The 72,089-nt window shown below is 39.9% G+C and overlaps 2 protein-coding genes across 3 annotated transcripts; both read right to left on the reverse strand.

The window, feature by feature from the left end:
• Positions 1 to 5,365: 5,365 nt before the first annotated feature.
• CA2 (carbonic anhydrase 2) lies at positions 5,366 to 21,568 on the reverse strand (the record flags this gene model as incomplete). 2 transcript variants are annotated; one of them, XM_080694632.1, is made up of 7 exons in its annotated part: positions 5,366 to 5,485; positions 8,659 to 8,814; positions 10,306 to 10,368; positions 11,396 to 11,488; positions 11,937 to 12,055; positions 20,284 to 20,481; positions 21,535 to 21,568. In XM_080694632.1, 7 exons carry the CDS (start codon positions 21,566 to 21,568, stop codon positions 5,366 to 5,368), a joined length of 783 nt encoding a protein of 260 aa, XP_080550758.1. The 2 variants fall into 2 exon arrangements, with proteins under 2 accessions (XP_080550758.1, XP_080550759.1); XM_080694633.1 differs by lacking the exons at positions 11,937 to 12,055; positions 21,535 to 21,568 and having other exon boundaries at positions 20,284 to 20,331.
• Positions 21,569 to 38,964: 17,396 nt separating this feature from the next.
• Positions 38,965 to 48,296, reverse strand: CA3 (carbonic anhydrase 3; the record flags this gene model as incomplete). Its single annotated transcript, XM_080694631.1, has 7 exons — positions 38,965 to 39,218; positions 40,551 to 40,706; positions 42,044 to 42,106; positions 43,164 to 43,256; positions 45,114 to 45,232; positions 47,365 to 47,562; positions 48,263 to 48,296. 7 exons carry the CDS (start codon positions 48,294 to 48,296, stop codon positions 39,099 to 39,101), a joined length of 783 nt encoding a protein of 260 aa, XP_080550757.1. The 3' UTR covers positions 38,965 to 39,098.
• Between the last annotated feature and the right edge of the window lie 23,793 nt (positions 48,297 to 72,089).

Consider the following 72,089-nt stretch of genomic DNA (forward strand, 5'->3'; position numbering starts at 1 on the left):
CTGGATGGTGCCCATTCTTAGAGCTGTCACTGTGGAAGTTCTTTGCACTATACACAGAGGAATCAAGCAATTCTACTAAGCTGGCCACATGATCAAAGTGTTTTCTTTTTTTTTTCTTTTTTTTTTTTGGTAGTACTAGGGTTCCTGGAAACCGTTCTACCTCCGGGCTACACTCCCAGACCTATTTTTTATACTTTTATTTGGAAACAGGGTCTCTTAGGCCAGCGCGGCTGGCTTCAAACCAGCGCGATCCTCCTGGGGTGTGTGTGTCCTGTTGTGGTGTGTCTCTGCCTCCCAAGCACAGGGATTACAAGCGTGCCCACCACGCCTGGTAGATCAAAGTGTTTTCTGAAGGGAAGGCAGCCGTGTAATCACTTATTTGGTTTGCATTTCTAGAAATTTGGAAAAGATTCAATCCTTACATGATTGTGTCAATGAATTTTTAGTAACTTCAACTAACGTTTATTGAGCATTTACTATCAGTGAAGCATGGCATAAAGAGTTTTACCCACATTCTCATTTTAAATCCTCAAGCCTAATAAGTATAGACCTTTATTATTTCCATTGAATGGGTGGGGAAACTGGAGCTCCTGGAAGTTGGGTCTCTTCCCCATCATCACATGGTAATCAGTCATAGAGCTGGGGTCGAAGCATTGCAGCCTGGCTGACCTCACATGGGCCACAATCTTAAAGTACCCAAATCAGCTACACGGAGGCTGATGTAGTCCTCAGGTAAGGCTCTGGCCTGGTTTTAACTCGAAAACAAAACTTATTTTGAGTATTCTATGTTCATTGAAACAACCATTTATTGAGTACTTCCTATGTATTGAGTTGTTCCTGTACTTCCTATGAGCAACATTACATTGGTGCTGTTTGCACATAATCCCATTTACTTCTCACAACAACTTTCTGCAATGTACTACTGCCCCCATTTTATTCAAGGAGTGGATTTGAGTCATTAAGCAATCCATTCAAGGTCACATAATTGGAATTCAGGTCTCTCAGTTCCTCCTTTTTTTTTTTTTTTTTTTTTTTTTTTTTTGGTGGTGGTGCTGGGGATGGAACCCAGGGGCCTTCTACCTCCGGGCTACACTCCCAGACCTATTTTATATTTTATTTGGAAACAGGGTCTCTTAAGCCAGCTGAAGCTGGCTTCGAACCCACGTGATCCTCCTGTCTCAGCCTCCCAAGAATGGGGATTACAAGCGTGTGCCACCATGCCCAGATAATTCCTCCTCTTATTAAAACATTTTTTCATTTGAATTTGTTTCTGATACTTTACCTGTTATTTTCTTGCAGGTAAAAATGATGTATATGAAATGCATTTTCCCTCAAAGCTAATATTTTTATTTTTATGTCACATTAGACCACGATAAGCTAAGAAAGAAAGGGCTCTCAGTTAATTTCACCAGATTGGGCAGTAATACAAGTAATAATGCCAATATGAAATAAGACAAAGAAATAGAAATTAAAGCAAAACTGAAATGAAAGTGTGAGGGGGTAATGTCTGGCAGTGTGGCATTCAATACCATCCTGCCAGGAGCTTCAGAATAGACCTGCAATTTCCACTAGGGGAGGAGACACTCAACAATTTTTCTTTTTTTTTTTTTTTTTTTGGTGGTACTGGGGTTCCTGGAAGCCCTTCTACCTCCGGGCTACACTCCCAGACCTATTTTTACATTTTTATATGGAAACAGGGTCTCCTAAGCCAGCGCTCGCGGCTGGCTTCGAACCTGCGCGATCCTCCTGTCTCTGCCTCCCAAGCGCGGGGATTACAAGTGTGCGCCACCACGCCCAGCTGTCCAGTAACAATTTTTAAGTAGATCTTCAATGTATTTTTCAGAAGGCAATGCCATGGGAAAATAAGTTTCATTTTCTTGTTGCATTAAAGCTTTCTAGACTTGAAAACAAATTAGGAAAATGCATATTCTTTGTCAATCTGGCATTCCTATACTTAAACATATCTTACAAAATGATCAGGCAGGCATGAATTCTCCAGGGCATCATTTAAGAATGTAGCGTCTATGGTGTTCTTTCTGATGCTCAGGAGACGGAAAAGTATGAAGATCTGTCAAGTCAGACATAGCTGTCTATAAGCAGTAGCCTGGCTTGGGTTGAACTAATACTGAGGCTTTTTTAAGTAGCTATTGTAACTTTACCAATCATTGATGACATTTTTTTAATGCTTTCTAAGCATAATATTATTTCTTTTACATGGATTATCTCACAAAAGTCTTGTGTTAGCTAATATTATAATCCTCATTTTTACAGGTAAGAGAAATAAAGGGGTTTAAAGAGATTAAATAATTGGCCCCAGTTCAGGCAACTGCGTGACATAAAGCTAGGCATTAAACCCAGATGATACAGCTCCAGAACTCATATGATCTATCATAGCATTGGCCGCCGTTCAATCAAGCTCATGTTGGTGCCATATCTTAGTCAAGGTCCTATCCATCTTTTACGTGACATTTGTAGAATCTGTTCATTTTTTGGCAAACTATGCTCATTTTCTTTTGTTGTTGTTGTTGTCATTTGTTTTTTGCGGTACTGGAGATTGAACCCAGGGCATTCTACCTCTGAGCTATACCCCCAGTCCTATTTTTTATTCTGTATTCTGAGACAAGTTCTCACTAAGTTGCAGAGGGCCTCACTAAGTAGCTGAAGCTGCCCTTGAAACTGTGATGCTCCTGTCTCAGCCTCCCAAGTACTGGAGTTACAAGCGTGCACCACCATGCCTGGCACTTTGCTCATTTTTAATAGACAGAAAAGATGTGAATGATGAAACAGTAGATAATATGAATAACTTGCATTTGCCTTTTTAAAAAATTGTGACAAATTACGTGTAATATAAAATGTATCACTTAAATTATTTTTAAGTTCAGCAGTATTAAATACATTCATATTGCTATATGACTGTCACCATTATCCAGTAGCCGCATATCCGTTGTCATGTGGATATTAATTTTTAAAAAATATCTAATGTAGCTGGGTTATAGTGGCGTATAACTATAATCCCAGTACTTGGAAGGATGATAGGTTTGAGACCAATATGCAGTAACTTCACAAGACTCTGTTTCAGAATTTAAAAAAAAAAAAAAAAAACGGTCTAGAGGTATACTTCTGAGGTAGAACACTGCTGGGTCAATCCCCAGTACCACAAATAACAATAATAATAATTTCAGATGCACTTTCCCCTACTTCTAAACCATTTTTTCTCAAGTATTTTGTCTGCTATTATGATTCTGGGAAAGGGTCCAAGTGAACGTTGCGTTCAAAAAGAAACAAAGTGTAAGGGAACACTTAAGTGTTCCATAGAAGGGACAGCCAACCTTTCCTGACCCAGCACACAGAGGAGGGAAGAGGAGGGAAGCAAAGATGTCCATTACCAGTGTTCTTCATTCTTTCATCAAATCTGAATGTTGAGGCAAAGCAAGAACACTGGTACCTCACTCACAAGTGTAGGCTGTCTCTCTCACCCTTTCTGTGTGGCAGGGCCTTCCCATTTGCCTCGTTTCCAATCATTTGGAACTTTCCCCAGGTTCTCAATAGGAGAGTGCAGGACTTTAGAACCAGAAATAGTGGTGGGAGGAAAATAGTCAACTAATAGGTGCCTCCAACAACAAGATAAAATATGTTGCACATCAACAGGTGAAAATCAGGGCTTGGGCCAGCCTAAGCCTGCTATTGCATGGCAGAGGATGACAAGCTTTGAGGACACCTTGCAGAACCAGAGAGCTCTCCTGAGTGACCAAGGGGTCATTTATATGGGCTGGAGTGAGGGTGGAGGATAAGACAACTTAAAAAAAATATTTAAGCCAAATTAGATAAAGATGCCTATTAGTGGCAGAGTTTAGTTTCCTGTCACCTGGCCACCACTAAGTGGTCCTAAGAAAATGAAATACGCCATAGTAAATAAAGGGCATCATTCTAGGCATCATTCTCTCTTTATACCCAGGGCCAGAGAGTTGGGGAAGAGCTGGGATTCAAAGCCAATCATCAGACTCCTATAGAAAAATCTTATCTGCTTTAAGAAAACAAATAAGAATGCAAATGAGTTTAGAAAAAATTCCAATCTAAAGCAATAGAGGGTTTTTAATCCCCCGAAGGGCAGACCATGAGCTGTATGTTAAACATAACAATCCAAAATAACTCATTAGCCAGCCATTCTGTGGTCAAGGCCCAGAGCAAAATCCAGAACAGCTGTAAGAGGGGGAGATTTTTATTTCATTCCTTCACTCGTCTTCTTTCTATCTGTAATACATCTAATCCATCATGCAAAGATTCAAATTATGCTATTAATTCTGGGTATCATTTGAATGCTTTTTTTAACTAAAATGGATTTTATTTCCAAGGATCTTTGTTGACTCAGCATGTACATCTTTCCCCCTTTTTCTGCCTTGCTATAATTAGTGAAATAAGTTCTCTTTCCCATGCAGGATTAATCCTCACAGGGTTGTCATAAGGATTAGGTGAGTAAGTACTCAGGAAGCACTTTAGCAACCAGTTGTAGTAGGAAATGACCTCCAGGGTTTTTCTTTTAAGGAAACTCCTTCAATTCTAAGTGAGCCAATTATGATGGCTTAGCATTAATAACGAATTAATTTGGATTGTGAAAATAGACCTCTGTTTCTCCATTACTGCCCACTAACACACGAACAGTAAGACAACCCAGAATTGAATTCTGAATTTTATTAGAGAATATATCTAAAATACAATATTTATTAAGTTATGATATGTTATTTGAATGGAAATATACTCTGTATCACAACTATAACAATTTTTACAGATTGTACTTCATTTAAATCTCCAGAATTCAAAAGTCACTAAATTACAACATAATTCATATTTAAGATAACTTCACTACAAATATATAAGAATTTTTAAAGTTTTCCTATAACACATCTTGGAATCATGAATATTTACTTCATCTGATTTATATCACTTAAAATTGTGGCTTTTAACCTAATTTTCCTTAATTAGTTCAATTTGTCTCTCATATGGGTTTACACTTGACCATTCTACTTCCCTATGTTTTAAAACATAGGAAATGTTTCCTATGGCCGTGTGAGTGTTTATCACCCACCATGCTGTGAACAGTCAAGGTACTTCACTCCCACCCCTTATATTAGATCCCTGTTACAGAAAAGCTATACCCTAAGCAAAGCACTAGCTGCCACAGCATTTGTCAGATTTGACACTGACTCTAGCTTTTCACATTTTATTAGTAAGTATGTCCAGTGAGAGATGAAGGGTCAAGAATACCAGACAGGAAGCAGCCAGGGTCCAGATCACCAAGGTAAAGTTGTGCTTAGCTACAGGGGAGCACCCAAAGACTCGATATTTGGATGCAGGCTCTGGGATGCCCTTATTTAAAGGAAGCTTTGATCTGTCTGTTCTTCAGTGGCTGAGCGGGGCGCCAGTTCCTCACCATCAGCTCTTCAGGTTCACCCTCTGCATTGAAGTTGAGTTTACGGAATTTTGATAGCTGAAAGACACAGTTAAAAATTTAAAAGCTTAGCCAGGCATGGTGGCGCACGCTTGTAATCCCAGCATTTGGGAGGCTGAGATAGGAGGAATGTTAAGTCTAGGACAGCCTCAGAATCTTAGTGAGGCCCTTTGAAACTCAGTGACACCCTATTTTAAAATAAAAAAATATGCCTGGGGGTATAACTCATAGGTAGAATGTCTCTGGGTTCCATCCCTAGTACAGCAAAAAAAAAAAAAAGAAAGAAAATAATTAAAAGTTTCACAATAGTATTAATTTATATGCTTGTGTTATATTTTGAAATATATTCACCCATATATTCACCTATATTCATGGTAGCATGTATCACTGGGCAAAGATCAATCTGCTTCTGAATAGATATATGATCAAATATAGCTCATGCATATATGTTTTCATATAATAAATCAATTTATATAAAAAACATAGTGGAGTCATTGTAAAGAAATGACATTTTAAAGTCATTTAAAGAAAATTTTCAACGAATTTTGTCTTATTTTCCTTTTAAATAGAATATCAAAAGTCTATAAATTCATACCTCTAACATGTAAAACAATACTAACAGTTCTAAATCCAAATAAAAGTTTAATTTCTGCCCCAGACCAAGTAAAGCATCTGTTCAGTTAGATAAAAGGCCCAGGGTCTACAAGCTCCATGAACTGGCATCTCTGCCTAAATATGTAGAAACACAAGAATGTATTTGTCCATCCTGGGATTTCAAACTCTTGTCATTGGTTGATCTTTATTCCCTTTTAAACCAGTTTCAATTTCTTGGCCCAGCTCTGTGACACAGGCAGCCCTCAGTTGCCCACTTCTTTAAGGTTGTTCTTAAAATGTGGATTTCCTTTCCTCTTAGGAAGATTTGATCTAAATAAAGGGTGATTTGGGAAATAGTAGCCTCTAATTTTATCCTTTTGTGCAGTAATATTCCATCAACTTTCTGTAGGTCACCTCTTGTAACATGCACAGCTGTTGTTGTAGCGATAAAGGGAACTCTCCCAGGACATGTAGGGTTGATTCATTACACCAGAATCCCAGTAATATGAAAGAGTTAGAGTATGCTTGCAAAGTGCAATCAATCAGGTCAAACTTCCTGGCTAAACTGGTGTGAATGACTTAACACTCCCCTTCCACCACTTAAATCACATCTTCACATTCCTCATTTTGACTTATTTTAGCATCAAAGAGACAATGCCTTAGTATAGCAAATTAAGGTAGCAAAATGTAGCAGATTTGTTATATAACTTACCCAACACCCATTCCACCTATGCTTTCTCACTAACATAACTTTAACATAACTTTAACATAACTTTAACATAACTAACATAACATAACATAACATAACATAACATAACTTTCCCCTGCCTTAGGCCACAGATGGGTAAGTCTACAGGCCCTAACCGACCATGGTGACCACTTTCCCTTGCTGAAAACAGGGTTAGAAGCAAGCACCTTGCTAGCCATGGAGGTGCGAAAGGTTTGCTAGGGACTTCGGAGATAGGCTTCTCTCCCCAGGGAACCAATGGAGAGTTGTTCCTTCTCTCCTTGAGAGGTGTAAGATGTGATGCTCAAAGTACCTAGGCAGCCACTAAAGTCACCAAGGAGCAAGGCAAAGAAAAGAGAATCAAAGAAAGGAGGAGCCAGAATCCCGCCGTTTTAAGATTCCACATTATAGGATAGGAAGAATATCCCAACTATTGGTATTGTGCCAACATATGCAATAAATATTTCTGGTTTAATATCATTTTTATCTTAAAGGGAAAATTCAGAGCACAAAAACTAATGGGACAGGTTCTACTGCCCTTACCTATTTGGTTATTTTTGTGTGTGTACACGATACAGTCAGTTACCATAACATCTATCAATAGCAGACTCTGCATCTCAGGCTATATTGTTCTCAGTAAAGGGGAAAAAAAAATAATTTTCATGTTTTTAAATCACAACTCAAAAGTTACATCTAAAAAATAAGTGGCATTATAATTGTTGCTGCTTCTACTATTTTAGGAATGTAGCTCAGATGTTAAGACTTCAAAGCCAGTTTTCAAGTCACATATCAGCCAAGCATGCTATTTTTTATCTGTTTTTATATCCTACAAGTTAAGATTCCAGTTAGATACAGGTTTCCTTTAAAGGAAGAGGTGCATTGTCTCTACTACCCATAAGTTACTATTCTGGAGAGAATACAAGAGAGACCTTGCTCCCAGACCTGATTCTGCTATGAAGGAGCTGGATGAAAAACACTGAAATTTTCCTGCACCTCCAACTGTTTAGCAACACAGTCCTAGAGAGCAGAATGGTAAAGTCAGATAACATGAACTCTTTCACTAGCTGCTGATCTAAATGTCTATGGTTCTCAATTTTTGTAAGTTTAAATCACACAGCTACTCAAACAGTTGTCATTTTCAAAACCACTGGCTGCTGACTCTCTCCTTAAATTATTTAGGATCCAATCTCTTGTGAATCCTAAGGAATGTCCATTTTTTCACATTTCATCTTTGTGCTAAGAGACGGTCCAGGGGAAAAAAATTCATTTGTATCCATTTCTGTGGATGCTCATTGTGACTTGGAGGCTGCTTTAGTACTTGAACATCACAAACTCCAATGTATGAGAAATATAAGAGCATCTGGTTTGAGCTTCTAAAGCAAACCCGGTGAGTTTTGATAGATTCTCTCTCTCTCCACAGCATAAATTTTACCTTTGTCAGGATTCAGAAATACTGCAAAAAAAAAATGAAAAATGAAACGGCAGCAAGTTCTATGTCAATGAGTAGCAGGCTGGGAATTTTCACTGATATCTATGTAATCTTGAATGTAAAGTCTCATATCTTTCTGGGTCTCTCTTTCCTCACAACTGACAAACCAAAACAAAAAGCGAAAAACAAAAATAGTATGTAGCAGTTGATAGACACCTCTCTCATTTAATCCTCACGGTGACTATCCAATTTTACAGACTAAAACCTAATGCCAGGGGTTATGATTAATAACAAATATTTACCCAATGCTGCATATTTGCTAAGCCCTATTGTAGACATTAATTGCAAGGCTAGAAGCAGCAGGAGGAGTATTAAACCTTGGGTCTGACTCCAGGGGCCAAACTCTTCAATATCCACCAAATACTCCCCATCTCTCAGCAGACCTCTCTTCCAAAAACCCACCTGCTCACTGCTGACAGTGATGGGCTCCTTAAGCACAATCCAAGTCACGCATTCCAAAAGTGGAGGGGTGGTCAGCGAGCCTGGGTAAGTCCAGTAGTCCAAGCATCCAGGAAGCAGGTCACGAGGATCAAAGTTAGTGAAGGAAGCATCTTTACCCTGCCGAGCAAACCCACAGGTGAATATGGTCATATGCTCAGAGCAGGAGGCCAGTATGAGAGTACCAAAGAAGGATAGGTCCATTCTTCTTGGATAGCCAGAAACCTTCTTTATAAAGAGAGGTTCCTGATTTAGTGGCCAACAAAATGAATAGAAACTAACAGAAGCCATTTGACTTGGACCTAGAGATTGGCGGGTGGGAGCGAGAGCATCTTCGTATTTTCACACATCCATTTTTCATCTTGTCATCTCAAATGATCCCTCACATTTTCCCAGTATGTTGCTAACTGATCATATCCAGTACGTAAAGTGAAACTGTTGCCACTAAACTTATTTTAAAATTTAGGTTGCAGAAACGGAAATACTGTCTCCCTGATGATGAGGTCAATGTCTTATCATCCTATTTGACAACTGTATTGGAACTAGAGAACTGCATTTAACTCTGGGCACCACACTTTGAGAGCAATCGATGGAATTTACTGGAATAGCAAAAAGGTTGTGGCAAAGAGATAAAATTATGTCCTTAGAGAATAATTAAAAAGAACTAGAGATAATGAGCCCAGGGCTAGGTGAAAGGCCATGAGACACTCAGGTCATGGAGAAGAGGGATCAGGCCCTTATGATTCAAGGGGTCCAGTCTAGGCTGTGAGTTTCATAAAAGAGATGCTAGCCAGGCGTGGTGGCACACACTTGTAATCCCAGTACTTGGGAGGCTGAGACAGGAGGGTTGCAAGTTTGAGGCCAGCCTCAGCTACTTAGTGAGACCCTGTTTCAAAATAAAGAATAAATATAGGGCTGGGGGCATAGCTCAGGAGTAGAATGCCCCTGGTTTCAATCCCTAGTACTGCAAAAAAAAAAAAAAAGAAAATAGATGCTATTTCACTTTGAGAATTAGCTTTATACAGCCAGAGATGCCACTAGCAATGATCTCCTTATCACTGTAAGTGTTTGTAGTGTTTAACCAGTTGCTTTCTGACCTCAACACAGCTTTGCTGCAGAGAGGACTTAAGTACAAGATGGATGAATTCAAAAACATCTCAGAACACAAATCTCCATGAAGCAGGGCCTCATTCATCTTATCCATTTTACTCATCCTGTGTCTGATAGATTGACAAAGAGAGTGGCATCCAGTAAGTACTCAACAAATATTTGTTGAATGATTAAATAATTGGACGAGATAGATGATCTTTCAACCTCCCTGCAATCATGCGATTTTCTGAGTCTTATATATTCATATATTCATATATGATAATATATAATATATACTTATATATTCATAGATATTCAAATGACAGAAAGCAAGATAAAGTAAATACAAGTCTTAGAGTTATACTAGAATTAGAAAAAAATTTTACTAAAAGTGATGGTTTACCTTTATTAACTGCTCATATAAGCATCACAGGTCAACAACACTATATAATTTGATCAAAGGAAATTTCTAATACCAATAAGGTGCTGCAACTAGGTACCCTAATGACAAATGAAGGTTACCTTTGTTTTAATGGAATCCAGTACATCAAGAATTTTCTGAAGACCTGGTTTAGCACTGCCAATCTGTAGAAAAACAGAGAGACAAGACATGGTAACACATTTGGTACAGTACCAGTTTTGACTTGGGCAGCACTCTCATAAAATTTCTCCTGAAAGTGCAGCAAATACCACTCTACACATGCCTGGTGTGTAGAGTGCCTAGATTGAAGACACTGACCACACAGACTTCCCTGAACTGTCAGCTTGTCTCTATTGCTCTTCTCAAATGTCCCCCGTGGCCTTTAGCTGATAAAGCAAAGTACACTCGAGTGCCCACCTTACCTAACCTCCTTCCTACACTGTTGCCTTCCCTTCTTTTTAAAAGTTATCTCCTTCTTTGCTTTCCCTATGCTCTCTGGCCATCCTAAGACCCTCTGAGGTAACTGGATCAGCATCTTCCCACTGTTTCATCTTGCGGATTCTCATGGTTCCATCCTGGGCAGTTTCATTATCTCCCCTTCCTTCTGCCCTTGGGGAGGTTCACAACTGCCTGCAGCTGCCACCTCTACATGATGTGAGGGCTCGTGGGTCTCCAGTCCAGATCTTCTATGCTCCCCCCCTTACAGCTGGTCAGAAAGCAGTCCACCCTACAAGCTCCTGAAATTCTCCAATACTGAGTTACTGCCCTTGATTCCTCCAGAACCTGATATTACCTTAACACTATTACAAAATAACCCATTAGTGAACTTACCTTGGATTAAATTAAAACAAAACAAATACCTCCTACTCATCAACAGTTGGCCTCCTTCTGCACCAAGTGCCGGGTGCATGTACATCACTTTCATTATGAATTACATTATTATGTGAAACTATAATGAACCAATAAAAGTATAGAATAAATAAATCTAAATAGTGTGTAATGAAAACTTCCTCCAAGTTGTCTTTCTGAACTCCAGAAAGAAGTCTTGGAGAAATGGAGAAATAAGCCCAAAAATGCATCAGAGCCAAGGCATTTCCTCAGCTCTTTTGCAGTTATGTCTTGTCTGTTACAAGTATTCTGCCTGCTTGATCTTTCTCGGAAACAGGAGAAAGAGTTGGGGCATTAACTAACCTTCAAAAAGATTCCCAAAACAGCCAGTCCATCAGGTTGTTGCACAGCTTTTCCAAATTCTCCATATTTGGTGTTCCAGTGAACCAAGTGGAGCTAAAGTCACAGGAGATAAAATCATAAGGAACGATTTGCATCTTATCCAGTTATCTTTTCCCCAAAGCTAAAGGTTACTAAAGAAAAAACGATGGATAACTATGTGGTAGAATAGCAAGCAGTTTCTTCTAACAGTTCTAACAGAAAGAGAATGAGTTTTGAGGGAAAGCACATATCATTCCTGGATTCATATTAAAAAGATCCTTCCCAATTGAATTCATGTCTATTTTACAAATGTTGTCCTTGGAGACAGACACCAGAGAAAGTTTGGCAGCCTTTGTTATTACAATATCACCACGAAAGGTTGTAAGAAGCAAATGTGAAGGCCTTTTGCAAAATAATGTGGTTCACTTAGCACGAGTCAAATTTTAAAATTAGGCTTTTGAAATGACTGGTAAATAGCGATTTACAATCATTTGTGTTGTAGAGGGGGGTGAGCATATCTTACCTCTGCGGAATATTTGACTTTATCCACAGTGTGCTCAGAGCCTTCCCCATCAGCCGAGCCCCAGTGAAAGTGAAACTGGATCAATCTGTAAGTGCCACTGAGGGGGCCCCCTGACAACACTGAAATCAAAACACACACGTGTAACATATCTGTATGCACATATATACGTACACATTCACACATCTACACATGCAGGAAACACACACATGGCTAACGAGTACCACCGTTATTTTAAAGTACTAAATGTAGGATTGACAGCCACATTTTGTGAAGATGAAGTCCAGAGCCAGGTTGAGCATTTCAACTGGTTTTCTTCCTCATCTGTGTTGACTAAAGGATGGATGCTTTTCCCATGTTTATTTCTGAGAGCAGTGGTACCTCTCTTGTGGGTTAATTTTGGAGTCATCAGTTCAGGTCCAGAGAGAAGAAATGTTAAGCAGAATTAATAATTCCTGTGTGAATCACTTAGGAAAAGCCAGGCAGGTACTTGCTGAGGCGCTAGTCTGCTGCACACACTTGCAGACACCGGGCTTCTCTTCCCCCAGGGCCTGAATCCAGCCCCAGGCCTGCTTTGTTGACCTTTGACACAGGTTCTGACATTCCAAATTTGTGAAGTAATGAACATTCCATTGATGTTTATGTTGTACATTGAAATTTTCTTTGTGTTGTTACTTACTAGCTTAGTTCCCTGAAAATTTTTATGGAACCTCTCTGACCTTAATCTCTTCATCTATAAAATGGATGCATTCAATTATTTATTTCTTTGCTAATAATTTACCTATCAACTTCTATACGTAATATGCACTATCATATCTAAGAACTTAAAATTCTGTGATAACTATACTCATTCTAGTATCATGGTATTAATTTAATGTTATCCCATAAAATCAATACCAGAAACTATATTTTTAGATTTCTCCCATTTTTAGACAATTAACAAGTTGTCTCGAGGGAGGTTTATGATAGTAGAAAACAGTTGTAAGAAAAAAAAAACTCTTTTATGTATCTGTGGAATTTAACCAATACACTTACAAGCTTTTAAAAGTAATTTAGTTCTACATTATTTCCCTAGCACTTGACTTAAAAAAGCTGTTGCTTTAAATGTCATTTATTACTCTTGGTTTATAATTCCATAAAATAATAAGTTCAAATTTACTTTTGGTTTGCAAAACAAAGGGACAGAATCTGGAAAATAAAATTGGTTCACTAGACTTCACTTAAATATGCTTACATGGTAGCAACACCCATTCATCTGTTCAAAGTAAAGGATGAAGCTGTGTGGATGAAATTTAGGCATTTTGACCTTCCTTTGATTCCTGATATGGCCTCTGGCTGCCAGGTCTGCTTATAATAAACCAGGAGAAAACAGGAATAATGGACACAGAATGAATCATAAATGGTATTATATTACAGATCTACTAAGAAACATGAATTTCTATGCATCTAATAAAACCTTATCCTTGAATCACAAAAGTAACTTACAAAAGTTTGTATTTATCTGATAATTGTATAACAGAAGAATTCGTCTTAGCTACCAGTACTATGCTTTAAAAAAAAAAAAGAATTCCCCTTTTTCATAATAATAAATCCTTTTACAATAAAATACAAATTTGTCAAATAAGTTGAAACTGAAAAGCACCTTTATGATAACTCGTTAAAGCTGGTACCAATCAGCAGATCTCAAAAAAAAAAAAAAAATGCCATATGTAGCATCATTATTTCTACTGTCGAAAAACTAATTAAATAAAACTATATTAGGTGTCTGAGACAATTGATCTCTCTAAATGTATTTTCTTTCTTCCTGTGAAGAATCATATCAGTATCTTAAATTTTAAAGAGTAAGCCAGGAGTGGTGGCGCACACTTTTAGTCCCAGTATTCAGGAGGCTGAGACCAGAGGATCACGGTTTGTGGACAGCCTCAGCTACTTAGTGAGGCCCTCCGCAACTTAGTGAGACCCTGTTTCAAAATAAAGAATAAAAAATGGGGCGGGGACGTAGCTCGGAGGTCAAATGCCTCTGGCTTCCATCCCCAAACGCGAAAAAAAAAAAAAAATTTGAAGAGTAAAGTTTATTGTTATTTCTTATTCTAATTATCTTTTTTGTTGCACACCCTAAAATCATATCCGAATGTACTTGTTTTAGAGACTACTTAAAATTAGGCCAAAGTAGTATATAAACCTTTACCTAAAAAGGTTTTGTGAACACTTAAAAAAAAAGTGCTCTGGGTTTGATGATTAAACATATTCAATACTAATCTATTATCACCAGCTGTTTGTTTTGGTATGTGTTAAAGTAAAACTCATTGCTATACAGATTAGAAATCCATTATAATTAGGAAAGATTATTAAATCGTTTAAGTTTCATTGCTACAGAAAGGAGCAATTGTGGTCTTCTTAGTAACAACCTCATTATTTCTCAGAAAATTCTTAGCATGAAGTTTAGTCAATTATGTCCCTGAACAATATAAATTTCCATAAACCCTGATAAAGGTAGTATATATATTTTGGTTTGAGAAACAGAAATGACAGGGTTCAGTTAAAGTAGGGATGTAAACTATAATCCACATTAACTTATTTATTTTGATTGCTAAATGCCACTTTCTAAATTATCCATTTAAAATGAAATTAATTCTTTTTCTAAGAAATTTTTCTTTCTAATGCAAAAATAATTTTTGAAATAGAATTTTTGACTGCATATCTTTTTTCTGTAAAATCTGTCCATGAGAGTGGGGTTCTACAAAGTCCATGATTTACTATACCTCAGAAACATTTTCTATGAGGGATGGGAATTTCCACTCTATTTTCAAGACTCCCAAAATTTAACTTAAGTTCAAATTTCAACATCAAGAGTTCCAGCCAATTTTAATTTTCATGATCAGTCTCCGGTAAATATAAATAAAATATAATATAACAACCAAGTATGACATAGAATAATCAATATTCCTTTTTATTACTTGGGAAAATTATTAAACTATTTCCGTTAAAAATTAGAAAACTCGGTAATAATAAAATAAGACTATACACATAAAATAAAAACTGAATATTTAGCATGTTTGAATATTTTTCTCCCTAACCATTATTACTATTTAATTAAGACATCTTCAAATAGCAATTTAAAAACCTTTAATGTATATTCATAATCTCAGATTCAAAACACAAGTAAATAATCCCAATTATTCTTAGTTTAAAAGCTAAAATAAAGTTCATTTGATGAAGCAAATGAAAAAATCCACAGAAAACATAACATTTCTAGGAAATGAAAATTTTGTCCATGAATATACTAAAAAAAATTTTAAATCATATATTGCTAATTTTACTGATTAAATCATGCACATTTTACTTGTTGATAATAGCCAATTATCCTAGGATTACATGTCAATACAGACAAATCTTTTTTAAAAAAAGCCTTCATTCCATTTTTTTTCTAACAATGAAATGTTTAGTTTTCACTTCCACTAAACAGTCAAAATCCAAGAGAATGGAACATTTGGCTTAAACTACATACCAGTAATATAAGTAAAACCACCCCTCTTTTGCTGTGAACATGATTAACTATATTGCTCAAAAATCTTTGGTCAGTGTTCTAAATGTTCAGGGTTCTACAACAGTATTAACCAAGCACAGGAAGGGCCTTTGCATTTGTTTTTATGCTTTCTTCTCCCTTACGATTGCTTGTGAAAGGAAAATTTTACAGCTTCAAAAGTAAATCCTTGAAAATCAAGCAGGAGTCATAGACAAAGACTCATTATGTCATAGTATTTTGCTTGAAAGGAGCACAGGTAAGCTTCCTTCTTTGTTTTTTATTAAAATAACAGACAGATGGAAGAAGCATTCCAATTTTCCAAAGAAACAGAAATAAGTTACAAATAAACTGGCCAAATAATCCTCTCAATAGTTGCCGATAACTTTGCAACAAGGCAAGAAAGTTTAAACTCATTAATAAAAGTTAATAAGTTAGCAGAAGTTAATAATTTGACTACTATTCTTTTCTCCCAAGGAAAGTTGGCAATAAAATATCTCAAGCAGGGAAAGTTATTTTTTAATAATTTAAAAATACCTAACAGGATTAGCAAGTTTTCATTAATTTCAGATTGTTTATTTTTTAAAGAGTTTAGAAAATGGGTAAGAATTTTAACCCAAGCTTCTAGGTAAAGCCTATTAACTCTACATTTAAAAATAATTATCTCCAACTTAACCATAGCAATGAACTCAATCAGCTCAGTTCCTGAACCCAGGTACTTAAAAAATTGGGCATAAGATAATATTTAGGACAAATGAGAAAAACTGAATTTATAAGACATTTTGGAAGGCTAGAATCTCATCACAGGGAAGATAAATGAATCAAAGCACTTGAATGCAGAAAGTAAGAGGTAAAGGAAATATAAAAATTGTAACATCATAAAAATGACCTCCAACGAAAAAAGAATTAAGTGTTAATTCTTAAAAAAATTAAGAGACCAAAATGAATGATTTTTAAACTGAAGTGTACAGAAAGGATGTCAGCTTGATAAACAAGTTATATATAAACTAGATGTTCACTATGGTCATCACTCAAAGATCTTTATTGAAGTTCTGTGTTTAAAAGATTGCCGGCCAGGTGCGGTGGCGCACGCTTGTAATCCCAGCATTTGGGAGTCTGAGACAAGAGGATCGTGGTTTGAGGACAGCCTCAGCTACTTAGTGAGGCCCTTTGCAACCCAGTGAGACCCTGTTTCAAAATGAAGAATAAATAAAAATAGGGCTGGAGGTGTAGCTCGGAGATAGAATGGCCCTGGGTTCCATCCCCAGACCCACGAGAGAGAGAGAGAGAGAGAGAGAGAGAGAGAGAGAGAGAGAGAGAGAGAGAGAGAGAGAGAGAGAGAGATTGCCATTTTGACTCTCCAGCAAACTAGGAAGAAGAAGCCTTAAGTTATTTAAACTCTTCATCCTTCTGTGTCTTCGTGTTTATTTTAAGTGGGTTGCCTACAGTATCTCCACTGTTTGTTCGAAGTTTGAGTATGTAGGAATTTTTTTAAGTCTAAAGGCTGTTTTTTTCCACATGGTATTATTATTTTTTAATTTACTCTGTAGATGTATTTTCCTTTTATATCAACATTTCAAATATATCCTGCCTCCTTGTTTAACCAAAATAACTGAAATAGATATGGGCAAAATTACAAAGGACTCTTTCATAGGTAAAAGAGAGCAAGTCCTTCTAATATTAATGTTGGCCAGTGTACCTTCTTGCCTTTCTAGAGTACATACTGTGTGCTCTTAAGTCTCCTAGTATTCCCCATTTCCCTTTGCCTACAGTTGCTTCCAATACATCAAAATCCTTCAATCCTTTCAATAATTCTTACATACCCAGAAAACTTTCCTGACATCCCCAGTTAAGAATTCTGGGCCTCCTTCATGGTCCACAGTTCCTTGGAATACTTCCTTTTTGTACTGATCAAAGTGGCTGCCTCAGCCTATTATTTTTATATCCTATTTTAGGTATCCTTAGCCCATGTGAGCTCTGGGAATACAGGAGAGGGGCCAAGTCCCCATCCTGCCTTCATTACAAATTGGTGTTAGTAATCATTTTTCATATAATAACTAGGTGGGTAATAAATGTGTCTTTTAAAGACATACATTAGATTTCCTATGAAACACTTGTCTTCATTCTGTTTTGCGATCTAAACGTAGCCATTTGTCAGCAAAAAAATAGTTTAAAAAAAAACATGGCCAGCTCTCATCAGTTAGTACTCATGCTGAAATGGGTCAATGGTTATCACATTCATCATAAACTAAATAAACATATAAACAACCTCATAAATAGAATCAGTACATATTTAATATGATAAATAGGATGTTTTGCAACATATAAAATAAAATTTTAAATGCCATCAAGTGATACATACTAATATTAAAGCTAATTAAAGAGGTTCCTTCAGAGATCTTATCACAGGTGCAACAGCTAAAGCAATTTCCAAATAAAGGCAGGCACAGTAGCAATAGTAGTCCTTACAGAGACTGCTGCTACACGAGAAGCTCTAGGCGAGGTGCTTTAGACATACTGTTCCAAGGAATCCTTCCTCTGAAGAACATACCACCCTGGCTCCAATTTTAGTAAAGAAAAACATAACAAACAACAAAAACCCTAAAACATGGAGAAGTTATTATCATATCCCAAGTCACTGAGCTGGTTAGTGGCAGAGTCAGAACTTGAAACCATAGCTGTCTGGCCCTAGTTGATATTCATAGTGACTAGACTATGGGTAGAAATCCACTTTCTAGTAATATACACTAATGAAACAATTTATTCCACAATCACTATTGAAAGGAATATAGGGAATCAGGCATGGTGACACACACCTGTAATCCCAGTACATGGGAGGCTGAGAGAGATTCATGGCCAGCCTCAGCGACTTAGCAAGACTCTCAAAAAAATAATGAAGAAATTAAAAGGGTTGGGTATAGCTCCGAGGTAGAATGTCTATGGGTTCAATCCCTAGTACCCTCCCCACCAAAAAAAAAAATGAATATATGCAATTACTTCATTTTGGGTTTTTTTTTTGTTGTTTCTTTGTTGTTCAAAACACACTTTAGGCACCAAATTTTTATGTAGCAACCAATGAGGCACATAATTGGCTAGACATTATATCATTGACAATAATGATTTCATTGTGGATTTTTTTAATTGACAGCTTACAGACTAAAGTAGCTCTCCTCTCTGGGTTTTGAATAACTAAACATAAAATTTTATAGCATCATTTCTGTACAGAGAACATCTTGGGATCATTGGCCATATTATAAATATGCAGTAATTTTTACATGAAAAAAAATCGTTTAATTATTCAAGCATTGTTTCTTTAGAGGAGGAGAAAGAAATGAAGAAGAAAGGAATTCCTTTCCTTGGGAAAGGAATGAAGAAGAATTGCTGAAGAAGAATCCTCAGTGTACATCCTTTACTTGATCTAATCATGAATGATAATGCCAGCAAGTCGGGGGGGGGGGGCTAAACTAAGGAGAGACACACACAGGAACAGGTAGGTTGAAAACATTTCGCAGATTGTGTCCAAAGTATGCCTCATTAAATTGTCTTACAAATTCACTGTTTCAGAAAGCCAAAGAGTCAAAAAATTAAAGAGGAAGACAGGAAGAACTTTACCAAAAGTGAATTAAATATACTATATAGATAAATAATAATCAACCCGACTAAAATGGTTTTTAATCACTCATTATATATTAGTACCGCAGGGCATTACTCCAAAACTGCGACAACAGTATTAACTTTTCACATTTTGCTCCAACACTTCTTCTCACCCCAACACTCCCAATACCATCATGAAACATAATGTGTTGGCAACGCCATTTCAATCCCATGACCTTCAGAGGAGAGTACTCCGGAAACTAGGGCACTGACAATTAAATCAACCAGTGAGGAAGAAAGGCAGCCACTATGTCTAAATGGGAATTGTTCTCTTATTTCCAAATAAAACAGAAGCAGCACTCGATGAGCTTCCTGTCAACAGCTCTATTACAAATAAATTATGGTAATTGGATTTGTCAGTAATGGATCCAGCATGTCTACCAACTCTAAGATAAATAAATGTATGCAATAAATTTCTGGATATATCCACCTTTAAAAACAGCCACCTTGCTGGATGTGGTAGCATATGCCTGTAATCCCAGTACTTAGGAGGCTGAGACAGGAGAATCACAGTTTTAAGATCAGCCTCGGCAATTCAGCAACACTCTCAGCAACCTAGCAAGACCCTGTTTAAAAAGGGATAAAGTATATATCTTGAAGGTAGAATGCCTCTGGGTTCAATCCCCAGTACCACACATACACAGGCGCACACATAGACACACAATAAAAAAACCTCTGCCACATTTATCACACAAGCCCAATACTGAGAAATATTTTCCAAGAATTTTGATATTTTATTTTACTTAAGCTATCAACTTTTCATCAGTACCCTCACTGAGACCATGAAATAGCACAGAGATAGACATTTTAGTGGATAGGCATCAACCCGGAAAAACAAATATCTTAGAAAGGAGCCTAAAAGTTCTATTTTTTCAAACACCATTGTTGCTGACCTATGATGCCAGGGTACCTTTTCTTACGCAGGCATATCACAGCAATTCTATGCCCTACATCCAAGGAAGAAATTTAACAAGGGAGAAACAGCCCCAGGAAACTTCAAAATAATTAGCCTACTTTTCTGAGTCTGGGACCTCATAAAGACAATGAGAATGGTACCTTAAAGTACTGAGACCAACTATAGTTTTAAGGGGTTTCCTACCTGACTCCATCCCACTAAGCTGGGATAACCGCAACTGATTAAAAATACAGTTTTTTTTTTTTTTTAACACTGACCTGCATTGTCCTGGGAGTCATCAAACTCCACATTGAAAGAATGGCCATTGTTGATGATCCTCCGAGAGGTAGCTTGCTCATAGGAGACATGCAGAGGCTTCAGGGAAGGGTCGTGCTTAACTATTTTGGTGTCAATGTCAACAGGAGACTGGCGCTCTCCATTGGCAATGGGGAAATTCTCATGCCAGTGCTCTGGCCCTAAAGGTAAGAAGCCACCTGTGAATCCTCCAGTGTGGAGAAGGGTACACCCAGACCCCTCGGAAAGGTCACTGATTCTGGAGCCAGTCTACTCAGTTTTCATTTTTGGCAGCACCATTTAAAATCAGGGTATCCTTTGGGAAAACGCCCGTGCCTCAGTTTCCTCATTTGTAACCTGGGATAACATTACAGCTCCATCTCAAAGATCTTGTGAGAATTAGAAACCATTCACACAAAACTTTCAAAGCAAATAGTGAGCTATTTTTATGGTCTTTTTATTTAAATCCAGAACCGAAATTGGGCAGACACACGAGGGCTTGTGGCTGGGATTTGGAATATGCACACCCACTGAAGGCATCAGTGCAAGTCCTGATTCCTGCCTGGCGCCCTGGCACTGGACGAAAGGACAGAGCCATTGCTCGGGCACAAGGCGCCCCTTCCCTACGGGTCCAGATTCCACTACACCCGCACCCTCCAAAGAGGACCCAAGGACATCTCTCTTCTCTCCGCTGGCTCTGGAACTCACAGCCGTTCCTGTGATAAAGCCCCGTTCTTGGTGACTGACCCCTAACATTAGCAGTTAAAAAATAAAGGGGAAACTCCAGAGTCTGGGAAGTGCATTCAAGAAACCAGCTCGAAAAACTGCCCCAGGACAGTGAGCGCTGGGAATCCTGGCCACAGGTGGTGCTGAAGCTGAAGGGGTTTGCGTGAACGCGGGGCACTCCTCAAGGTCCCTGCCATCGACAACTAAAAAAATTTCCCGTTACACCCTTTCCTCTTTTCCTCCTAGATCGGGTTGGAATGACCCGGGCTGGAGACCCAGGAGGGACTGTCCCGGGAGCTGCGGACCGGGCTGCGGCCCCTCCCGGGCCCTGCGCGCGGGGATTCCTCGACGGTGCCCGAGCCGGGGGACGCGGCATCCCCCTTGGGCAACCCCCTTGGGCACCCCCCGCGCAGGGGCCCGAGCGCCGCCCCGCGGTCCGCAGCAGGTGCAGGCGCAGGTGCAGGTGCAGGTGCCCGCTGCGGCGGCCTGGGGCCCCGGGTCACACTCACCGTTGTCCGGGCCGTACCCCCAGTGGTGGGACATGGTCGCGGCGCTCAGGACGGGGCCGGAGTTGGCGCTGGGCTGGCGGCGGCTGCTGGGCGGGGGCTCGGCGCGTGTCCGCAGGTCGAGCCTCGCTGGCTTTTATAGGCTCCCGCCAACTTGGAGCCGGGGGCGGCCCCGGGGAGGGGGCCGGGTGGACCTGGCGACGGGAGGCGGCGGCGGGCGGAGGTGATCTCCCGTGCGCAGGGCGGGAACGCCCTGGGCGCTGGCGCCCGGCCGCGCGGTCCTCCCCCCGCGGTCCCCAGGCCCCGCGGCTCCTCCGCGCCCGGGCGCCCAGGTCTACGCGCGCCCCGGCCCCCTCCGGGCCGCGTCTGGCGGCGGCGCTGACGGCTGGCAACCCGGGACCCGGGTGCCCTTCATCCTCTGGCCCCATTGTGAACCCATCGCTGACTTCAGGGTCCTCCCGCCGGCCTCATCGGCCCGCCCGCGCCGGGGTCCCCCACTTGCAGGCCGCCCTGCCCCGCGCCCCAGGCCCCGGGCTGCGAGCTCGGTGAGCAGCTTTGACCTTGGGGCAAATAGGGATACGGTCCCGGAGGCGCAGGGAGCCGGGGCTCCGCCGTGAGAGCCGCGCGCCCTCTGCTGGACGGCCGTGGAACAGCGAGAAAGGGCCGCTCGCTCCGAGCTTCAGGGCGCAGGGGGGCCGGCCTGGGATTGTGGGTCCCTGAAGACTGGTGGGGCTCCGCATGAAGTGTTCATCTCCTGCCTTCCTGCTTCTTAAGTAATTAACTGAAGGGGAGGGAAAGCTTCGTAGTTGAGTACACATTGATTTTTTTTTTTTTTTTTTTTTTTTTTGGTGGTACTGGGGATGGAACCCAGAGGCTTTCTACCTCCGGGCTATACTCCCAGACCCATTTTATATTTTATTTGGAAACAGGGTCTCACTAAGTTGCTGAGAGCCTCACTAAATAGCTGAGGCTGGCTTCGAACCTGTACAATCCTCCTGTCTCAGCCTCCCAAGCGCGGAGATTACAAGCGTGCGCGCGCAACCACACCGGGCTAACACATTGATTTAAAATAATCAGTGAGCACGCTTGTAATCCCAGGATTTGGGAGTCTGAGACAGGAAGGATCGCAGATTTGCAGCCCAGCCTCAGCTGCTTAGTGAGGCCTTCTGAAACTTAGTGAAACCCTGTTTCCAAATAAAGAATAAAAAATAGGGCTGGGAATGTAGGTCGGAGGTAGAATGCCTCTGGGTTACATCCCCTGTACCGCAAAAAATAAATAAATAAATAAATAAATAAATAAATAAATAAATAATCAAAATCTCCAAAAATTATTTTTCTAGGAAAAATCATGTCAAAGAATGTCTTCCAAAGAGGTGGGCATTTTCTCAGGCCGTCCAAGGAAATTTACTTCTGGCACAGCTAGGAAACATACAAAATTATTTAATAAGGAGTGAGGAGAAGTCCACACCTGTAATCCCAGTACTTGGAAAGCAGAGACAGGAGGATGGCAGGTTGGAGGCCTACCACGTATAGTACTTTAGAGACTCTGTTTGAAACAAACAACCAAACAAAAAATATTGGGGATGTAACACAGAGGTAGAATGCACTTGGTTTCGCCGGGCGTGATGGCGCACGCTTGTAATCCCCGCGCTTGGGAGGCAGAGACAGGAGGATCGCGCAGGTTCGAAGCCAGCCATGCTAGCATAAGAGACCCTGTTTCAAAAATATAAAATAGGTCTGGGAGTGTAGCCCGGAGGAAGGAGGGCTTCCAGGAACCCCAGTACCACCAAAAAAAAAAAAAAAAGAATGCACTTGGTTTCAAACCCTAATGCCACAAAAAATAGAATTTTTAATGAAAAGAACATATTTTGAGGGAAATAAAGCATTTTGACTTTTGTGGATCCTTAGATCTGGTGTTTTGTTTTGTTTTGTTTTGTTTTGCAGGTCTGGGGATGGAATCCAGGGGCATTTGACTTCCGAGCTACACCCCTGCCCTATTTTTTATTTTATTTTATTTTATTTTTTGAAACAGGGTCTCACTAAGTTGCAGAGGGCCTCACTAAGTAGCTGAGGCTGTCCTTGAAATGCCATCCTCTGGTCTCCGCCTCCCGAATGCTGGGATTACAAGCGTGGGCCACCACGTCCGGCAAGTATTTGTCTTAACTGGTGGCTTCCTCATAAAGACACACAAACACACACATGCACACACGCACGGACTCAAGCACACATGCACACACATTTTTTACTGCATGATTTAAAGGTTATTACTTTATTACATATTTAAATATTTTCTTTGACCAAAAAAATGTTTTCCCATACTAAGTTTAAGAGAGGAAATTTTTACGGATATTTAAAACTATCATGACCCTGAGTCGCTGTGTTTACTGAGCCTCATTCTGAAATCAGGCTTTTATAGATGGAAAGACAATTCATCTTCTTCAAGGGACTTTGTTACAAAAGCACTGAGTGTGGGAGGAGTTCTATATTGTAGTCTTTTTTTTTTTTTTCCTTGAAGTTGGGTCTTGCTAGCTAAATTGCAGAAGCTGGCCTGGATCCTACAATCCTCTTGTCTCAGCCCCCCAAATACTGGTATTACAGGCGTGTGCCACCACACCCAGCTTCTGTGATCTTTGAGAGCACAGTATTTCAGTTAAAATTGGTGGCGCACGCTTGTAATCCCAGCATTCAGGAGTCTGAGACTGGAGGATCACAGTTTGTGGACAGCCTCAGCTACTTAGTGAGGTCCTCTGCAACTTAGTGAGACCCTGCTTCAAAATAAAGAATAAAAGTAGGGCAGGGTGTGTAGCTCGGAGGTCGAATGCTCTGGGTTCCATCCCCAGTCTCAAAAATAATAATAATAATAATAATAATAATAATAATAATAATTCCAAACCCAGTGTGATGGCACATCCTTGTAATTGCAGTATTTGGGAAGCTGAAGTAGGAGGATCTCAGGTTCAAAGACAGCCTCAGCAACATAGTGAGACTCTCAGTAACCTAGTGAGATCCTGTTTCAAAACAAAAAATAAAAAGGGCTAGATGTGTAGCTCAGAGGTAGAACCAGGGTTCAATCCCCATTTCCACAAGTAATAATAACAATCCCAGATAAAGAAACTAATAGTACTGAAGAAAGGTACTTCCCTCTACCCCAGGAAGGAAAAAAGATACATCAGTAAAATATGAAAACATGTGAAGTCTGTGTTCCAGTTATCATTTTTAAAAAGCTTCTAATATATTAGTATTGGTAAATTATATAACAAATGGAAAGGATTTGTTTCCCCCTAAAACGTAAAGGTGTAAATGACACGTACATGATTTATTAAATATTTAACTAAAATCCAGGGAGTCTCATATTTGTCACAATTATAATATTAAGATAAATATCTTTGGAAGCTGGGTACACACCTTTAATCCCAGTACTTGAGAGGTTGAGACAGGAGGATCAAAGGTTTATGGCCAGTGTCAGCAACTTAGTGAGGCCCCCCTCAACTTAGCGAGACCCTGTTCCAGAATAAAAGTAAAATAGGGCTGGGATGTAACTCAGAAACAGAGTGTCCCGAGGATCAGTACTCAGTGCTACACACACAAAAAAAATAAATCTATGGAGGCTAAGTGTCACTCGCTTGTTGGGGTTCCCATAGCTCTGTGGTATCCTCTTAGCCTCGTATCTGTGATACCACATTATAATTGTAATCAGACATTAGTAATCCACCTGGTAAGATGTTGGTGGCTCATTTGCAAAGTAATGACTCCACCTCAGAGTTGTGGTAAAAATTCAATTATCCATATGTATGTGTGTGTAGATAGATAGATAGATAGATAGATAGATGTAGAAATGACACTGATATATATATATATATATATCACCTGAGATATATCTATCTCATATATACATGTATATATACATATATATATATATATATATATATATATATATATATATATATATATGTATGCATCACCTGCCATATGTGGGAACTCAGTGAATTATGACTATTTTGTTCTTCCTAGACAGTGTTAGAACAAATATTATACAAGATATGCAAAGGAAAACAACTGGGCGGGCAAGATTCAAGGGAACAGTTTAAGAGGGGGGTGCTTTCAGCAGCCTGAGGGTTTTTGGGGATTTTGTTTGTGCAGGAGGAATGAGGAGTCTTTGGGTCATGAAACAATCTATTCTGACACACTTGAATATTTGTTTTATTGAAATGAGCTCCCTCAGTGTGAGAATTGTATCATATCATTTATGATACAATTGATACCTCTGGGTCCTAGGTACCTAGCACCTTTCACCTAACCTGAGCCCCAGGATAGGATACATGTCATACCTATTCCCATAAAGTTCTTTGAAATTATGAAGTTTTATCAATCTAAATGGAGGCAATAGCAATTCACCTTATGAAAGCCAGCCAGCTTAAAATAACATTGTGTTTAAAATAGACTGGTTTTGCCGGTCGTGGTGGCGCACGCTTGTAATCCCCGCGTTTGACAGGAGGCTGAGACAGGAGGATCGCGCAGTTTCGAAGCCAGCCATGCTGGCTTAAGAAACCCTGTTTCCAACTAAAAATATAAAAAATAGGTCTGGGAGCGTAGCCCGGAGGCAAAAGGGTTTCCAGGAACCCCAGTACCACACACACACACACACACACACACACACACACACACACACACACAAAATAAATAGACTGGTTTTAAATCTGGGTTAATTTACTAGCTTTATGACCTTCAGAAAATTGTTTAAACTTGCTAAGATTTAACTTTTGTATCTTTACACATAAGATAATGATACCTACCTCATAGAGTTGTGGTGAAGACTAAGTATGTGTGTAAAGGATGTGGCATCGTGCCAGTAATTACAACTTAATGAATGTTAGTTTTCATTTTTGCTTTTTTATTTTCATTTTTTCTTTTTTTTTCAAGTGCTCAAATATTTTTTATGTTCTCTGTGGTCTACACAAGGTGAGTCCATTCACTAAACATATCTTGTTGAGTGGCAGGATGTGCCAGGCATTAACACCACAGGTCCAGCCGGGAACCAGGTCACCTGGCGCCTGCCTTCAAAGAGTTGACACAAAAATGGATGGAGGAAGTGTGTAATATCTGAATGAACCAGCAACAGTGATAAGTGAGTCTCTAAACAGTTGTATTGAGTGTGGAGAAAATTAAACAAGAAAGAAGTAGAGAATAACAACAGAGAAAATGCTACTTTAGATGTAGTGGTCATGGAAGTCCTGCTAAAGGAAATGTCCTTTGAGTAACCACTGAGGAAAGATCTAGGTAAAGCCGGCTCAGACAGAGGAAACAGTAGGTATAAAGGCCTAAGAAAGGAGATTCTAGAACACAAAACTTGTGACTTTTGAATCGGGACTGGGGAAGAGAAGACAAGTAATTAAATCAGAGGCAGCCAAGAGTCAGAGGCGCAGTCTGCAGCGCCTCGCAGACAGTGACACCAAGGAAGGATTTTATACTAACTTCACAAGAAAGATACTGAAAGATTATTGTAAGAAAGAGAATGATACAAGATGCAATAAACAGAATTAAAAGAAGTCTGAGGATTGCTCGGTTCAACTCCTTAAGGGCTGAGGAAGCTGGTGGAGGTTCTCATGTTTACCCTACCTCCTTGCCTAAAAGCCATATGGCAAGTAGCTTTTAAAAATGACCAAACTCTCTCTCTCCTGACAGACAGAGCCATCTGATCCTGGCCATGGTTTCCTTCTTGGCTTCTGAGTGCCTCAACATCCCCCTATAGTAAATTGAGAGGCAGCATCACGCAATGGCTAGGGGTGTGGGTTTGCTTTCTAGGACTTATGGATGATTCGCTTCACCTTCCTGAGCCTCCATTTTCATATGTAAAATGTCATAAGAGTGACCAGAGCCATTGAGAATGTTAAATAAACGAATTTATGTGAATTAGTATGATGCCTGATCATCTTAGTAGCTACTCCATCAGGATTATTATCATAGTAAGAGAAGCAGAAAATTGTGAAATAGAAATCAATTTTATAAAATAACAGATCTGAGTTCATATTCTGTCTCCCACACTTCATTACTGCATCACCTTGAGCAAATTAAGAAATCTCTCTGAACTTCACTTCATTTTAACTTGGGAGGGGGGATTCTTGCTCCAGAGTATTATGATAAGAATGAATGTCTGGAAAATGACAGCTACCGTTCCAGTGCATTTTCCTTGTTGAATAAATTATAAAATTGTCATTATACTACTTCCCACTGTAAAATGATAGATTGGATTTTCTGTTTCTCTAACCTGAATAAAGAAATAATTTGTTCAGTTAACATTTTTGGAGTTCCTACACTATAAAAATAACTAACACTATCTGAAAACTGTTTATGCACCAACACAGTTTTGAATACTTCACACGAGAATACTGAGACATAGAGGTAAGTTAATTTACTCCAGGTTATTCAGCTAGAAAGTGATAGAGCCAGGTGCAAAGCCAAAGATCTCTATTCTGTAGTTTGAGCTCCTTTCCCCTGCTATGTGGTCTCCCCGAGAGCCAGCTCTGTGCCCTCAAGAGTCTTAGGGAAGCGCCTGCCTTGTGGTGTTGGAACAACCATGCATTAAGATTCTGCATGCAGTGACATTCTGTGAGACAGAAAGTTATATCAATGTGCTGACCATGTTTAGAGTTTCCCACCAAACTTCCCCTAAACACTAGGTCAGCCAGAGACAGCGTGACTTTATATCTAACCAGCAGCTGAGTTCAACTTTCCTAGAAAACTGCTTCTCAGACATTTAGGAACATATTCCCACATGAGTCTTTGTTTTCTCATAATTCCTAGTAATACTTAACTTTTCCATAACTAATTCAATCTACCTAGTTTTTAAGAGTGGTGGATGAATTCAAACATCATTACCAAGTTTCAAGTTTAAATAGAACTGGAATGAAATAATAACTGTGATAATCACATTAAAATTTTCTAAACTGTGCATTTTAAGTATTTTCTGTTGCAAGACAGATGCCACATGTGGCACCATGAAATACTAGAGCTAATAAGAACAAGAGTCTGCCTCCCTTAGAACAAACATGTTCATCTAGGGCCATTTTGCACTACAGTGAGTATTGACAATGTTTGAAGACACTTTGGTTTTCTTAGTGTACTGTGGGGTGGGGGAGTAATGACAGCATCTAGTGGGCAGAGACCAAGCCTGCTCCTAATGTCCTACAGTGCCCAGGACAGCCCACCCATAACAAAGAAGTGTTGGATCCAAAATGTTAATAATACAGTGACCTCCCTTGTTTGTGGTTTCATTTTTCTGTGGTTTCCGTTACCTGTGGTCAACCACAAGTTGAAAATACTAAGCGGAAAATTCCAGAAATAAACAATTTGTAAGACTTCAATTGTTTTCCATTCTAATGAAACCTTGCACCACCTGGCTCTGTCCACCCAGATGAATCATTCTTTCTCCCAGTATATCTGTGCCATATATACTGACTGTTAGTCACTCAGTAGCCCTCTCAGTTATCAGACTGACTGCTAAATTATTGTGCTTGTGTTCAGTCCACCCTTATTTTACTTAATAATGGCCCAAAGCCCAATAGCAGAGACACAAAAGTGACACCAAGACATAAAGTATGGATGGACAGATTAACTTTGGTAAAATGTGATAATGCTGCAGGGCCAACAAGAAAAAACATAGTATTTATAGAAATCATTTTTATTATTTTTATGGTTTTACTAGGTAAAATCCTAAAAAATTTATTTTTACTAGGTAAAATCCTAAAATTTATTTTTTATGATTATACTAGGTATCTTTGGATGTATCCCTTTAGATAAGAGGAGGACTACTGCATCCAGGTTGTGAAACTCCCTCCTCATAAGAATATCAGGGATTTTTCTTTTGTTAAGGTCTGAAAAAAACAATTACATAGGAATCCATCAACATGTGGGCAGTAGGACAGTGTTTCACGCCTAATAATCCACCACTCACCTTTTGCTTATTGGATTGGGTAGAAAAGAATTGAATCCTGCCTCTGCACTTTAAGATTATTTCCTGTTTACTTTGCATCAACGCTCTTCCAATGACTTTCCTACCCAAATCATAATAGCTTGCTTAAGTTAATATTAGCTTACCTCAAGACCAAACTTCTCTTCTGCGTATAAATCACCACCCCACATGGGGAATTTCAGACTTCCTCTTAAAGCAAGAGCAAGCTAACATTTTCCAGACAAGAAATACTTCATACATTACAACCATTTTCTTCCTCCTGCTCCAGGGCAGGAGTTCAGAGTCACCAGCATCCCTGCCGGAGCCTTGGGAATGCATGAACGGAAAAACAGCACTGATCTAATGCTGTAACGTGTATGGGTAGGCTACAGGAAACAGGGAGAGCTGTGTCACGACTTGGTAGCTTTCTCGTTTTGTGCTCATTCAGATTAATTCTAAAGTAAAAGAATATTTTTATGCATGAAAGTTGTCTTGACATTTTTGAACTGCTCAAAATTAGAATGTGGGAAAATAGAAGCGTATATCACCTAAGAAAGTTGCTCCTCACTTTGAACCCTCAAGGCCTCTTCTTTAGAATTCCATGCTTCATATTATAGTTCTTTATGTTTTTGCCACTTCACAAAAATTTTTCAAAATTATTTCACATAATTATCTCTGTGCTTCTCTTGGTGTTTTTCTCCACTGCCCAGAAACTTTCTCTTTCTTCTTCCTGAACATAGAGGCTGGAGCGTCGATACTCATTAGAATGAATAAAACAGTGCTATTTTAATATTTCACGGGATAGAAGAAACAGTATGATTAGTGTTCTTTGGTCGATCTATGATATGAATGGAGTGGGGTTTTTTCTTCTTCATTGTTTGTTTGGTTGGTTTTAGTTGCCATCTTTGACCAAGCTGAAAGAGTTATAAAATCCAAAAACCACCCAAGCCAAAGTCAAAGCTAAACAGTGAAAACTATCTGCCACCCTTCTCCCAGTTCACACCAGGGTCTTATTGGCACTGTTTTTCTAAGATTTATGAGAGAATTGTTTGCTTCTACTTAGGCTTTTCAGGAGTGCCCACTTGGATCAGCACATTGAGAAACCCCAGGACAGAGTAAGCGGACTGGGAGGCAGGAAACTCTGCAGCCTGATCTCCTTAGCAGAAGACTCTGCCCCAGCTGATACCACAAGGCCCTGCACACCCTTCAGGAAACCAGTGATAAGCCCCTCCACAGGCAGGAAGAAAATATGAGAACTTCTACTTTTAGTTAAACTTTTCACCCTCCAAAGATGCCTACTGTATTTATATTTTGTTCTATATTATAATACAACACTGTGGGCATAGGATTGTATTTTTTATTCTATACTGGGGGTCATGCTCAAGAATTGTGCCCCAAGGGCCTGGATCACCCAAACAAGTCTTCATTCTGCTGTCTGCCTCGAGTCCAGGTGTCCAGAGCCGTGTTTTGCATCTCGCCTGTATCCTTAGTTCTGTTATCTGCACCTTCTCTCCAGTAGCACCGATATCTGTATTTAACACGCCCAGTGTGCAGAGCATGGTGCTCAGACCTGATAAGCCCTTCCCTTCGGTAGTTCAGCCATGAGAGTGAAATTTCTCTTAAGCAATGTGTGGAGGTCACCTTTTTCTTTGTTTTTTTTTTTTTTTCTCTTTTTTGTCTTCTTAATGCATCCAAGAAATTTCTTAACCTACTTTGATCTCTCCCATATTTGACATATAAACACTTTTGAAAAGCATAAAACCCTTTCAGAAAGAGGGTTGTTTTCTTTTTAAAGTCACTGGTGTGTGTTGCTGTGCTCGGATTCAAGCAATCCTTACTTTGCTCAATGGTGGCCCAAAGTTTGAGAGTAGTGACACAGAAAAATATTATATATCAGATACTGAGTGCTTCTGCCTAGCTGGAAGCATTACCCTCTCATTATAAACTTTCTTCTTTAAGCTTTGTGGTTATTTCATAATTCCTCTGAAACTCTCCACCTCTCAAGGGGCCTAATCAATGTTTCATATCAATTAAGCTCCTAAGGAAAAGAGGTGTTGCACACCTCACAATCTTGACAACAGGCCCTTTGTTAGAGAAAACAAATTAAAAGGAAGAAATTAGACCTTCTCTGATGAAATGCCATTAAACTACTCCCTGAAATGAAAAATATTTGTAACAGACAGCCAGATATTTACATATCAAACTATGGGTTAAGCCACAGGGTTCTGTCTCCACCCTCCCACATCAAAAGAGACCTCGAGTTCCAGAAATTTATATTTGAGGTAGCTTTCTTTTCCCCCCAAATTTCTCAGTTATATTAAAAGTAAGCTCTAGGCAGTAATGATTAAGTGCCTGAACCTGTATGTCATGTATATGTCTGTGTTGTTTGTAAAGAGAGGGAGAGTTACCTAAATTTACCATCAACTTGGCTTGGGTAGAGCAGAACTTGTCAGTTGGGAATACTTATTGAATTTCCAAAAGTATTGTGTTTTGCTAATATCTGACCACAAAACAAGCAGTGAAGTAAAAAAGAGATTTTTTTATTACATCTTCGCACAAAGACAAATGAAATGGAGAACTAAAGTCATTGGTGAGAAAATGAGGGTCAATTTATGGAAAAGAAGTTTCAAGCAATAGGATGAATTATGCCAATTAGTAATATCAGAGCCCAAGGCCAGAGGCTCACTGCCAACCTCCCTCTTCAACTTGCACATAGAAGCCCAGGTGATAGAAGAGATAAGTATCCGGTAGATAGGCACTGCTTATATCTACTAGAACATGTGTTCTCTATATTGAGTTATTTAAATTTGAAAATAATAAGGTTTGGATATAAGAAGGTTTAGACAAACTGCTTCTCTTTTTCATGAACAATCTACAGAAAAGCTTCCGTCATAGGAACATATCCACACATTCTTTCAAAAACTCTTTGCGATATAGCTCCTACCAGTTCATGGACCTAGACTGGCATTTGATATTTGAGGAATCTCATGTCCATCCATCTATCCACCCAACTAGTATCTTTGGGCTTTGACTAGGTTCCAGGTTCTGCATTAGATCCTGGGGCCTCAGTAGTGTAACAAGATGCAATATTTCCTTTCATAAAGCCTCACTTCCCCCACTATCAACACATACACACACACAAACACACACACACACGCACACACACCATAAATATAAAAAATAAACAGAAGCAAATTAACAGAATCCGTTTAATAAGGCTTATGCTGTTTCAGGCATTATGTTTTACTTACTCTACCTTATTTAATATGTTACTATTATGAATAAAGAAAACTGAGCCTTAGAAACTTTAACCTTCTGTTTCAATCATTGATGAGTGACAGAAATAGGAATGAAAACCAAATTTTACTGACACTAAGTTTTTTGCTCTTACCCCACACACATACACACCAAACAGTAACCTACATTGCACACAAAATTTAAAAGAATTCTTGTCCCTCCTAAATTTGTGTCCAGAGCAAGAACCCTCGCCCCTCTGTATTCAGTGGCCTGTGTAGTTCTCGCCCTGCCCATTCATCTGCCCTCTTGGCTCTAGGTCTTACTTCCCTTGCCAAGACCCCTCTTTGGGGTCCCCATCCATTCAGGTGTCCCTTTTGACCTTAGGTCCTTCTGTAAATGGGTCATCACACAGAGAAGCAGAAGGGTGAATCCTGTGAGCTTCATATTTCCAAACACTTTCATCTGTATCATACTTTCATGGGAGTCAGGTGCTCTTGAGGGAATGACTTCCCTTGAACAAATGTGTTTGGAACCATCCACCTTTCAAATGAGTTTCGTGAATACAATAGAAATTTATTAGCAGGTAGGAACACAGAAAAGCATACATTTTAATGACCAAAATATTTTTCCCTGAGGTTTCCAGCTCCTCTACCTGTGAAAGATTTAAATACAAGGGAGAATCTGATTCCCTGTTTACGGCAGAGTCGATTCTCACCTGGCTAAAATTAGCTTTTAAATCACTGGGTTTTATGCGCTGCGGTGCGCCCAGTCCCCTGTGACTGCACTGTTAGACTCGCTCTGACTCCTGACGATTACCTGTGATTATCTACCTGGCTGAGTTGTCAGGTGCCTGTACCTCCTGAACACCTCCCCATCTCCAGTTCATTGGCTCTCCATTCTAGATTTTATGCTTAAGTTGTCTGATCTTTTGTTCAACTGAACTTGAATCAATCCCCAAATATAAACCCTTCTCCCAGGGGTGACTTGTACATGTTATTCAGCATGCTGACTTTGTGACATGCCCAGACAAGCTCAAAATTAATTTCATGGCAGGAGACTTTCTGTATTTACTATTAAGATAGATTTTTCCAGTTGATGCAGCACCCTGAGGGACACCATTTCCTCAACCTTTAAAAGCCAGTGTGGAACAAAATGAGCACTGTGGTTCTATGGCTTCTCCTCTTTTGTTTATTTTCTGGATGTTTTGCTAATCATACACCTCTCCAGGCAGGATGCAAGAGCTTCTGGAACAGAGGTTTCAGAAGGAGAACTCTGGTTCTCCTCTGGATTACCTCTTGTAGCCATGTACTGGCTCAGTGTGGCCACATTTTAGTTTTCCTGCAACATATATGGGATAAGTTTTCATTGTTTTATTCATTCATTCATTCATTCATTCATTCATCCATTCATTCATTTGTGCTACTGGGGATGGAACCCAGAACATTCTACCTCCAAGCTACCCCTCTAGCCCTATTTTTACTTTTTTATATTTATTTTTTTGGTGGTACTGGAGTTCCTGGAAACCCTTCTACCTCCGGGCTACATTCCCAGACCTATTTTTTATATTTTTCATTTGGAAACAGGGTCTCTTAAGCCAGCGAGGCTGGCTTCGAACCTGTGCGATCCTCCTGTCTCCAGCTCCCAAGCATGTGCTACCATGCCCAGCTTTATTATTTATTTTGAAACAGGGTCTCACTGAGTTGCAAAGGTCCTCACTAAATAGCTGAGGCTGGCTACAATGCCATTTCTACCAATAACAAACAGAAGGGAGCCTATTATAGTAACTCTTTTAGTATGATATGAATAAATGAGATATAGATTCATGATGTTGTGAATAGATACATAAAAATATGATTTTAGGTATTGAAATAAGCCATTAGATTTTTTTCTTGGTTGAAGTAAAATTAATTTTAAAAAGATGAGTTAACCCCTATTAAGAGGTATGTAAGAAGTGGGGAATGGTAATGCACTCCAGTAATCCCAGTACTTAGAAGGCTGAAACTGGAGGAATTTAGAGTTTAAGGCCAGCCTCAGGAACTTAGCAAGGCCCTCAGTGACTTAGTGAGACCCTGTTTCAAAATAAAAAATTAAATCATGTTGGAGGTATAGTTCAGAGGTATACTCCCACTGGGTCTAATCTCCAGCCACACACACACACACACACACACACACACACACACACACACACCAAAAAACGGTATGTAAGAATGACTAGTCTAAGTGGTTTATGGGTATTAACACATTTAATTTTTAAAAGAGTCCTCTGAGTTATATACCAGGAGCCAGGCACACAGAATATAAATTACCTGAGGCTTCATATTTAGTAAATACTACGTGACTTGACTCCAGCCCTTTTGACTACTGAATGGGACTTGGAGTTGTTTATTTTTCATTTATTTAAGTTTAGTTCAAAAATGACAATCATTTTCTCTCTCTAATTTTATTTTTTATTATTAAGATTCTCAAAATCATGTAAGAATTATTTCTTCTATATATAGGTATTATTGGATAATATTAAAAATTTAAGAAGAGGAAATATGATACAAGTTGAAAAATTACATATCCACTCCATTAAAATTAATGTGAATAAAACAGTATGGCTTTTCATTTCAATCATTCTTGTAATTATTTGCTGCCATCTAGTGACCCATATGAAATGTTTAAATATTTTACTGCCATCTAGTGACAACAATGAAAATTACATGCAAAGATGACTAGGCTTTTTGATTGCCTTCCCTACTTTAGGAATAGTTTTTTTAAATTTACAAGTGTTAAAGCTGACATTTTTAAAGTCTGACATTCCCAGACATAATTACTTTTACTCACCTTTTCTAACTTATTCTTCCTCTGATAAATAATACACTTTACTCATATCCATAGGTCCCCTTTCATAACATAAAGAAGGCATTAGAAGATAAATTAGAAGCCAATTAATTTTCTATAGATGTGATAGTTAATATGTCCTTGGACCATACATACTTCTTCTATACTGATTTTATTTGTGTTAATTCTTTTTTGGATATCTGACATTAATTTTTTACATAAATCATAGCTTGTATCTATCTCAATCATTTATTTTCATTCAGCTAAACACTGAAAGCTTCAGAGTTGCATGTTCTGTGTAGAATACTTCCTATTCATCTCCATCAATATTCACTGAATGTATATTGTTTGAAAGTTTAGGTCAAGAATCCTGAACTGTTATCTATCTTTTTATAAATATATCCTACCTTTACTCTAAAAGGGTAAAGATTATATATGTGTATCCTAAAAGCCTAATGATACCCAAATTCAATAAATTTATGTTGGCAGTGCCTCATTTTCAGGCTTTTAAGTATATTATCATCTGAGTACAAAACACTTAATTTCAAATTTCGACCCTATTTTGAATTTTCAGTTACCTGCAATGATTATGCTTTGTGTAAAGGAAGTTGGTAGATGCTGGGCCTCCTCACCTCAGCAGCCCCTGGCTATGCCCCTGTGTAGGCTGAGAGAGCCTCATGTACATTTGTTCAGAAGCTTGTATTTGATTAGGAAAATGATTCCTCCGTGGAATGAGAACTTGAGTGTGTCTTCAATATTCCTATGGACATTCAAAATGGCACAGCAAATTGAGGAAAACGCTGGGAGGGAGTGCAAGTTGGATGATAATTGTATCACAGTCACTCAGATGAAAAAAAGGAGGGAGCATGTTTTAATGGAAAGCTAACAGTGTTACCCGATGCTAACAGGCCATTTTTTCAAGGAGATCTAAGGAAAACAAAATCCAGTATTATTATTAACTACGTAGAATAACGCATGGCTCAAGAAGATAGGTATTTCCCCTGGATTCCTCTATATTTATGACATCAGTTATTTACCAAATACTTATTTATGCCAAAGTATTAGGCAATAAGGTGGATTTCAGTGCTCAAGACTGATCACCATGCCCTCACAGAGTTTATGGTGGAGATAAATGACCTCCTTTGATCCACATCTTCCCTTGAAACAATTGCAGCCTTGCCCAGCCTGTGTACTAGAACAAGAACTAGCTGTGGTTTGCCCTAGGTCATGCTGCTCCCCCCATATTCAGTGAGTACTGGATACATTTATACAGTGTGCTAAGCACCGCTAAGTAAGTACCCAGAGAGAGTTAGCCTGTGCATTACCACTAATTATCAAAGCTCCATGCCTCCTGATTTCAAGGGATTTAATTAACACATCCACTTCACACTGACCAATCTGGTTTTACCTCACCTGAGTGGAAATCTATTAAATAACTTTAGCCTCATAGGATTTCATCATGTGACTTGACTTCCAGCAACTCGGGCCTCTTCTGACCCAATCCCATTCTTTATTGCTTGCATTTTCTCAAGTAGTGTGCATATTAACCAGTGAAGCAATGAAAGATGATCAGAGTCACTGACTGAAAAATTAGACACTATGTCTGCGGTAGTTAGCTTTGTGACGTAGCGGAAAAATTCCTGAGAAAAACAGATTAAAGGAGGAAAGATTTATTTTGGCTCACAGTTTTAGAGGTTTCAGTCCACTGTCAACCAGTCCACTGTTTCTGGGCCTCTAGTAAGACAGATCATAGTGAAGAGGCGAGGTGGAGGGCAGGGTAGAGGAAAGCCGCTCAGTCCAGGGAAACCAGGAAACAAGGGAAGATGCCAGGGAGAAGAGCAAGTTCTCAAAGACCTAGACTTCTGCCTCCTGCAGTTTCCACAACCTCCTAATATTTCCTTTAATTATGAACCTATTAGTGGATTAATCCATGATTAAATTGAGAGTCCAAATAAGCCAACCATTTCCCTAAAGTCCCACCTCTGAATATTGTTGAATTGGGGGCCCAGATTTTAACACATGAGCCTTTGGAGACATATAAGATCCAAGCCATAATGATGTCTACAGCTAATGCATATTTTCAAGGTCTAAAAATATGGACTAGGGCACTGTTAGGCCAGTGTCACCACAAAACATATTTTGACATAAAAGATGCAGTCTAATTTGGTTCCATGTCTGTATCTACCCATTGCCCTGGTCTGAATCCCAGAATCCTAACCAACTCTGAGGCCTCTGGGAACAATTTCACACTCTTGGATACATGGACATGAATTCCTCTAGTCTTCAATTTATTTGGATAGCTCTCACTAATTGCCTTGGTCCCTCCATGAGGAATGTAGTGTCCTAACTCAGAACTTGAGTCCTTTACTGCTACCTTCCAGCTCTGAAAAACAAATTTACAAAGTGCCCCATTCTTAATTTTACTTCATTTTGTCATTTATAATGATTATTTATTTTAAAAAACACAACACTCAGCTGGGCACAGTGGTGTATGCGTATAATCACAGTAACTGGGAGGCTAACAAATGAGGACCACAGGTTTAAGACCATCTCAACAATTTACATAGACTCTCAGGAACCTAGCAAGACCCCATTTCCAAAAAAAGAAAAAAATGGAGGGGTGGCAGCTAGGTATATAGCTTGGAAATTGAATGCCCTTGGGCTCAATTCCTAGTATCACAAAAAAATAAAAAATAAGAAAACACAGAACTCCATTATTTGTGTCCATATCTTTATTGGTTTTGGTGATCAGTACAACTGCTTTTGTTTCAAGTGCTGTCATCCACACCTTCATTTCTAGAAATCATTAATTCTAGCCTTGAATGTGAAAGACATCAGAAATAGTTTTTATTTGAATAAGCATGCAAGAATAAAAGTAGTAAAATAAAAAATAAACAGCCCTACTTCAGGTAAAGAAAACCATCTTTATAAAGAAGAATTCAAACCTGGCATCAAACATTTTAAAATTCCTGGGTTTACATTTTTATTTTATTGATCATCAAAGCCAGGCAATCTTAGTTGCAGGTAAAATCTTTTAAAATGATAGCCTTCTTGTTGGTGTTATTTAAGAAGTAAAACACATTATCATTTCAACTCTTGGTGTCTACAATCATTTTAATTTCTAGCTTTTGTTTGTTACATAATCTTTATATATCTCCACTCCTACATAGAGGATTACTCATTACTTCTGTAAGATGCACAATTAATACTACAAAAATAGGAAAACTGAGGTTCTGTGAAAGATGATAAAAAAAAGGTGCTTGGAAGCCATTTTTTTATATCTTTATTCTTCCATCTCTGTTTCTTCTTCTTTTTTTTTTAAACTTTACTAGAAATAGTCTACAGAAAAGATGGTTATTACAAAGGCCGTGTGTAAAATTCATGCATTTGTATTACGTTTTGTCAAAAGTAACTTTGGTTTCCTGGTGACTGCATCTGTGACATTCGTCACTCAGTATGGGACGATGAAATACACTTGGAGTATGGAGCACCAGAAAGAGGTAAGGAACCCAGCGCTCCACGCAGGGTTCTCTCCTCAAGAGGGAGCGCTCCAGCAGCCTCACTTGAATGAGGCTCTCACCACCCTGCCCTTGATAGGCTGCGGAGGGCGCCAATTGCCCACGAGGGGCACCGGGGGCTCATTCTCGGCACTGGAGAAGATGCTGCGCAGCTTGGCCATCTGCAAGGGGAGAGGATGGATTGTTAGCAAGGCCCTCACACCAGTGAGCAGCAAAGAGTTAGCATCACTGGCTCTCCAAAGAGGACAAGTTTCCAATGCTCAGTCCAAAGGAAGTCAGCTACCCATTCCTGAGTGATACCAATTTTTTCACTTAACAAAGGATCAACATGCCCTCTGGTCATATCCTTCTTTCCTGATTTCTGAAATGACTATTTTAACTTGAAGGGTCAGTATGAAGTATATGTTTTATATAGAAAGAGATGATAGGTTAAATTGCTTGATGCAAATAAGAATAAGTTTAATAGGCCTCTGTTGTATACGTTCATGGATTTGAATACTTTGAAAGAGCAGAGAGCAAGGCTACATTTTAAATTTTGGGTTTTTTTCTCTTAAAAGAAAAGAAGATAGAACATTCTTATTCATAGTATTATATTTTGATATCAAATATTTTAACTATTTTCCTTGAGAAAATTTCATTCATTTTTCAAAATACACTAACATATAAGACCATTAGATCTGACCTTTTAACAAAATTGCCATTGGATGTACTTGAGTCTGCACTAACAGAAATATGAAAGCTGTTATCTGGGCAAGGGAGACAGGTGGTGAGCTGATGTTGCTATTATACACTCATATTCTGGGTTGTGGATCCCTGTATTGTTCATGCTTGAAATGTGATCTTTTCCTGTCACAGACCACTTATTTTTCATCCAAACAGCTTTTCTTTGAAAGTTTCTTTAACAAATGTTGCTAAAACATTCTTAGATGACTAAAATGAGGGAGGACCTTCAGAGAAAGCCAGAGAGTGTTGGAAGCAGACAGAAAAGAGTTAGGCTTAGGATCCTGCACTTGGCTGTGTGTTCATGGGCAAATTACTTTTCTGAAACTCAACTTATTTATCTGTAAAACTGGAGAGGTAATAGACACTTCACAAGGATGTTTCATCCCTGCTAATTCCTTTCTCCCTCCCAGACCTGTATTTTGCCATCCCATCTTCTAACCAGTGCTCAGTATTTGGGAGGTGGGGTGCATTCAAAGAACAGAAACTTGTTCATACTCATCTGAACCCTTAAGTGTTGATAGAGCATAAACTTAGTCATTGTTCACTATCACAACCACTTTTAAACAATGTATATTTATCCCTTATATCCTAGTACCCTTGTACCAGGTTGACTACCTCGGTACCATCAGCCAGGTTGATTGTGATGAAGCAGGGCAAGCTATGAAATCTCCAGGGGCACAGCTGTTCCTAAGCAACCATCAACAGCTCTATGTTTTCAGTCTAGCATCTGTATCTTCCGCAGCCCTGATGTCATGGCTCTGGGAATTTACCTGGTCAGAGCTCACGGTCATAGGCTCCTTCAGCAGCAGCCACACGATGCACTCCTCACAGGGCGGTGTGGTGAAGGAGCCGTGGTAGGTCCAGTAGTCCCGGCAGGTGGGGAACAGGCAGGACGGGTCAAAGTGGGTGAAAGGGGCCTCCTTGCCCTGGACGAGAGTAGGTGCGGGCATGGTGAGTGGGGCCCCTGCACACTGCCTGCCCTCAAGGTCTCACCAGTTTATTTATTAGAAAGGATGTTGAATGCAACAGAGAAATGGAGGAATCCTTTAACAAGGCTCACTCAGCCCTTCCAGAACAGAAGAACCAAGGATGGCGAAGCTGGCTTGCCCACATTAATTTTAAGCTGATATAATCATTATAATATTTTATTCCTTACTGTTTCAACTGTGGGTAGAACCATAATTCTATCACTTGTCACGAGGGGAGGCATGTACAAAATATGACAAATATTCCAAATAAGTTAATGCTTTGGTTCTTGGTGACAATAAACAGGCTTGCAGTTTAACCAGATGTTATAATCAGAATACTTACTTTTAATAGTAATAAAACTTAATAACAGTTATTTAAAATAGACCCAAGGACAACTGAAATGTGTGTTCCAATTAGGAGAGTCTATTATTAAGTTTTATTTTTATTTACTTATTAATTAATTAATTTATTAATTTATTTATTTATTGGTGGTACTGGGGTTCCTGAAAACCCTTCTACCTCCGGGCTACACTCCCAGACCCATTTTTATACTTTTTATTTTTTTGGAAACAGGGTCTCTTAAGCCAGCACGGCTGGCTTCGAACCTGCGCGATCCTCCTGTCTCCGCCTCCCAAGCACGGGGATTACAACAGTGTGCCACCACACCCGGCTATTATTAAGTTTTAAAATATAAGGCCAGGTGTGTTGGCACATGCTTGTAATCCCAGCGCTTGGGAGGCGGAGACAGGAGGATCGCACAGGTTCGAAGCCAGCCTCAGCTACTTAGTGAGGCTCTCAGCAACCTAGTGAGACCCTTTTTCCAAATAAAGTATAAAATAGGTTTGGGAGTATAGCCCAGAGGTAGAAAAGCCCCTGGGTCCACCTCCAGTACCACAAAAATAAATAAATAAAATAAAATAAAATAAATTAAAATATAGAGGTGCTGCCCAGAAAGGACGCCAGGATTTAAAAGACCAGCCTCAGCTGACATTTAGAGCCTCTGTAGCCCTGTGCTTACAGGGTGAAAAGAGGTGACAGCTCAATTTCTCTGACTCTTGCCCCTTCCTTGAGAAACTCATCTGCAGGCTGACTGGCATTTCAGTAACACTATGTATGTGAAATTTCTCTAATAACCATAAACAATCTAAATATAATGAGATTTAGTTTTATATGTATGCTTAGCATATCCGTCAAATGTAGTAACATTTTAGATGAATACATATACTTGAAGATATACAAAGAAAACTGATGTACTGAACTTTGTGTTTTAGGAAGGAAAATTATTTTCTTTTACCTTTGTCTTAACTTTGTCCAATGCATCAAGGAGAAGTTGGAATTCGCCTTTCTCCCGTCCTATCTGTAAGAAAATAGAAATCCAACATGATGTTTTTCCCTTCCATATAATTTAAGATTGTTTTAAAAACTGATGTTGATCCATCTATATGCAACTAGTGTTTATAAATCGGCCAGAATATCTTGTAGTAAGCAAAAACGTAAGTTTATTCCGCCCAAGATTTTAGAGTACAAGTTTTCTGATCTAAACTTGGATTTCAGGCCTCTGAAGTACAAAACCACAAAATTACATGTCGATCTAGTTCTATGCCCTTGACCTTCTCTGCAAAGTCATTCCATTTTTTTAAAAAATACAGTTAGAGCTAGAATGGACTCCATGAATCTGAAACAGATTCCGTGTCTTTCCTTTCAAACCCACTTCACCACCGGTGTTGTGACCCAAGCAATTCAGAACATAAAACGAATTAGGTCATTCAAAAAGAAAGAAGCCAGATTTTCACCTCTGGCTTAAAATCTAGATTATGTTACCACCAAATTCATGTGTTAATGATACTAAGTCCCCTTTAAACCAAGGCTGGCTAGACAACACACACATTCAGTGCGCCATGTTAGCCTGGGATCATGTGGGTGGTGGCCGCCCTAAGCCAAGGGGATGTGCAGCCAGACACCTGGCTTCATGCAAGTTTCCAACTTTGGCTTCTCTGGTTTCCAGCGCTACTGAGATGAAAGAGTTGGAAAGGATAACTAGCACACTCCAGACCACCACCACCACCACCACCATGACAAGCTCACTCCAAGTCTCTGACCCCAACTCCTCCCCACACACACATACACACACGTGTGTGTGTGTTCATCTTGAGAAAATTTAGAAGTGTTAAGATTATTGAAAAATGGTAAAAGGAATGCTTTTAGAGGGAAGGAAAACATTTTGAGCTAACATTAGCAAAAATGTTCAGATTCATTGAATGAATAACAACATAGAAAGTGGGGAAACATACACACTCCTAAAGCAAGAGGAGGAAATGAAACTCATGTTATCCAATAACACTGGATAGGAACCAATAGCACTGATCAGGAACCAAGTTTCGAAAGGAAAAAAATATGGTCAATTTTTACTATACCTTCAGGAAAATGCCAACCACAGCAACCCCGTCTGGTTGCTTCAGAGCTTCTCCAAAAGTGTTATACTTTGGATTCCAGTGAACCAAATGAAGCTAAAACCATAAAATACAAGTTATGAGGCAAATACCCAGGATAAGGCAATGAGCATAAAGTCATAATAGACCAACAAAAAGGCAGTTTAAGGGTTTTTGCTTTACACTTTCAGAGAAGTTGTAGAGATTCTAAATATTGACATACAGTGCTTTGGTGGAAATTTTAATGGCTTAAACAAAAGTATATAAAACTATATTCCTCCTTGTATCCAAATCTCTAGAATAAGCCTCAGTTAAGTTACTTGGAATGTAAGAAATTAGAATAGTTTGTGACAGTTTAAAAAACATTTATTGAAGATCATAGGTGTGATGTAATCCCATGTGCAAAGGTCAAACTCATAGCCTTTCCTACATCTGTAAGAAATATCCTAAACTTTTCCCATGTGTGGAGCAAGATGTCTAATGTGAATGAATTCTCATTAATTAATTTATCTTGACAGTAGCCCTGTAGGTAGGCTTCTCTGTAGACAGGATGCAGAGAAATGAACTGATCAGAGTGCAGTACTTTAGGTTCCCTGGAGTTTTCTTTGGCCAACAGTTAAGCTGCATGGTGATTCCCCCAAAGAGAATGCCCATCTGCACTTCCAGTTCTAGTGTAGGTCTGCCTTTGGAAAAAGTGAATCAGGGAAAACGAATCTATTCTCACCTCTGAGGCAATTGCTGGATTTACAAAGAGAACATGTAGGTAGGTTGTCTTACCCCCTTGGCAATTTTATGCCTTGATCTGAGCTACAATAATACTTGCCTTTAATGGGCTAACTCAGACAGAAAGCAGTATTTGTTCATATTAAATTATATGTATATCTCCACAATGGAGCTTTCCTCAAGCATATAACAAAAGTATGTCATTTGCAGGAAAATGGTTAGAACTAGAAAACATTATGCTAAGTGAAATCAGCCAGTTTAGGTGTCTTCTCTCATATGAGGACCCTAGAGAGAAAATAGGATAAAAAAGGGACCTTAGGAAAATGAGGAGAGACGTACCAGTACAAAAGTGGAAGGGAACCAGGAGTAGGAAGAGGGGAGGGAGAAAAGGAAACTTATGGAAAGAAACAAACCAAATAATGTGTGTTTATATATGAAGCTATCACTACCAATCTCACTGGCATGTAAGGGGAGGTAGCAGGGTAGGGCACAGAGGGAAACATACCAAGAGATACCGTGTTCATAATATGAGTGTAATCACTTTGAATTTCACTGTGATGTGTAACACTGCACCAATAAAATTCTAAATAAAAAAGCACATGTGTATCTCTAAGCCATTCTCTAGGTGTATAATATAAGCACACACATATGCACACCTTTACTAAGAGATTAGAACACAAGCATTTGAATTATCAAATGTTCTTTTTAAAGCACTATATTCTTATAAAAGAGGCAGCAGAGGGTACTAGAAAAGACAATGGCTCTGAAACCAGCTCGCATAAAAAAGGACACCAAGTCTGGCTCCTGCTAGCGTGTGTGTCTGTTAGGTGATTTCTGTGCCCAGTCACCTCATCTGTAACCTATTGCACAGAGTCAATGAGAGACTCCAATGAGTTCATCCATGTAGACACCTGGTAAGTGTTAGCTGTCCTTGTTCCAGCTGCATCTAGGATCTGGCCTATGTTTACATGCAGCTTCTTAATAGAACCTTGGAAGTCTTCATACCTGGTGCCACACATCCACACACTTTTTACTGTGTCATCTATATCATTCAGCAACTGCAGCTTATGCAAAATCTACTACTACACTCATTTTCCAACTTCAGTACTGCAGCAAAAACAATGGGTGCCATTTTGTTGCTATGGCTATTCTTTCTAATTTTTTGGTGTTCACTGTGCAATACCCAGGGTGGGTTGGGACAGTTCCTCTCACCTCTGCTGCATACTTGACACCATCCACTGTGTGCTCCGATCCATGGTCATCCGAGGAGCCCCAGTGAAGATGGAACTGGCGAAGTCGGTAGGGCCCAGAAAGAGGACCACCTCTCAGCACTGTGATTCAGAAAAGGAGGTCAACAGTGAATGCACACTTCGTCTCCAGAGCCTTCCTTTAAACCTGTACTCTACAACTGAGGCTCGATGGGCAGAAGGTTGTCTATCTGCTGGGCAGATAGAGTCATTCCCAAACATAGCAGACTCCTCATATCTTAGGATATATCAAACAAATTTTCTTTCCCATCCTGCTTGTTTGGCTTGTTGGGTTCTATTATCTTGAAATTCACTTGAAAGTGACCTGTTCTTTTTCGGGTGGATACTTTGGGGTGTCCAAAGTACAGGTCAGTAGCATGGTGTAGTGGGAAGAACTGAGTAGTTCAGAGGGAGACAGATTTGGGGTCCAATCCTGGCTCTACCTCTTGAGAACTGTGTGATTTGGAGTGAGTTGCTAAACATCTCTGAACTTGATTCTGCATCTCTGAGAAGGATGATGATTCTAGTTTCAGAGCTGCTGTGAGGCTGAACTGAGATTAAGCATCTTTACACTGCTCATCACAGTACCTGGCGGTGCTCACTGGACAAGAGTGAATTCCTTCTCCACCTATCGCTGTCAACTGTGCTTGTCTCTAAAGCTATAAGCAAGGACTTTCATTCACATCTAACTTAGATTATTTTACCCAAATCAGAGGAAATGGAAAATTCAGAAATTTACCAGGAAATCCATCAATATGAACTGCTAGACTTGATTATTTTCAGTAGCATTAATTTAGGCTTGTTATATGAATATCCCAATCAGTCACTTAATTTGGTCTCAATTCATTCAGCCTGAGTTTAAATGCCTTCTAAAAGATAGTGGAAACTGCAAAAACTCCAAATGAAGATCTAGCAGTAGATTTTGATCTATAAGCTAGATAAAAATAAAAATTCAGAGGAAAGCTAATTTGGAAAGAATTGGCCACTCTGAGTAGCATAAAGATCTAAGGCAATTATGCTAGGCCAGGGAAGATTTGGTCATGAAAGAAGTAAATGGTTCGACTCATTCAGTTTTCCCTGTCCAACCATTTGTTATTATATGGAAATATGATCCAATTTATTGGAATAATTTGTATGAAATTACCAATATTCAATTTCTTCAGTTATTATCTGGACATATGATTCAATTTATTAGAATCATTGTATAAAATTACTAATATTCAATTTTGGCATACAAAAATGGCATCCTCATGCGTCTCACCCTAATAGGTACTGTTTAATTTCATTGTTTTCCTCCAAGATTAAGCTTGTTTTAAATAGTGGGTACATGAAATCATTAACAACATGGAATCATTGTTTCAGAATTCTATCATATTCCTTACTTCGAACCTTCTAATATGCAGGATTTAGGACTCTTCTTTGTTAGAGCATCATTAAAAACATTCATTTATATATAGCAGTAACAATAATTTCAACTTTATTTAAAATGTGGTCATAAGAAACTGTTCTTGCCCATCAAGTATCAAATTATTGAAGGAAGTTTCTTACCTCATTATAAAATAAAGCACTTCTGTCCTTTTTGTTTCACTGATTTGCCTAGAAGTATAGCTTAATTTTTTTAATGTGATTTTTTTCAGTTTTACAAACACAAATACTGCTCAAAAAAAATTGCTCAAAAACTTCAAGAACAGTGTCCACTGAAGCTGGGTCATCTTGACCCATGCAATGGCCCTATTCTCTGCTCAGCTGGCCTCCTCCCAGACACCATGAGAAGAAAGTACCAATTTTGTTTCTTTTTGTTTGCTTTGTAAAATAGAATCATGGCCAAACTTGGTGAGAGTTGGGGGGGCCTGGCTCTCCAGACCATAGGCAAGAAGCACAAGAACCCTCAGCTCCTGCCACCAGAGTTGCAAGACCACTAATTTGGATTCATTGGCATTGCCAGCCTATCAAGCTCACATTTCAGGAATGCATTACCAACTTTTAGTTTGGGCAAGGGGCCATTTTGCAGCAACAAAGTGACCAAAGTAGAGGGTGAGACATTCCTCTCCAAAGCATAAGTATAATTCTTTATAACTAAAGCAAAGTTGAGTGTCACTTTTCATGTTCAGGGATGAAATGCTTGCTCTTCCACCAATTCTGTTACTGTGTCATAAGTCACCTTTTGACAATACATTGGAACTGTCCATGAGCCCCTACCTGAGCTTTATACTTACTTGACCTATCGTAGGTGTCATCAAACACAACTCTGCAGGTCTTCCCGTTGTTCAGGATGGTCTTGGCAGAGCCGGGATCATAAGACGCTGTCCATGGCTGCAGGGAAGGGTCGTGCTTGATATCTTTAGTGTGCAGCTCAATGGGTGACTGGTTGTCCCCCTTGGCAATTGGGTAAAGTTCATGCCAGTGGTCAGGACCTGGGAAATAAAGTTGAGGGCATATATTTATTTGGTTGTAAAACCCAAGGCCTCTTTCTAACTGACTAAAATAGCAACACAGAGGCTAGACAGTGTTAAAAAGAGATCTCAGGTTCAGACTGAGCAGTCGGAGATTTAGCTTTTAAGCCCTATTCATAGTTTTGCAACTAGTGTACCTGAAAAGTCTATTTAATTCTATCTGTTCCCTCTGCTATCTCAGGAATATGGCCTGAACAGCTTATTTTTTAAGTGGATTTCATTCATTGGCATATGTTCTGCATGACTGTGGTTTCCAGAGAATACTCAGTGTTCCTTTTCCCATGAGTTAGGCAGCAGCGGAAGGCAGAACCCGGATTCTAATCCCAGCACGGGGCTCAGAGAGACTGTGCTTGTCCAGTGTGGCACAGCAGTAAGGGATGACCAAACCTGGACCTCAGTTTGCCTGGCTGCTCAGAGACAAGTTACTAAACTCAGCCTCAGTTTCCTCCAAAGAAATACTAACTCCCCATGAGGGAAAACTAAATAAGATAAAGGTAAAAGGGCCAGCAGCATCCAACACTTGAAAAGTGCCCAGGCAATGTTCTTCCACACTCCTGCACCCCCGCATTTCCAGGGCCCTCCCTGGAGTCGCCTACTTTCTGTGCAATGCAGGACTGCTCCCACAGAGTCCTGGCCCACCGCAGCAGCCGCCCGCACTCACCGTTGTGGCTGGCGTAGCCCCACTCCTTGGCCATGGTCGTCTCTCTGGGCGCTGGACCGCTCCTGCCGCCTCTCCTCCGGCGTGGTGCAGAGTCCCCTGGAGCCCACGCCTTTTATATAGATCCCCTGCACATCGCATGGCCTTATTAGGTCAGCGAGGGTGGGGCAGGGGGCTAAATTGGACTGGGGTGGTATTTGGAAGGCGGGGTGGGGGAGCCAATGAATTACAAGAGCTGGACAGCTGTCGGGGTGAGGGGGGTGTGTGGGGCCGAGGGCCCCTCCCGTCGTCCCGGGAGCCCTGGCTCGGCGCCCCTTTGCTCCTCCTAAAGCCCCAGGGCTTTCCAAGCTGGCTGGAGTGCTGAAATGCGGGCAGCTCCATCCTGCTTCTCTCGCTCCCTCCTCCTTGCGTTTTGGGGAGTCGCCGGGGTGGCCAGGATGCAGTGTTGGAGCTGTGCTTAGCCAAGAACTAAAATCTGCATCTCGGCGGCTCCTGTAGCCTTCCTTAGAAGTTGCTTTTTATCACAGGCTCGGTCTGGCCGCGGTGTCTGGACGCTTCTGTGAGTTTATTTGGCTGCAGCGATCCGGTTACGGTGGCTGGAAAGAACACGTTTGCTTGCCTGACCCCTGTTTGATTCCCTTAGAGAAAACTTGTAAAATTGGAGCCAAGGGTGGGGAGAAAGAGAACGAGAGAGCAGGCAGGCAAACTCCGTTATCTTTAAAGGATTGCGCTTTCCCTGAACCACACCAGGCTGCATTTCCCAGCCTAGCAGGTCCCTTTGGTCTGCAGATTCACCCAGGGCTGGACCTCAGAGGGAGCCTGGAACCTGGGATGCCTGGATCCCAGGTTCACGCAGAGCTGAAGACTGGGGCTGACTGACTGACCTAGCCAGACTCCTTGGGCTAAATCCTAACTCTACCATCTCTCCCTCCCTCTCCCCTCTCCCCTCTCCCCTCTCCCCTCTCCCCTCTCCTCTCCTCTCTCTCCTTACCCTCTGGGAAAGCCAAGAATATCCTGAATTATAGGAAGGCCACCATCATAAAACAATTACATTGTCTAAAACATATAACTTTACTCTCTAAGGCACAATGAGAGATTGGGAAAACATTTTTACAAAACCACTTTTTAAAATTTAATTCTCATCCTAAATTGTTTCATAATACAATTGACTACACAAAAGAATAAAATGGGCAAATCTAGTGTGTACATGGCAAAGGTACAGTTTAGGTGGTTATGGCTCACATTGAAGAAGCCAGTGTATTAGATATTTACAATTCTATAAGAATATATTGTAAAATGTCTTCAGTTCTAAGTAATATTTTTTAAAGACAATGAAAAAGATACACCTCATTTATATGTTACTTTTAAAATGATTTTAAGATACATTTTTAATTACTTACACTTGCATTTATGATAGCATTTTGTAGTTGGAAATTACAAAACTTGAAAAAGAAATCTCTCATAGCAAAGATAGCTCACCCCTCAGGCATGTGGAAGGTCTGACACACTCATAACCTGGAGCCAGGGGAGGGAGTCACTCCCCAGGGTATTTTTGTGACCAGGGATTATTTGATCCACACAATAGCAGTGTGGAATCAGGAACCCAGGCACTTCGGAAAATCCAAGCAAACACGGAGAAACAAATACCCTTACACTCGGAGCTCAGATATGTCACTGCTGGATCAGAAAGTCTGCAGAATCAAGATGCTTTGAACAGGTTTCTGGTTTACTGTGGTGGAGCCATGCTGTGTTTTTGGTTACTGGAGGTGTTTCATATAAACTATGCGGGCTATTTGTAATTAAACAATATGTGCATGGCACATGCTTTTGAATACACACTAAATTTTGCACAGTGAAATATTTAATAGCCTTGAAAAAACTGGCATTTTTATTGTAGTTTCTTAGAAGAGATTCATAAGGATTATAATTTAAGACAATTTATACCAAATTATGTAATTTTAGATCATAACAAACTTTTCAGAAACCTTATCGGAATTCATCTGTAAATGCAATTTTTTCAAAAACTTAATCTTCAAATTTCCCACTGCAGTGAAAAAGGAGAGCCTATAGAGGAACAAATAAGGCAACCTAACTGTGGGGATGAGAGGAGGGGAGGAGGAGACTCTTTAAAGCACACGATGTACTTATCCATATCATTGTGAACCACTAAGCCAAGCATGGGAGGGAGGGATGGGGAGGAATGGGGTGGGGTCTGGGTGAGGCCTGTCTGGGTGATGTGTGCATTTATGTCTACACAAGTTTTTTGCATTATCATGATGTATGAATACAATGCACCAATAAAAATTTTTAAAAAAATTCCCACCTGCATCTCAATTGATTTACCCCTGCATGTTTTTCTATGAATTTCAAAATTTTCTGTCAATGGAGCAAAGAAATGATTTTACATTTTGTTGGAGACTGGAGTTGACTTGAAATGGAAAGCTACTAGGCATACACTGAGATAAATGATACCAGAACAAAAAACCTATAATGATTGCCAATTGTCTCCTAGTGTCCTGGCAGCAGTTCTTCTTCTACCATTATTTGGAAGTTGATATAATGGGCAATTTTCAGGATTTCCCCCAAAAATGTAAGTATGTAAATACAGAGAAAAAGAGAGAACAAACCAACCAACAAGGAAAATTTGGGTAAACAGAAGTTAATGGCAGAAAGGGAATGTCTGAATATGAAAGTTTCAACTAGGTTGTATGTAAAATCGATAGACTTAAGAGAGCTAGGTTAACGTGCGTGGTGGCGCACACTTGTAATCCCTGCCCGCGCTTGGGAGGCAGAGACAGGAGGATCACACAGGTTCGAAGCCAGCCTTGCTGGCTTAAGAGACCCTGTTTCCAAATATAAAAATTGTCTGGGAGTATAGCCCGGAGGTAGAAGGGTTTCCAGGAACACCAGTAACACCAAAAAAAAAAAAAAAAGAGAGAGAGAGAGAGAGAGAGAGAGCGAGTGCTAGGTTGAGAACATTTAGATATATTTTATTCCTGAGTTAGGATTTTAGTTTGCAAGATACCAATAATATAATAAACTCAAATCTGCAAGTTGCTGACATTTGCACCAGAAAGAAAACATGAGAAATGATCTATTTGTTCATCTTTGAGATCAAAGTATAAATGTGGATTTGAAGTAGCTGAATAATTTCACTTAAATATTTTATATAACATAGAGGTACATACTTTCTACTAATTTTTTATTTTTATATAATACTTTCTGGGCTAGAATATAAAAATGCCTAATAAAAAGTAAAATCTTTAACTGATTTACTTTATTTATTTATTTATTTATTTATGCTACTGGAAATTGAACACAGAGGCTTGATCTATTTAACTCTCACAAGTATTGTAACTTTGTTTTTTTGTTGTTTTTGTTGTTGTTGTTGTTGTTTTTTGGTGGTACTGGGGTTCTTTGAAGCCCTTTTACCTCTGGGATACACTCCAACGGGCTACACTCCCAGACCTATTTTTTTACTTTTTTATGTGGAAACAGGGTCTCTTAAGCCAGCAAGGCTGTCTCCGAAACAGCTCGATCCTCCTGTCTCCACCTCCCAAGTGCGGGGATTACAAGTGTGCACCACCACGCCCGGTTACAAGTATTGTAACTTTGACCTTCCTCCCTGACAGTTTTTTTTTTTCCCCCAAAGTTCAGCTGACCTTAATCTATATGAAAATGATGGGCTGGTTCAGCTCCCAAGTTGGTCACCAGCGACAGGTGGTCCCTTTGCATCAGATCTTAGGTTTTGACTATGAAAATTGTAGGGGAACAGCCTGAGGTCTTGTCCCAACTGCTGCCCGCTCTGGAAGGCAACCCCTCAGTCATTTTATTTAGGAGTAGAACATGATCTAAGGGCGAAGTCCTCTCAAATCTATTTCATCCCCAGAGTACATTAATTCAAATTATTTTCTTCCAAATATAAATTGTTCTTCTAAAGTATAGTTAATAGCATCTTAAGGAAAACTCATTAAACTTTATGATATTTATTCTTAGAATCAAATTCAGATGTTCAAGTCTGGTTAGTATTCACTAATAGAATTGACAAGTAGAACTTTGTTTTGTTTTGACATCTCAAAAGCACTTAGGTTGCCATTTGTCTGCATTTTTCTTTGGCCTCAGGCACCCTAATTGGGAAATGGAGGGAATGGGACCCTCTTTACGCAGTTCTTGTGAGGCCTAAATGAGATAATAAAATATATAAGCATAGGCCAGTGTAGTAGTTAGCACTCAACAGGGAGTGCCCTTCTCTGGTCCTCTTCAGGTCATCTCATTTCCCTCTGGGCCACCTACCCTAAATAATCCTTGTTCCTTGTTGGCCATAAACGGCACCTTAGGTGGATGTTGAAAAGCCTAGGTGCTAACCTGCAGACATCACTTAGATGAGGGACACATTCTGCTTGTATGAAATAAACATGCAAACCTGCAATCCTCCTGTCTCAGCCTCCCAAGTACTGGGATTACAAGTGTATGCCATCATGCCTGGCTTGTTAACATCCAATATATTTTAACCTCAAAATACAATATTGCTTAATAGGAGCCAAAGCGAGTGTTTATAGTTTTAGTTTTTCAAAATATCCTAGTACAGAGGAAATGTAACTAAATAGAGAGTATTTTCATAACATGTAAAAGTTAACTGCAATTCTTGGAACCACCAGAGACCTTTCTCAGGGCAATGAAGACACTTAATGTCTCAATCTTTAGATCAGCACATCTAATCATTGTTGGTTAATATTTATAAATTTCAACAATTGGAAAACACATCTGCATTTCAGAGTCAAACTTTCAATCTACACTTGATACTAATGTCACACAAGAACTAGTGGGGAAACAGTGGGTGAGACGGGCTTAATGCAGGCAGAGGCCAGGAGCGTCCTGAGCCCGCTTGAAGAAGATCTATCCTGCCGCCTTCCCTATTAATCTGTCATTAAGCCCTAAGCTTTTCCTGACAATCACCCTAAGGACAGTTTATCCATCTGTCCTGTCAGAGCTTGAATCCTAAAGAGTGGTTACACTGACCAAATTTTTGGTTTTTAGTTTCATACACACAAGTAATCATCTCTTATTGACATTAAAGACGTTCTTCTTTTCAGAAGGTGCCAGGGTAGAGAAGACAAATAATTCACACAGAGACATTTCCATTCAGATGAGACTGATGAACCTGCTGCCCCACAGGGCAGAAGCACACACATGAATACCTTGCTCACAGCCAGAGCCAGGCACATGGCTCTTCCAAAATAAACAGTGCTAGAGTCCTTGTTTGGCAGCCATTGTACTAGAACTCACCATCACTTTTCCAAGGTAATCTTTTCACACAGGGATCAGAACCGAGCCAAGAGGAACCCAACTGACCAGATCTTTCAGTCTTTGGCCTTAGTCTCAAACTACCCACATTGATATTTGATTGGTGGGAGGAATGGGTATTGTTGACCAGAGTGCTGTACTCAGATTGCACCCCACAATACTGCCTGGTCTGGGAGCAGGTGATAAGAGAAACAAATGGCAGTCTGGTATGTCTGATATGGCACACGCTTTCCCCTTGGTATAAATAAGAAGTGGCATGATCCCCAAACTGAACAACCACAGAAAAATGCCCAAAAGTTCTGATTTAGGGGCAACCATTTTCTTACACTTTCATGTTGCCAAAATGTTATTTTATTAAACTCTATATTAATTTTCTCAAAGTCATGTTATTTAAGAACACTAAGGGACATATCTCCTTGGGAGTGGTAATTAGAAAGAGTTGTTATTACTACTTTCTATATAAAGAATTTCACTATTCTTTTCACACAAATAGAGAAAAGAAGTCTGGAGATGTAAACATTAAAATTCATCAAAAATACAAATTGTAAAAATTTAATATGATATGCTTTGATTTGAGCATATATTCTTAATTTAGACATATATATAAATATATATGACATAGTTTTTAAGTCTTTACAGTACAGTCTCTATGTATTTTGAATAATGAATGAGCCAACACCATTCCACAGCCTGTGACAGAGATAACTATCTGCCTATTACACTGGAATTACTTCTGAGTACCTTTGTCATACCATATTCAATTCATTACAAATAGAATACTTCAGCAAAATCCAATAGGCTTTAAAGATATATCTAAAGAATATAATTGAAAGAATATCATTTATGCTTGTTCTCAACACATTTATCACAAACCTTCTGTGTGCTAAACTTCGTTCTAGACACTGGGAATATAAGAAGGAGCAAAAGAAAAGTTGTTGCTTCTCCTGACCACGCCTCTATTTTGGGAGCAGGACTTGGGGACACGAAGACCTGAGAGATGAAGTGGAATGCAATCTCGTGGATACAGATAATTTTATTCATATAAGTAGCATATTTATATAGTTCTGACCAAGCAAGGTCAGGCAAGGATAACCTTGATCAAAAAAAGTATTCTTTAGCAAATGTTAAATTGTAAGCTATCTGAGAACACCCAGGAAGGAACAGGCAGGCCTGCAAGTACACCAAGTGTTGCCATCAGGAAGCACAAAATCATATCTGGGTACATGGAGAGCTGTCCTGGACCCCCTGGCCCTGTTCTTGAAGCACATCCTCGTTTTCCACAGAGAATTTTTCTGGCCAGATTCTTGACAGAAAGTCCCCTCATTTACCTTACATTCTAGTTAGGTGGCACTGACAAAAACAAATAGCCAAAAAACTGAGATAGAGAATAATCTAATGGTGAAATTGGAAGAGAGGGATCCTCTTGAGATATAATAATTATGGAAGACCTTCCTGAGGAAGTGAAATAAAAGAACTAAAGGCATTAATCATTTCAAGAGTTCAAGGAAGAGCATTCTCAGTGGAGGAACTTCAAGAACTCTGTGGCTTAGCCCAGGGAGAGGGTGGTACAAGGTGAGCTTAGAAAGGATGGTAGCAGGCAGGCCCCAGTAGTGGAAGGTTTGATCTTGTGATTAGGCACAGTGGCAGGCTAGGTAGCGTAATGCACTCTCTAGTACAACTTTGTAGATTACTCTTGTGGCAAAACAAGCAGGGCATAATAATATGCCTTGTTATGGCTTCATCAGAACATTTACTTCGTATGATTAAGCTTCCAATCTCAAATAGAGTTAATAGTTTCATCAATCAAATTTCTGTGGCTGCAAATAGAGAAAAAAAAAGAAGCAAAACATAATTCAACATTTTAATGTAGATGCCACTAAAGGACGACAACAGAAATATAGAAAACTGCTTTGGTGTTCTCCACATTAAGAGAGGGGGAGTGGTTATCAGAGATTCAGGCTAACAAATGAGCCATTGATATTTCTTTCAGTGATCTCCAATTTATGTTTTATCCTAAAATATATCCAAAATGTATGTAGACCAGAGTATCCAGTGAAAGCCTAAAGCTCTCCAGGTCCCTCCAGCTCATAGGTTCAGCTATAGAGCAAGACAGGTCTGATGCTATAGCAAGTTTTTATTTGTTCATTTGTTTGCTTATTTTATGTACTTGATTATTTAATTTTAAAATACAATTAGAAAGGCCACAAAGCATTACAATTAATAACTGGAACTCAGAGTTGGAGACATCTGAAGCAAAGACCAACTCTGCTCCTTACTCAGGGCCAGTAAATTCTCTTGAGCGTAAGCTTCCTCATTAGGAATGGAAATTCATATGTCTTAAGGATTAATTAGAATCATGTGAGAAGTGACATCAGCAAGAAGGCGGAGTAAAAGATCCCAGCCCTCAGACCTCCCACAAAAAAACAATCAGACGATTATCTATGAACAAAAGTAGCTCTGGAAAAAAACAAGAATTGAGTTAAAAAGTTGCAGTAAATCAGTGTGTCACGGGACAAGGGTAGATTATGTGAAGAGTCCAGAGGAGTTCCCAGGAATGGAGAGAGGAGAGCACAACTCAGAACTAGCGAGGCCCTTGGCTTGCATGACAGAAAAGAATTTCAGAACTCTTCAGTCATAGAGACAGATTTATTTAGGAAGGCAAGAAAAACACTCAAGGTAGAATGTGTGCCATTTCCAGAGTGAGAGACACATTTGAGAGTTCATGGCTTTTCTTTTGTAGGAGACTTTTATGAGGGGTGAGTAGGAGGAGATATGTGAAGATGACATCAGTCATTAGTCATAAGGTAATTTAGGGTGCTTGGAGGATTGTGTGCATGCATGCCTCTATCACTCTAAACTTCATCATGATGTATGGTACAATGTACTAATAAAAAGGAAAAAAATTTAGGGTGTTTTGTTCAGCAGTGGGGTCCTGATGGGACCTTCACTATCTTATCAATAGGTAACCATTTTGATTCAAGGACAGCTAGCTGTGCCCAAGGAATTTGGTTTAAGCCATTTATAGTTAGGATGGCTAACAATACACAAGAAGAATAAAAGAAAGAGCCCAAACAGACCCATGCAAAAAATAAGGATATTAAATAGTAATCAAAAATCCTCCAACAACAACAAAAAATTCCAGGACCAAATGGCTTACCAGATGAATTCTACCAAGCATTCAAATAAGAATTAATTCCAATCCTCCTAAAACACTTGCCAAGAAAACAGAAAAGAAACATTTCCAAGCCTATTTCTTGAAGACAGCATTACCCTTATATGACAGATATAAGCCAAAAATAAGAAAAAAAGGCAAATATAAGAAAAAATGTCAGAACAGCATCCCTGATAATCATAGATATAAAAATCCTGAATAAAATACAAGCAAATACAAGCAAGATGAATCAAACAGCACATTACAAACATCATACATCAGGATAAACTGGGACATATCTCAAAAAGGGTATAAATGGTCCAAAATATGAAAATCAATCACTGTGACACACCACATTATCAAAATAAAAGGCAAAACCACATGACAGTTTCAACAAATGAAAAAAAATTGACAAAATTTAACATCTTTTCATAGTAAAACATCTCATCAGAATAAGTACAGAAGAAACTTGCCTCATTAAAATAAAACCATGTACAAAAAGACCATGGCTTATCTCATAATAAATGGAGAAACACAAGAATTGCCTCTAAAACCTGGAGCAAAGTAAGGATGCCCACTAATACTACTCTACTCAACATTGTGCTGGAGGTTTCAGTCAGAAGAATCAGACAAGAAAAAGAAATTAAATGTGTTCAAATCTTTAAAAGAAGAAGTGAAATTAACTGTTTTCAAATGATAAGATCTCTTCATGTAGAAAGCTCTTGTGTTAATTTTTAATCCTTGTGACAAAATTACTGAGAAAATCAAAATGATTGATTTTGGCTCCTGTTTATAGAGGTTCAGTCCAGAATTACTTGACTCCCCTGCTGTGGGCTTATGGTGAAGGGAACACCTGGTGGAGTGAAACTGCTCAACTCACAGTGGCCAGGAAGCAATTTATCAAGACCCTGTTTCAAAATGAAAAGTAAAATAGGGATGAGGTGTATTTCAGAAGTAGATAGCTCCTGAATTCAATCCCTAGTATCAACAAAAAAAAGGAAAAAAACACTCAACAAACAAAATCAGTGGGGTATCCATATACCAATAATTAACTATGCAAAATAATTAAGAAAACAATTCCATTTGCTTTATCAATAACAACAAAAATACATAAGGATTGATTACCTTAAGTAAATATGTGAAAAATTTAGACACTAAACATTATAAAACACTGATGATGAAAATTTGAAATGATGTAAATAAATGAAAAGATCTCATATTCACAGATTGGAAAAATTGACATGGTCAAAATACCCTTAATGTCTAAAGCAATCTATAGATTCAATGCAATATCAATCAATATTCCAAAGACCCTTTTCACATAAATAGATAAAACAATCTTAAAATTCATATGAAACTACATAAGACCTAAATAGCTGAGGTATTCTTAAATAATAAAACAAAGCTAAAAGTAATACATTGTCTGATTTCAAGTAATATTATAAAGCTATGGTAATCAAAATAGGATGGTTCTAGCATAAAAACAGACACAAAGAAAAACGGAACAGAATAGAGAACTCAGCTACAAACCCACATGTTTATGGTCATTAGAACTTTGACACTCTAAGAACACACAACGGGGAAAGGATGGGCTTTTCAATAAACAGTGCTAGGAAAACTGGATATCCACATGCAGAGAAATGAAATTGAAAGTCTATTTTATCCCACACACAGAGTAAATACAAAAAATTAAAGATTTAAGCATAAAAGTTGAAATTGTAAAACTCCTATAAGAAAATGGATGTAAACATCTCATTTTTTTTGTTTTTTCTGTGTTTTTTTGTTTGTTTGTTTGTTTTGTTTTATTTGTAGTACTGAGTGGAGGACTCGGGCTTTTTACCTCTGGGCTATACTCCCAGACCTATTTTATATTTTATTTGGAAACAGGGTCTCACTAAGTTGCTGAGAACCTCACTAAGTAGCTGAGGCTGGCTTCGAACCTGTGTGATCCTCCTGTCTCAGCCTCCCAAGTGCTGGGATTACAAGTGTGCACCACCACGCCTGGCTTGTAAAAATCTCTTGACAATGATCTTGGCAATAATTCTCTGGATATGACACTAAAAGCACAGGTAACAAATGCAAAAATAGACACGTGGGGTTGCATCAACCTAAAAAGTTTCTGCACAGGAAAGAAAACAATTAATCAATTAATAGAATGAAGAAAAAAGACCTACGCCGGGGGTGGTGGCGCAGGCTTGTAATCCCCGCGTTTGGGAGGCAGAGACAGGAGGATTGCGCAGGTTCGAAGCCAGCCACGCTGGCTTAAGAGACCCTGTTTCCAATGTTTCCATATAAAAATATAAAATAAGTCTGGGAGTGTAGCCCAGAGGTGGAAGGGCTTCCAGGAACCCCAGTACCACAAAAGAAAGAAAGAAAGAAAGAAAGAAAGAAAGAAAGAAAGAAAGAAAGAAAGAAAGAAAGAAAGAAAGAAAGAAAGAAAGACCAAAGTTAAAAAATATTGGCAAGGATGTAGAGTAAAGGGAACCCTTGTACAATGTTGGGAGAAATGTAAATTAGTACAGTGATTATTAAAAACACTATGGAGATTTATAAAAAATTTAAAATTAGAATTAACATATGATCTGTTAATCTTACTTTGGGGTCTATAGCCAAAGTAATAAAAAAATGGAATTCTTAAAAAGTATCTTAATTCATGTTCACTTCAGGATTATTCAGAATAGACAAGATATGAAATAACCTAAGCATTCTTAGATAGCTGAATAAAAAAGAAAATCACACATACACACACACACACACACACACACACACACACACACTGAATTTAATAAAGAAGGGAATTTGTCATCTGTGACCACATGATAGAGCTAAAAGGATGTTATGCCAAGAAAAACAAGCAAGACACAAAACAAATACTGCATGGTCTCACTTATATGTAGAATCTAACGTATTTAAACCAATAGAAGCAGAGAGGGAGGGGCTAGAGAGAGGGACTAAAGGGAGGGGGAAGTGGGGACCTGTTGGTCAAACAGTACAGTACAAAAATAGTAAGTATGTAGAAGTAACATGTTACTTGGCTGGAATATGATGGCCATTTACCCATGCATATGTATAGCAAATCATCAAGTTGTACAACTTTAATATATAGAATTTTTATATCAAAAATATCAAATTGTCACAGAGTAGAGAATTCAAAAGACAAAAAAGAGCCGGGCGTAGTGGCACACATTTGTAATCCCAGCATTTGGGAGGCTGAGACCGGATGATCGTAGTTGGGGACAGTCTCAGCTACTTAGTGAGGCCCTCCACAACTTAGTGAAACTGTTTCAAAATAAATAATTTAAAAAAAGAGCAGAGGGTATAGCTCGGAGGTCAAATGTCCTTGGGTTCCATCCCCAGACCCGCAAAAAAAAAAAAAAAAAGAATGCTCTAAATATTAAAAAATTAAAAACTTAGAAAGAATAGATTATTGTAATTCATCTCCTAAAAATATATTAGTCTGTAATTCATCTCCTAAAAATATATTAGTCAGAGCTATCTTTCAAGTCTAAAAGGCAATATTTGCCTTTTGAATTCTGTGCAGTATGCATTTTTCTTGTCTTCAGGCTATATTTGAACTCCAGGACTATTTCTATACAAATCTACTGAGTTTGCAAGCATCATAAACAAGTATGAATCATCAGAATGGTCAGCAGGAGAGAATAGATAACAACAGTAGATTCAAGAAATGAACAATCTAGCAGGTGCAGTGGCTCACACCTGTAACCCCAGTACTCGAAAGGCTGAGATAGGAGGATCACATGTTTGAGGCCAGCTTTGGGAATTTACTGAGGTCCTTCAGCAACTTTGTGAGACTCTGCTCCAAAATAAAAAATAAGATCAGGCTATGGGTATAGCTCAGAGGTAGAATGCTTCTGGGTTCAAGCAAAGGAAAGAAACAGAAAAAAAAAAGAAAAAAGGAGATAGGAAGAGGAAGAAATAAAGAAAGAAAGGCCATTAAATATGATATTTACAATTAAATTAATGTATTAAGATGAAAAATACACAAACTAAAAAAAACATTTTCAACTAATATATGCAACAAAAAATATACCTGTAACATACTTAGCATTTGATAACACATGTATTGTGTCTGGTTTAAAATAAGTGTTCAGTAATTACTATCTAATAAAAATAGAAACACAAAGTATATAAAATTCTGACTTGAGTTCATCTTCCCTTAACTAAATAAAAACTTCATGAAGGTGAAAGCAGGACTTTTTCTTTCTTTTCTTTTTCCCCCTAGCTAATATGGTCAATACTTAGCCCTGTGCCTGATGCCAAGAAGGTTTGTATCGACTACTGCTGGAGGAAGACAGGTTGGCAAGCAGAAAGGAATACAGTGGGGCAAGAGAGGGAGAGAGGTGAACCAACAAGAGAAAGTGAATTGCCAGAAGGAGCACTGCCTCTGGTCAAAGCAGAGAAGACTGGAGTGCAGGAGGACTTCCTGAGATTATGCAGAACTAAAATGGGGCTTGCAAATCTACGCGTGTGCATCTAGGATGTCACATACAGGGATAAAGTCTCCTCCAGCATCTACTTAGCCTCCAATGTGTCCACTTCCTTCCACTTTCACTGCACTCTTCCAGGACAAGCCCCGTCATCTGGAATATTGTCACCTGTCCCATGTGGTCCTGGAATATACTACACTCTTCCAACCTCCGGGCCTTTCAACTCACAGGATCTTCCTTCCAGAAGGAATCCACCTGTGTAGGTTCTTTCACAAAACTCATTCTTCAAAGTAATCCACTCAGAGTGGCCTTCCCTGATCATCCATCTAAGCAGATTCCCCTTGATTTTTGTTTTTGTTTTTGTTTTTGTTTTAGCCATTCATTTTATTTTTAATTCTTCTTCTTATTATTTGTGTGTGTGTGTGGTACTGGGGTTCCTGGAAGCCCTTCTACCTCCGGGCTACACTCCCAGACCTATTTTATATTTTTGAAACAGGGTCTCTTACGCCAGCGTGGCTGGCTTCGAACATGCGCGATCCTCCTGTCTCCGCCTCCCAAGCGCGGGGATTACAAGCGTGCGCCACCACGCCCGGCTTAATTCTTATTTTAATTGTAGAAATTTATGATATGCAATGATATCATTCGATATCCGTATATGGCATGGAATGCTCAAATTGAGGGAGTTAACATTTCCATTTCTTTAAACCTCTTTATAATTTTTCAACTAAATCATAATAAATATTTATGGGTTACAGTGTGATACTTCAATACATGTGTGCAACATGTGCTGACCAAGCCAGGGTGATTATTGTTTCCATCTCTGATCATTAATTTGTCATTTCAGCCATGAAGCTCCTCTCTTCTACCTATTCATAAAACACCTCATAGGTTGTCATGAACCGTGGTTACTCCACTGTGCTATAGAACACTAGAATTCATTACTTCTGACTATGCTGGGGTGCACTTTAGCCAATCGCTCACTCTCTTACCTCTTCTCTACTCTCCCCATGGTCTAATAATGACCACTATAGAATCCAATTGATTTTTTTCCTTAGCACCCACACATAAGAGAGAAAATGTGAAATTTGGCTTTCTTCATCTGACTTACTTTACTTCACATAATGTCCTCCAGATCCATACATTTCACTGCTAATAATAGGATAACATTGTTTTTGTGGTTGAATAATGCCTTATTATGTGTATATGCCACATTTTCTTTTTTTTTAATTAATTTTTTAAATTGGTGCATTGTAGTCATATATCAATCACATTGGAGTACAAGACTTGAGAAGATATACAAGCACACATCATCCAATTAGCCCTCCTCCAGCCCCCATCCCATTCCCTCCCCCTCCCTCCATCCCACACTTCTTTGGTGATTTACTTTGATACATTTGTTTATGTACCTCCTGCGTTTTAAAGAGGCTCCGTCCTCCAGTATTACATACCCTCTGATTGGTCACATTAGTTGCTTCACTATAGGGCCCTTTCTATAGCTCAACCTCTTCCTGTTGCCCTTTTCCTCCTAGTTATTGCTGATTAAGAGAAGCGTCTGATTTATATTTTCTGCGATATTTCTCTGTGCATGCTGCGTTGCAAGTACCAATCCCACTCTTGATGATCCCAGTAGTGGCCTGGCTACTCAGTGGACTGATCCAGACCTCGCTGGCTCAAGCAGCGGCCTTGCCTCATGGGAGGCCCCAATTCTGGTCTCGCTGGCCCCTGAACCGGTCTAACCCCTAAGCTGGCTTTGGTCCCGACATTGGAGGCCGCAGGAGTGAACTTGCTTCATGCCAGGCTCCGATGCTGGCCATTGGCCCCTGCACCAGTCTAACCCCTTGACAGGATTCCAATCCCGGCCTCGGAGGCCCCAGCACCGGCCTAGCCTCATGGCAGGCTCCAATGCCGGCCTCGTTGGCCCCAGCACCAGCCTAACCCCTCGGCAGGCTCCGATCCCAGCCTCGGAGGCCCCAGCACTGGTCATGCCTCAAGGCAGGCTACGAAGCCGGCCTTGCTGGCCCCAGCACCAGCCTAACCCCTCGGCAGGCTCTTATCCTGGCCTCAGAGGCCCCAGTACCGGCCTTGCCTCAAGGCAGGCTCCGATGCCGGCCTCGCTGGCCCCAGCACCGGCCTAACCCCTCGACAGGCTCCGATCCCGGCCTCGGAGGCCCCAGCACTGGTCATGCCTTAAGGCAGGCTCCGATGCCGGCCTCGTTGGCCCCAGCACCGGCCTAACCCCTCGGCAGACTCTTATCCTGGCTTCGAGGCCCCAGTACCGGCCTTGCCTCAAGGCAGGCTACGAAGCCGGCCTTGCTGGCCCCAGCACCAGCCTAACCCCTCGGCAGGCTCTTATCCTGGCCTCAGAGGCCCCAGTACCGGCCTTGCCTCAAGGCAGGCTCCGATGCCGGCCTCGCTGGCCCCAGCACCGGCCTAACCCCTCGGCAGGCTCTTATCCTGGCCTCGAGGCCCCAGTACCGGCCTTGCCTCAAGGCAGGCTCCGATGTCGGCCTTGCTGGCCCCAGCAGTGGCCTAACCCCTCGGCAGGCTCTTATCCTGGCCTCGGAGGCCCCAGTACCGGCCTTGCCTCAAGGCAGGCTCCGATGCCGGCCTCACTGGCCCCAGCACCGGCCTAACCCCTTGGCAGGCTCTTATCCTGGCCTCGGAGGCCCCAGTAAGGGCCTTGCCTCATGGCAGGCTCCAATGCCGGCCTAGCTGGTCCCAGCACCGGCCTAACCCCTCGGCAGGCTCTTGTCCTGGCCTCGGAGGCCCCAGTACCAGCCTTGCCTCACGGCAGGCTCCAATGCCGGCCTCGCTGGCCCCAGCACCGGCCTAACCCCTCGGCAGGCTCCGATCCCGGCCTCGGAGGCCCCAGCACTGGTCATGCCTCAAGGCAGGCTCCGATGCCGGCCTCGCTGGCCCCAGCACCGGCCTAACCTCTCAGCAGGCTCTTATCCTGGCCTCGAGGCCCCAGTACCGGTCTTGCCTCATGGCAGGCTCCGATGCCGGCCTCGCTGGCCCCAGCACCGGCCTAATCCCTCGACAGGCTCTTATCCTGGCCTCGGAGGCCCCAGTACCGGCCTTGACTCAAGGCAGGCTCCGATGCCGGCCTCACTGGCCCCAGCACCGGCCTAACCCCTTGGCAGGCTCCGATCCTGGCCTCGGGGGCCCCAGCACTGGCCTTGCCTCACGGCAGGATCCGATGCCGGCCTCGCTGACCCCAGCACCGGCCTAACCCCTCAGCAAATTCCGGACCCGACCTCGGAGGCCCTAGCACAAGCCTTGCATCATGGCAGGCTCCAATGCCGGCCTCGCTGGCCCCAGCATCGGTCTAACCCCTCTGCAGGCTCCAATCCCGGCCACGGAGGCCTCAGTAGTGGCCTTGCCTCACAGCAAGCTCCGATGTCGGCCACTGGCCCCGGCGCCCGCCTAACCCCTCAGCAGGTTCCGATCACTGTCTCTGTGGTTATTATTTCAAAGGTTCCAGTTGTAATGTATCAGATCTCTGCCTCCCCCAAATATTGGCCACTGGCATTGCCACTGCCTCCACCGTTTCAAATCCTTCCCAGGCTCTTTTTCCACTCTGAATGTTGTCCAGTGTTCCTAAGCATGCATGATGGTAGCATTCAACATTTGGTGTAATTTCTCCAAAAAAATAAAGTTGGTAAGATCCAGTTTCTGCTTCTCCTGAATACAAGTCTCCACCACCATCGCGGAGAACTCTTTCAACACCGCATTTCTCCTTGGTCTCCGCTAAACTCTCTCCTTATATGTGATGTCTGAGATTCTTAACAATATAGAGAAATAGCAGTCCTCTTTCACGGCGAATTTTTCCATAAGTTCCAGTGCATTTAGATAAGTTTTGTCTGCATCTCCAGTGTCCTGGCATCCATAACGGCTTTCTTACCACCTCTCTGATCTTTTTCTGTTCTGGGCCCGGTTTCTCCAGGGGTTTGGCGTGCTACTCGCAGTTCAGCCCGGGGCCCAGAGTCCCGCGACCCGGGCCCCAGCTGGCGTGCCCCGTGCGCGACCCCTGCCCAGAACCCAGCATCTTACTGGGCCTGGTTTCTCCAGGGGTCTGGCGTGCTATTCGCAGTTCGACCTGGGGCCCAGAGTCCCGCGACCCGGGCCCCATCTGGCGTGCCCAGCCCGCGACCCCTCCACATTTTCTTTATCCATTCATTTGCTGCTGGACACCTGGGTTGACTACCTTAGTTGTCATGAATATGGTCACAACAAATATGGGTAGCATGCAGGTGTTCTTCTGAACAAGACAAAGAACTTATTGAAGCAAAACACAACTGCTCTTTCCTCTTCCAAACACTTAAATTTTGTGGTGGGAGTTAAAACACTGAAGTTACACAGATATTTTCCAAATGACTTATCAGACAGCACCTGTTAGTCACTTGTTGACTACCTACAGGAAAATAAAACTGTGTGTTGAGCAAAGCCATCTGCCAATACCAGAGTGAATACGGTAATTTCCATCCCCCGTTCCATCCTGTGGTAGGCATCTGCTAGCATTGCATGCATATTAAAATCCCAATTCAGGAATGAAAATCTGAAACCAAGCTATCTGCTTTTGTGTACTCTGGCACTGTTTCATTTAAAATAATCCAAGAAGGAAAATATGAGCTAAGCTATTTTTTTTTAAATACTGAATGTGTTGATCCTGAAATTCCTTTGGGCAGCCATTTACTCTCCACAAAGATAAGAGGTCCTATTGACCTTGAATTATTTAGATGTCTAACAACACAACCTCTGCCCCATATGTATTCACTCTAAGCGAAGTCAAGCAATGTTATCTCACTAGAGCCAACATATTATAATACATTAAATCACATAGAGATTGAAAGAATTTGAGGAGAGAAGTTACTATCAGAAGCCTTGCAGTCACAGTGCCTTGAGTTTGAGGGCTAGCTCTGGCCCTCATATCCTTGAGAAAGTTATTCTGCCTAAGGACTTAGTTTCATCTTTCATAAATGTGAATAATACTTTCTAAAGCTTTTACTGAGCTAAATATAACAATGATATAAAATATTTACTATGATAGCTTTCCCAACTCAAACTATTTGATATTACAATGATGCTGATAATTATAATGAGTATTGACTCTTTGAATTTGAATGAATCTTATAGGTCATTGACCTAAACTTCAAAGAAGTTCCAGAAAACTCCTTTAAATTACTTACAAGTGGTCGTCCAGATTCTTCTTGATCCTCCCATGATCAAATGCTTACTAAAAAGCCAAGAATGGTGGCGCACACTTGTAATCCCAGTACTTGAGAGGCTGAGATAGGAGGATTGTTCATGGCCAGCCTCAGTTACTTAGTGAGGCCCTCTGCAACTTAATGAAACTCTGTTTCAAACTAAGAATAATAAAAAAAATAGGGCTGGGGGTGTAGCTCAGAGGTAAAATGCCTCTGGGTTACTAAATTACAAAGTAGGTTATTCCATTCTTTACAACTCCATATATTTGATAATAATTTATGAGCAGAAATCCTCCTCCCTATCTCACGTAAATCTTAGTTTTGCTAAAGTTAAAAAAAAATTAGATTAAACCATCAACCCTAAGACATCCTTTTAAATCTTTTAAAGTAGTTATCTTACTCCCTTCTCCCACCTCCCATGACAGAGTCCAAGGCTTCCTATTCCAAGCCAATTCTCTTCTAGGTCTCCACATGATAGTTTCATGCCTCTGGTCTCTTTCCTCTAAACATATCATAGTCTATTGATACTGTTCTTAAAAATAGCTGCCTCAAGCTGAACAAAATACTACAAAAGTACAATTATGTTCCTTTTTCTGAGCACTGTATTTCTTTTGATGCATGATAAGAAAGCCTTCACTTTTTTTTTTTTGGCTCACACCTTTAGATCACATTAAGCTTGCTGTCAATTAAAATATCCAAGTCTTTTTCATGTGAATTCCTGTTAATCCAGTTGTCCCTAAATCCAGTATTAATTTCAGCCCAGAGTTCCAGTCTGATGAAATCTTTTTGAATCCTCATTCATTTCTTTGAGAGTATTAACAGTCACACCCAGCTTTGTGTCAGCAGCAAATGTGCTATCTATGTCTTCATTTAAGTTGTTGATAAGACCCAGCAACGGGCAGAACTCTGCAAAAACCCTAGGGATGGCCTCAAAGTTGAGACCAATCTGCAAGTAAGCATGCCCTGCACACGGCTCTTCCACTCTTGGGGCACTTACTGTCCCGACCCACAAGCATGCTGCCCTTAGAATCATGGCATACTGAACCATCCCATGAACTGTGATCCTCTGGTCTCACCTCCCAAATGCTGGAATTACAAGGGTGCACCACCACACCTGGCTTCACATTGTGGGTTTTTTTTTTTATTTGCATTTATGTTCATAAAAGAAACTGGCCTGAAGTTCTATTGTGATCTGTTTTTCTGACTTTGGAGTCATGATATTACTGGCCTAGTAGAATGAATTTGGAAGTGTGCTTTCCCACATTTTTGAAAAAGTTTGAAAAGTATAGGTATTACTTATTCTTCAAATCTTTTCTAGAATTCATCAGTGAAGCCATCTGGTCCTGGGCTTTTCTTTGTATGTATAAAGTTTACCAATTTCTTATTCAATTTCTTCATATTTTACATCTGCTGGATAATAAAGTTTAAAAATATTTTTTCATTCATAATCAGGTCATTTTTACCACCCTGTACTTTTGCAGAGAGGAGGCACCGGGGATGCCTGTGGGAACTACCTTTCCATATAATATGACATATATTATGATACATGGCACATCATTTCCACATAATATGAGCACGGTGTGTTTTGTGTCTCTCCTTCATCTTATTTTGCTCCCAATATTTGTACTGTCCTCTAGGATTCCCTCTCAAAAGATAAAATCATACAGTCTCTTGGTCTTCTTCTATCTGGAGCATGTTTATTGCCACCTTATTTGAATCAAAGGGATACATAATATATACATATATGTATAAAATATGTAAAGAAAACAAGCAAAAAAAAACCCAAAATTATCTAAAAGCAACTTAAAGTATTCTTGGTAAGGAAGCTTTCTCTAATATACATTAGAATGATAGTTTTTATTTTTTGGAGATCCCCAGATCACACTCTGCCAAGGTTGATGCAGGCAAGCATGTAGCTAAGTAAGTTTTGTTGACTGAAATTAACCTGTGTCATTCCTTTTCCCCTGGAAGAAACCACCTTTCCCATTCGCAGGTGGCCAATTCCTGTGAGCATTCATTCATTCATAACATTTTATTGTGATATGTCAGGGATAATGAAGTGAACAAAAAAAAAAAAAACATGGCCAGGTATACCTGCCCTCACAGAGATTATATTCTACTGAGGCGACATAGGCAATAAATAAAATTGATAATTGTATAGCATATCAAAAGCATGGTTAATGCTTTGGAGAAATGAAAAGTGATAAAGAATACAGAAATGTAATGACATAGTTCAAAATGGTGGGTATTTGCTTCCCCACAAGAGTGACATCTGCACAAATAACAAGTTGCTTTCATGAAGTACTCCCTGTTCAAAATGCATCATGGGTTGTCTCCCCTTCACAGTGTCCCTTGGACACACAGCACCTGCTTTTCTGCCCCATGTCCAACGCCCACTGCTTCTCCTGTGCCATTCTCCCACCTCTAAGGCCCCCGTGGATTCTTGTCCCCTCCCCAGTCCTCACCAAATATCTATCCATGTACTTACTATGGAGGAGGTTTTTCCAGTAGAGAGATGATTGTTTCTAAATGACATTTTAAAAATAAAAGCATCTGACTTATATCAAGATCAACTTACAATAGATATATGTCCTCCAAAAAATTTTCTCTTCTGACTACACTCTTCAAGTTCACCCATCTAAATCTTCCTTACAAGTTGCAATATATTCCAGAACAAGGTGCCAATTTCTATTTTTATTATGTGAAACATGATTCGCTACTACTAGAGCAACATGTCTTTTTACATGCTTTTTTTAAAAATAATTTCAGCTAGCCTTTAAACCCTATATTTTTAATTGAGAATGTCAAATTTGAATATTTAGATGTACAAATAGAAAATAGACTACCAAGGTTTTTTAAATTTTCTTAAGAAAAATGTTTTGATGTGAACTGACAAGAGAGTCTGCAAACTCTGAAGCCTGAAGAAAGCCTGGTGCCATTCCTCTTCAGGTACTTATATTATCTAAGAGTGTTCACATTCAAGTCTTTCATCTGCCAGGCGTGGTCATGCATGCTTGTAATCCCCGCGCTTGGAAGGCTGAGACAGGAGGATCACACAAGTTTGAAGCCAGCCTCATCTACTTAGTGAGGCTCTCAGCAACTTAGTGAGACCCTGTTTCCAAATAAAATATAAAATAGGTCTGGAAGTATAGCCCAGAGGTAGAAAAAAGTCTTTGATCATAAGGAGTTTTGGTTTTCTGGCTTTGGTTTATTTGTTTTGTTTTGTTTGATTGATTGATTGTGTGGTACTGGGGATTAAACCCAAGGACAGTCTAACTCCAAGCCACACCCCTAATGCTTTTTAATTTTTATTTTGAAACAGGGTCTTACTAGATAGCTGAGGTTTAACCTGAAGTCCTCCTGTCTCAGCCTTCCAGGTCCTGAGATCACAGGTGTGGGACACAGCACCCAGCTATTATAAGGAATTTTATGGAGGTGAGATAAAATTCATAGAATTACAGAGTAGACATATTCCACAAGTTGGAAGAAGGACTCTCTTCAATAAGATGCAAAGAGAAAAAAATTAGTGTGTGTTGAGCATCTACTACATATAAAGCACTGCAATGATCCTCAAAATGATATAAAGACTCTACTATTCCCCTTTGATGAATGGTACAATTGATGCTGAACAAGTAACTTGCTGCAGGTTACCCAGCCACAGACTGGCAAAGCCTGGGCTCAAACCTGTGCTATTTGGCTCTAAGGATCCAAGAATATCTTTCCACTTCATGTCCTACTCAAACTCAAATTAAGCCCATTTCAAATAGCAGCCATGATAAGAATATAAACTATAATATCTTTCTTGTGTGTTATTTTTGTTTTTATAAATTATGATGCATTTTTCTCATGCTTATATTGGAGCATTGTAACTATATATCATGGGAGATTTAAAGTGATTCAAATATGCATGCACACAGCATTTGGCATATTTCCCTCTGTATCCCACCCACTCCCCCTTCCTCTCTCCCCACACATGTTAATGAGATTGGTAGAGATATCTTCATGTGTGGACATAACCTTATTTGAATTGTTCCCTTCTTCAAACCTCACTTTCCCCTCCCAACCTCCAAAAAGAATGATGATTCACATAAAATTTATTAAGCACCCAAGGTTAGTTAAGTAAAGAACCATCAATCTACATGAAAAAACAATATATGTGTAACAAGAAAAGAGAAAAGGAACCAAAATTCTCGACTCCCCTTCAAAATACAGAAACTGTTTTGTCCTGTTCGTTTTTAAATTATCTGTAAAACTTTTACTGTCAGAAAACTTGAGAAAGCATGACAAGTGTTCTCAACATATTTGAGAAAGCATGACAAATACACCAACTGTAAATTAACATGGTGGTGAAAATTCAAGCTTGGTATGTGAATTATAATTCTAGTGCAAAGTGTACAGAGGAGTGTCTCTCCTCCCCTGTGCCAAAGATGCAATTATCAAGCTGCTGCCAGGGCCAGCTTCTCTTTTGGTTAGTGCCAGGCACTAATGTGTCCCCATGGTCATGATCTCTACACAGAGTCAGCTCTGCTCTGGGGCAAACTCTTGCACAACCACAAAAAGCACCCTCAACTTAGGCCAGGCATCATGAAAGTTCACGTCTCTGATCGAAGGAGCCAGAGACCTTATTACATAAGGGAATGTGGATGATTTTGGAACTCAACAAAAATCCAGCTCGTGGCTGAAAATGTATTAAGGATCTGTCATTAGTCAGTAAAACCACTATATAATTTATCACACAAATCAGAACTCTCTTGAGGAGAATGTATGAAATAAATACATTGTAGCTGTATCAGCAGGTGGAGGACCTATATTGCACTTGCTATTGATATCATCCTTGTAAATCTAGACAATATATCTGTATCACGTAGCATTGCAAACTCTGGGATTATTTTAGATGAGGTATCTAAGCATTCAGGAATCCTTCCTTAAGTGAACCCCAGGAAATGCTAGTGCCTACAAATGATAACACAGTGGCTGTTTTGCCATTTATCCTAAGACTGTGAACTCTGAGACGCTAAGGCTTCTGCCGTGATCTATGGTTTTGTGGCATTTTGTTTGCCATTAGGTACTAGCACCTACCAGATCTGTAGCCATTTGCCTGTGAGCAGCTCAGAACAAGGATAGTATCTTAGTCCTCTCTGTAGCCCCACTATTTAGCAAAGACCTGCTCAGTGTCTTCAGGAAATGCATGTCAAGTGATTGAAAATGGTAGGATCCAGAGTTCTTAATCCTGAGCTATAGAATTGACTACATTGACTAACATACTGACTTAAATAAATTTCTTTCTTGGTTAAAAACAGAAAATGAGTTTCAGGGAGAATGTCCTATGACAATCTCAGAATGCTGCTAACCCTCAATACTTTGTCTCCATATGCAGATGCAAAAGTGAAATCAAAGTAGACCTTTTCAAGTCTGACTTTAACAAGAGGCTGAAAAGCAACCTTAAAGTCCCCGGCCACTTTCAATCTCTGCAGGGCCTCCCTAGTGATCTTAGCTTTGATCCACAGACCGGCCACCAGGTTTACCAGCCTATTTTTGTGTCTGCTAAGCAGAAAATTATTGCAGCATTTCCTCAGATGACTGGAATGGTAAATATTCTTTTTGAACTCACCCCTGACTGCCATACCTTCTTCCTCTTCGGCCACCATGGAATCAGAGTTCTAAATAAAGAGCTTACATGTGTTTCTAAACTGCCAAATTCACCTCTGTTTATTTCGCCT

This window comes from Muscardinus avellanarius (assembly GCF_963383645.1).
Source record: "Muscardinus avellanarius genome assembly, chromosome: 4".
Lineage (NCBI taxonomy): Eukaryota > Metazoa > Chordata > Mammalia > Rodentia > Gliridae > Muscardinus > Muscardinus avellanarius.